This window comes from Emys orbicularis, chromosome 4 (genome assembly GCF_028017835.1).
Source record: "Emys orbicularis isolate rEmyOrb1 chromosome 4, rEmyOrb1.hap1, whole genome shotgun sequence".
In the NCBI taxonomy this organism is placed as follows: Eukaryota; Metazoa; Chordata; order Testudines; family Emydidae; genus Emys; species Emys orbicularis.
This window is the reverse complement of record NC_088686.1, coordinates 75,071,654-75,141,511: the sequence shown is the minus strand read 5'-3', so window position 1 is coordinate 75,141,511 and position 69,858 is coordinate 75,071,654. Positions and strand designations below refer to the sequence as shown.

Below are 69,858 nucleotides of genomic sequence, written 5' to 3'. Positions count from 1 at the left end.
CAAATGGCTACTGCCTCCATTTCCACACAGAATTTTAGTTTTCATTTGTAAGAGTGTTGAGCCCTTTTTTCATTGCTGAGTGGCTTCAGCCCAGCCCTCAAGGGCCCCCTCTAGGGGAGACCTGTGAGTATTAACATTGTTGACACTTCCTGATCGGGAGCAGAGAGCCATCAGAAGGCAAGGTGCTTTGACACTAGACATTATACAATTCCTCTCTGTGCCCCAGGCCACCTCACCCTCCAAGAGGCTCTGATCTGTTCCTCAAGCAGAGCAAGCACAGACCTAGGGTTGCCAACCCTCCAATATTGTCCTGGAGTCTCCAGGAATTAAAGATTAGTCTTTAATTAAAGATAATGTCATGTGATGAACACTCCAGGAACATGTCCAACCAAAACTGGCAACCCTATCACAGCCCCAGCTTAGCTGGAAGAAGCTGAGTAAGAGGTGTGCCTGGGAAACAAGACATCTTGGGTTTCTACACCTAGCCTGCAGATACCTCTGCAATGCTCAGCTCCCTCTGGAGTCCAGGCCTAAGCTTGGCCTCCTGATGTAACAAGACTAAGTTCTTGTTTTGCTGGGGTTATTCTTCTATGCTGATTTACAGAAACATCAGTAAGTGTGACTTAATTTACAGAAGGGAGATGCTCCCACTTACTAGGCTACCAAAACAGATTCCTGCAGGTCCTAGGAAAACCCAATGTTATTGGGGGCCATTTCCTTGTGGACCTGATGACAGGGGGCAAGTGGGAACTCCCTAAACAGAGTCACTTGCTGAGACAACAAGCTATGGGCCAGTGCAGGCTGGAGCTACCTGCACCTCCTGTCTCACAGTTCAGAGCAATGTGGGGTTTCTGAGACAAGGCCTCCCACCCTAGCGGCTGAAGGTTCGGTTTGAGGGCATATTGGTTCTAATACAGATGAGACTCCAGAGCTATTTGGAAAGGAGGTTGGGCATGGGCATCTCCTCATCCCCTTCTGTTTCTGTTGACCTCACCCACCCCGCCCCAGACAAACTAAAACAGAATCCTGCAGCATAACTCCAAGCAACTCAAGGTGAGACTGGTGCCTCTCGCTGGCATTCGTCTGAGCTGCTGTCCCTGGGTCATCAATATGAGCCATAGCGATCCTGAGGAAGGAAACACACCCTGAGTCACTGTCCCAACCACTCACATTATGAGGAGACAGATGGAGATAGGGACACCCTGTGATGTTTAACGTTCCTAGGGACTTGAGAGACAGACCAGCACAGAGCTAATCACAAACACTTGGGATGCCAGGCCAAAGGGCAGGTCAGAGGAAAGCAGCCCCACCCTGGAGGACTCTGCCCAGGGATGCACTATGTGGGGAAGGAGACCTTAGGGCAATAAAGGGTCTTCTTTACCAGCACAAGAAGGTGCTCTCAAATCAGCCCCAAAACAGATTACTACAGTGGCATGGAATGGTCTCAGCTACTGGAGGGCTGTCATTAACTGTAGCATGAAAATGCCTGCACAGGAACTGATCCCTGCAAACCCACTGTGCATATGCACAGCCCAAGCAGGGGACAAGGGAAGACAGCTTCCTGCAGATGAGGCAAGAACTAGGAGGCTGAAATCCATAGTGTGCAAATTCAACTCAGTTACCCTGCTGTTCATCTGAACATGCCCAGTAGGTAGGACACTCAGATCCCCACCCCTGGCCATAGTGAGGAACACCCCTGCCTCACCTGGAGAGAGTTCATCACACCGTTGGCTAGGACGGCCATCTTGCCAGCAACAGATTTTACTCCTTGCTTGAACTGGGTGATGTCAGCTGCAGGCAGCACATTCCCAATTGACACACCACCTGCCAAGAGCCAGCAAAAGGGGTGGGTTGGGGTCTGAGGGCAAGAATAGCCCCCTCCCAGCAGGCCCTGCTTATTCAGCTCCATAGCAGCCCCTCAGCCATGACCCTTCTAGGCTTAGATCCAGGAGTCTGCCATTGTCTGCCCGCTCCCCTCCCTTCGCTAGGTACTAACAAACCTGCCGAGTGTGTGTTCTCAGCCTCCCCAAAGAGGTCTGCGGAGCTGATGGCACTGCTGCTAGAGAGCTGCTGCAATCGAGACCTGGCTTCATACTGCATCAAGGAGAAAGCAGAAGACTCAGACTCAGCTACAACAAAAAGGGATAAAACCAGGGCTTGAGACAGGATGGGAGAGAGTCAGGCCAGGGGACAAGTACCAGCCCAAGTACAGCAGGAAAGGCAGGCGCGGGAGTAAGTGTGACACTTACCTCAGCATCTGCTTCCCGCCCAAAGAACATATCTGAGGAGATGGCTTTGGCCCCAGCGAACTTCTGCCGAGCTTCATTTGATTCCACTGCAGATGTCCTGCTCTCTGCCTCCCTCCTATTGGTGGGTCTGAGGGAGATGAGACAGGAGAGAGACCTCACTAAATCTTTGTGCTCACTGAAGCAGCAAGGAAGGCAGCTTATCAGCTCCACTCTGCTGACACCCACATTGCTCAAAGCAAACCTACAAAGCCACAGGCAAGAGCCACTGCTGATCCCCCCCATCAGGAGGGCAGTTTTGCAAAGCTGAGTTTGACTGGTGGTCATGAGGTTCTGTTGTGATTAGTAGCCCTAAAAATTTACCCCAATTGTAGCTCAAATATAAAAAGTATGGGTAAGTTCATAAATAAATGTCACAATAACCCATAACTTTCTGCCTATTTGAAAATTAATCATGGAAAATAGGTCACGTTGTTTTCAATAATGAATGTTATTAAACAAGTGCAAGAGAACCATACAGAGAAACTGGATCAGTGCAAACAAAAAAGGGCCTGCTGATATGGTTCAAGGACTGTTGAAACCATGGTTGGTAAAAACAGAAGATGTGGATCCGGAAGTTAATGATCCAAAACTGGCATGGTGGACACTAGGCCTGATTGGTGGATAAAATAATGAGTGGGGGGGGGAAAGAACTATGCCACCAAGTTTTCCCCCTTTTTGGGGGTTCTTGGAGACTTTGAAAATAAACAAATCGCTCTCCTGTCCTACCTTACATCCCCAGCTTGTCTCGTCTTAACTTCCCTGACCCTCAGACAGAAGGAGCAGACCAAACTGAAAGACTTTCTTCCTAAGAGGAAGGCCATTAGGCTTTGCTCTTGTTCAAGGAACTTCGTTTTTCACTTGTGAGTCCTGAAAATCATATCATCATGCCATCCAGTCCTCAGCCCATCAGTGGGGATTCCAGCCTATGCAGTGCTGGCAATTAGGTAAGATCATGTGCTGCCTGCCTTCCTTGCGTGTTATTTTCTACCCCCCTTCCTTCCTCCTATCCTCTCTCTCACTCTCAGCTTTTCATCAAATCCTGAAATCAACTGCACTGCATCAGCACACAATCCTGCCCAGTCTAAGGAAACAAGACCCAATCAGGGGACATCCCTGACCAGAACAAACTGGCATCCAAGCAACCGGTGCTGTGGTCAGCCTAACAGCCAAAGCACGTAGTCATAATTGACCAGCCATCCAGTATTCCAAAAAACCATCAACAGCAGCTATATTTCTCTTACTTTTTCTATTCCCTCTTTCCTCCACCTTGTGTCTGTTTGTTAGAAGAGAAGCAAACATCCTTTATACCACAGGACAGAGTACAACTAACCCTTTCTTTTTCATCAAAAAAGGTTGTTTTGAAAATAAGAGGCTCTGACATTTTGCCTCCAAAAAGAAAGATTTTAATAGATTTAATTAAGTTTGTTTTGCAATTCCAGTTTCACTGTAAATGTTTTTGTTATAATTCCTTGGATTTGATCCCTGAACTTTCAACACTGGAATGAATGCTTTTGGGTGTTTGCCAAGGAACCAAGTAAAACCAAGGCCGCTGTAGAAAGAACCCCCAAACTTAAGCATCACTATTCTAATGTTGGACAGTGGAAGTTTATAAAACACCTTTAACTCTTTTGGTCCTTGAGATCAGTACAAGAGTTCCCCCATTGTGTCGCTAGGCCATGGGCTTCCCTGTTAGGAGAGTCAAAGGCCAGAGTCCCTTTCACTAAGGAGCCAGTGTAGATACTGGGTACTTCCTGTCTCAGTGACCTAGCCCAAGGGACTCCTCTTTGTGACACACCGAGGGCTCTATTTTGTTTTTGGTTGCTGTACCCATGGAGATGAGGTTTCCATAGATCCTGCTCATAGCACGAGGCATGGGAGAGCCTTGTGGGGCTGGGGTTTAATCATCTGTGTTTGGACACAAACACTGTCACTAGCCTGGCTCCCCCTCGGACACCAGCCTAGTTCCACCTCACTGCAAGGCCCGCCCCTTGGATCCAGAGTCTGAGCTCCAGCAGCAGCAAGGTGGTGCCCTTTACCTCTCTCCAATGGGCCGGATGCTGGAGATGGTCACTGCGGCCTCCTCCTCCCCTTTGTCAACACCCCAGGAGGAATCTGTTTCCCATCGTGAGCCGAAGGCATCTCCCAGTGAGAAGGGATTATCTTTGTACCTAGGGACCAAGCACATGGGACTCAGCTAGGTCAGCCATAAAAAACCCAGGACTAAGCCAAAGACCACAATGAGGCTCAACCTTACTTGGGGGGTCCAGATGTGAAGCCTCCGGCATCTTCAAACAAGTCCAGCTGGGAGCGAGAGGATTTCGCAGCCACTGGTGTCTCCTGCTCAATCACTTGCATCTCGGACAGCACGGAGTGAGACACAGAACTAACAACAAGGCAGGGAGTCAAGGCTCAAGCTTCAGGAACCCCCAACCAGGGTGTGGCAACATCCACGCAACCCTACAGCATCTTGCTTCAACTAGAACTGGCCGACCCTGAGAAGATGAGGGTGCTAAGAATCCCGAGCCAGTACAGCCTGGCTCCAGCACCATCCCATGATGCAATTGGACGAATTGGACTGAGATACCAAGTGTTATTTCACCTCCCCATAACCCAATGATGATGTAGGATGGCAAATGCCGCCAATGAGGCCCGGGGTCAGAGACCTATAGGGTGCCAGGCTTTGAGTAGAGTGCAGGGCCCGCCTCATCCTCTCCAGGGATGGAAGTGATTCCAGCCACGGCTCATCACACAGGCATTCTGAATCAAAATTCAAACACTTATCTGTTAAGATGGCAGCAGGCTTCCGCACAAATCTAAGCCAGAGCAAAGTATCCCCAGATAGTCTTTCCTGCAGCAAAGTACCACCCCAAGCATCCCCAAAATAAATACCTTCTGGACACCAATCCCATGCCCAGTCTCTCAGCTTGTTCGCGTTTCTTCCCTTCCAGGTTCTGAAGTTTCTTTTCCTCCTTCTTCCGATCGATCTGCAACTCCTGATAGGCCAGTCGCATTGAAGTGACTCTAAAGGAAACAACAGTAGTGAATACAAGGTCACCTCTCCCCCAAGGTGGATACTGTGGAGCAGTGGTGTGTGTGTGTGTGTGTGTGTGTGGGGGGGGGGGGGGGGGGGGGGGGGGAGGGAATCACTCTGGTCACATCTACACTGGGAACGGTAGGTTTATGCAATGACAAAGCAATCACATTGTAAAATCCTAGCATAGAAAGGGCATGCTGTAGTTTTTTCAATGTAGCTTGATCTACACTAGGATTTCATATTGTGTTCACTTTCTTATAAGAGACATATTTTTAATTAGTGTATAAAGTCTTTGAGCACAGACAGCAGGTTCTGATCCCAGCCCAGTCTTTGGATCAGGCCCAAAAATGGTATTAGTGGAACAGAGACAGAATCAATGAAGCAACAGGGAACTGCCACATCTACCCACCCAAACCCCTTTCAGAGGCACTGAATCAAATACAGTCACAGTAATGCTGCTTCTGCCTTGCTGGAGGGACAACTCCTACTTCAGATGACCTCCTGCCCAGAGAGCTACCTTGCTGCTTGTTCAGCACCTACAGGCTAAGAGTTCTCAGGGTAGAGAGCATCAACCTCATGCCAATTTCATTGCCCTGGCAAGCAAGTATTCAGCCCACGACCGTGGCTTCCCCAGTGCTTGACACTCACATGGACTCCTCAGCTTGTTTCCTCGACTCCACCGACTGCTGCTCCCTCAGCTTCTCAGCCACCTGGGCTTGTCGCTCTATCTCACTGAAGCTCTGGCTGCTCACTTTCTGGGCTCCAAGCCCCTTTTTTGCACCCAGCTGGATAAAACAGACCCAGAGTGAGAATTTCTCCCTAAGACATCCAGGGCCCATCAGAAATACCCAGCACATCAGGCCTTCAGCTTTTCTGGTTCAGTGCCCCACACCACATAGCAGCAAGCGACTGATGCTTCAGAGGAGAGGGAGAGCACTCAGAGAGTGAACTGAACTACTTGTGCAGTGCAGTATGGGATTAGCCAGGTGCATTCTGGGCCCACCTATGGTACTCACAATACCACAAGGCTTGATAGTTTCACTGCCTTCATCTTAGCAAGGCATTGAGTGTGCAGGGGGAGGAAGAACCGGTAGAGCAGAGCCTCATCAATTGGCTAATCAGGCAGAAAGAAAAGGTTTCATCAGCAGGCATCAGACACCTCAGAAGGAGGGCCAGGTTCAGAGGCAGCCTCAAAAGTGTAGCAAAGCGAGGTGCCAGGGAACAAGCCGGGACCAGCAGAAGGAAAGCAGGGATGCATAAGTGCAAGGGAGAGCCCCCTGTAACAGGAGCTCAGACATACCCCTTTCTTGGCAGTGCCTGGCTTCTTCTTTCCGATGAGGGAAGATTTTAGTTCTGGAACAGGAAGGAAGGAGTGAGTGAGCAGGAGTGAAAGCACTCAACAAGCTGGGGTTAGTACATAACAGCCCGGGCGGCAGCCCACACACAAAAATCCACAGCCCAGCTGCAACAAAGTCCAGGGCACATCATGCAGTTTCACAGCACAGCCCGGGTGACTTCACCGAGCCAAGAATGAAGCAGTGAGACCACCATGAAGAATGAGAAGCTCCAGGCACACAGGCTGGGCCTGGATGGGAGGCATGTCACTCTGAGGGAAGTTCTGGCTGCACGAGTAAGTGACATGTCATGCAGCTGGTGTCCTGTATTTGGTGGTGAAGGTGGGGTCAATGGACAAAGACTCGATCTGTCTGTTGGGAGAGCTCCAGCAGTGTCTCAGAAAGGAAAGGCAGCAGGTGGGGGAAGAGGGGTCGGTGCCCACCACAGATGCCTCTAGGGAGAGTCATCCAGAAAGCCAGAAGAGTCCAAGCAACAGGAAGCATAGCTGTGCCCCTGGTTGCAGGGAGACATCTGGAGGGGGCACTGACCCACTGTGCCCTGGAGGCTAGTTGGGTCCTAAAGCCCAATGGGGCAGAGAGGCAGCCAGCAGCTTCTCTCACACCCTTCCTTCTACCTGGAATCTGCCACTTCGGGGGCAGAAGTTCGGATGTAGTCTGCTGCCCAGGAAGCCAACATTAGGGCTGAAGGAAGAATCACAGACGAGGGCAGGCAGAGGTGCCACAAGCAGCCAGTGCAGGCTATTTGTTAGCCAGTTACCTCTGGCAGGAGCAGACCCTTGTGCAGACAGACACATGGATGCGTCTGAGGGAGAGAAAAACACGGGGAGTGAAAGGTTTACTCTTGGACTAAGGTTTACAACAGGCCTGGGCACAGTGCAGGCCAGGAGCACACACACTTCCTAATAGGGAGATGCAGGCTCCGGCCACACACTACAGAGCCAGATGGAGGACAGTATCGTGGGACCTGCCGTCCCTGTCGGCCACACCTCCATACTGAAGAAGAGGCTGAAGTGAGCTGATTGTATGCCAGTTATATGCTGTCATTGGGTTCCTAGAAAGTTACGAGAGTGTCCCTAGGGCAGTCAAGCTCTAGTCACCTGTGCTAAACCCTACAATGGGAGCAAACTGTTGGGAATGAGATGCCTGTTTAAATTTGGAAGGGGAGGGTGAACGGGGCAGGAGGTCTCCAGTACATAGAGTGGAATCAATGACTGCAGAGCCTGGGCCTCTGGGTAACTTAACGAGAGCCAAGAGCACAATGTGATTGGAAAGCCAACAACAGATCCCCGAGGGCAGACTCCACAGGAGGATAAATTCCTATTACAGAACTAAGAATGGTCTCAAGCCAGTTCCAGCTCTACTGACCTCACTAGAGAAAACCTGCACAGACAGCTACTGTGCCAGGCCCAGAGCCAGCTAGAGCCAAACAAGAATGATTCAGGGACAGGGTAACAGGGAGAGGACAGGCACTGATGTAGGAGAAACCAGAAGGCTCTCTCACTTACCCAGAGGAGCTTTAGGAGACGTACTCAACAGGTCAATAGATGGGCCTTGGTTGGACTCTATGGAGACAAGATGAACAGTCAGACTATAGTGAGGAAAGCAGATTACAGATTTACAGCCTCTCCTGTCTGACAGGGGGCTCACAGTACCCCTACCCTAACAGATGCATTCCAGATGTTTCTCAGAAAGCTGCAACATCCGCAGAGCACAAATGACTCTTCACAGCAGCTGACATAGGGTCTTCATTCAGCAAGTTACTCCTTCTAAAAATGTCTTCATTAAGGGAGTCAAGAAACCATTGAGCGCCAGCTTACAGGGAAATATATGAAGCTCTTTCAAAGAGCAGCACTTCTTCCACATCCCTGATTCTCTGTGGCTCCCTTCCCTCCCTGCAACATCTACCTGGAAACAGGTTCACCTGCCCCTGCTCCATGCACCCCATATGCGGACCCCATCTATTGCGAGGGACAGTGAAGAAGGCTGCAGTAGAAATGATTCTGAGATCTGCAGATGGGCACCAAGAAAACAGGTCAGGCAAACCCCGAGTCATAAAGATCCTGTTTCCATGCACATGCTGCAAGGAGAGCGAAGAATTGCACAATCTGATCTGGGAGCAGAATGGGTTTCCCAGACATATCCATTTCACCGGAACTCCAACACTATGTTGCATGGAACCTCCACTCATTGCCCATGCAGGGAGCAAGGGAGAATCTGAGCCTTTCGAACCCCAGCCCAGTGAGATTCTTTGCTGGAAGAGAAGCTGTTTAGCAGTGAACTCACGTGGCATCTCGCTGGTTTCCAATGGCTTTGCTGCTCTCTCAGACTCCATTGAGGACAATGTTGGATTCTGACTGGCCTCTGCCACATCCCAGGTACTGGAAAGCTTAAAAGTTGAAACATGCTACAATGAGTCTCAAAGGGATGAATGACCCAGTACAGTTACCAATCCCACCCCAGGTGAATAGTGACTCCACCCAGTTATAGATTGAAAGAGGATAACATGTATCCATGCACATATCATAGTTTCTCCGGAGACACTGATGACGTTAGGGGCCAGTCAGCATTCCCTCAGGAGTTCCAAGAAATCACCAGTGAGGCAGAATGGAGCTGAGCTGGATGCAGTGGGGTAGGGGAGACAAGAGGTCTCATTCAAGAGATAGATAAACCAGGGATGCCATCACAATTTAGACTGAGATGAAGGACTTCCCATATTTGAGGGGATAACCCCCACCTGGCTCCCTGAGGGAGGGTAGAAGACTCGTCTATCCTGACTATCCTACATTCCTTCAGGTCTGTTCCCATTTTACTCCACCCACTATGAGCAGTAACCCAAATCTAACAGACCCGGACCTCCAAACAGCAGGGATGATTTGTACACAAGCTCCTGCTGGCTACCTATCCTTGGCATAACAGTCTAAAAAAAGAGTCTATGTAGTAAAGGGGTAGCCAAAACAAGGCCTATAGGCCAAAAGGAGCTGACAGAATTCCCCAGTGGTGCTCAGAGCTGTCCTTCACCTACAATGCAGAGTGGCAGCAGTCAGAGGTTCCAGTCTGCAATACTCCGCTCCTGGACCATGCTGTAGGCTGGGAACTGTAGTCTTCACAGGCTGCAGCTCCATATTATTACCAAGTTCAGTTGCAATCAGCGTTTTTCATACAAACTAGGTGTGAAAGCAGGCTCCTGGCAAGCTGACAAAGCAACTTTCCACAGGGAGAGCCACATCTAGCTGATCTGTCTCACCTGCGTGTGCTCCATGAAGAAGTCAGCATCGTTCTTCTCAGGGGAATGGCCTGGGGTTCCACTCAGTCCATCTACCAGGAGCTGAAAGGAAGAAGACATCACATATGACTCAGCAATCAGCATCATGCTTCTTTCCCACTGTGGTACAGGCTGGTCAGCACTTACACTGGTGCCATACTTGGCCATGGCAGCACTCGCCAGCTGCCGGATCTTCTCCCTGTACATCTGGGCAGCTCTGCTATTATACTTGGCATTGGCATCTGTGGTGGTGCAGCCATGTTGGCGGAAGAAGGCAGTCTGAGGAAAAGCGGATAATCAGTCTACAGACAGCCAAGTCAAACTCCCACAAGCATCAGACATCAGTAACCAACTTGAGAGCAGCAGTAACAGGAGGAGGGAACTTCCCAGAGAATGAGGGGTGTAGGGGGAGTAAAGTGCTTTTCCCCAGAAATATACCAGCTACTGTTCAACTCCGCCTTCACCTGGATCCTGCTCTTCCAGGATCCAGAGATTCAAGAACTCACTACCAGCCCTTCCCAGGGAGGAGTGCTTCTGAATCACAGCATGGGGCAGGGCTTCTAGGCTCTTCCTGAGCAGAACTCCCTTATCTTTAAAAAACCCTTCAGATCTCATGTAAGGGAGATCTAGGAAAATGACAGACCTATATATCAGGAGTCTCTAATCTCCACCAGGGTCACCGTTCTGACCCCTTAACTGGAGATGGAAAATGAAAGTGCCTCTCTTCTCCTGCAGGTATCCAGAGAGAGTGAGAGGAGAATGGTACCCAAGCACCAAGAAAGCCATGTCAGGAGGAGCTGGGCACACAGGGAGCAGAGAATGCTCACAACTGAAAGGGAAATCAAACAAAATGCCTATAGAGATTCCTCACCGCATTGGCATTGCTGCCCACTTGCATACACCTAAGCTGGAACCAGCTCCAGTTTGAATCCAGCTCTGTAGACCTGTACAAGAACAAATCAGCTATATCAAGAAGGTGTAGGTGTCCTGGATTCAGAAGCATTGTATCAGCCTGCAGAGCCAGAGCCTGACATCTCACTGCAATTTAGTCACACCATTCTGGAAGCATGTGGGATATCTGTAGCCTTTCTATTTCACTTCCCACCCAGTAACTGGAGTTAAGAGGAGTTTGTAATGGTCATTGATCTCACTGCCTCGCTCCCCACACTGGATATATAATGCCCACGTAAAAATGTCTCCCACTGGCATTGCACTCAGAGGGAGATCCCAGCCAGCATCTCCTGTTCTCCAGGATTTGATCCTACCACACCACTGAAGACACATATATTCAGCCCATCCTATTATGTTTTAAAGCATAGGGGTGGGTTTACAAGCCATATGAAAGGCACTACTCAAAATAAAAGGGCATTGCATACTGGCAGAAACATTAGCAGTAGAATGAAGAGCGAGATCCACATTCCCATCCTATGCTAGAACAGTATGCAAAGAGACACCAGCTACAGCCCAGGCCCTGATTGGAAGAAAGTCAGATATCATATAGGTGTGGATCTCACAACAGGGCACTTACTCAACCATCATAGCAAATGACTGTTAAGTCCTCCTGAAGGGCAGAGCATACAAGTTTTGGAGAGTGCAATGATAATGTACTGAGCATCTGGACATTAGCCTGGGACCCAGTGAAACAGGTACAAGTTTAGGACACTTCTGTTGGTAGTAGGTAGGTGCAACAAAAACAGATCTAGGAAAGTTATAAACATGGACAGAAAACAACAAAACAAGACTCTGCTCTGAAAGTGACGCTAATACACATCTGGAGGAACACATGCTGGAACAGAGTATGAAAAAATGGAGAGAGAAACCTGGAAAGTAGAAATTCTCAGGGAGACAGTAGATGGCAAGTTTAACAGGAGGGTCACTCACTATAGCAAGCCAAAAAAGGTTGCAGAGGTTTCATAGCTGTGAGCAGGGAGAGAATAGCTTTCTTCCATGGCTCTGGTGCATGTGCACCTGAGCCTGAAATATTACCTTCTGTTCTGGCATCCAAGTGCCAAAAAGGTAAACTGGATGCAGATCAGAAAAGAGCAATACAGTGATCCAAGGGCTGAGGGTCTCAGTTATGAGAAAGATGAAGAGCTAAATCTGTCTACTCTAGTTAAGAAATGACTTAAGGAAAGACCAGTCTGTAAACATCCAAAGGGTGTAAACAGCAGAGAGAGTAAAAGGAAGAAGTGGGAAAACTTAGACTAATAAATAGTAATTTCTATCACAATCATGCCTGGAGACCCCAATTATAGACCAGGACCCCATTGCACTAGGCACTGTACAGACCCAACAAAAAGACAGTCCCTGTCTTAAGAAGCTTAAATACCATGAGAAACACCAAGACAGCATGACTTGTGAGGCTGAGGAACAATCTCTGCAATGGAAAGGTTGGGAGTCCTATCATTTGAGACATGAACAAAACACCACATAATGTTCAGTGATGATCAACCTTGCTGGGGTTGGTCTGGATAAGCCCAATACATCACCACCTCTTACTCTTCCTCTTCCTTCAGCTAATGCCATCAAATGGGGTCTGCGCTATGAGCCCTCCAAAGTGCCCTGGGAGCTGTGTCCAGTGTCTCAGCCTCTATCACACCACATGCTAATACATCTTCTTCCTTTATGACATCCCTCCATTCTTTGGGCTGGCCTTAATTTGCTGGACTCTCTTATCCACATATTTGTCAAGACTGGACTTTACAGGACCAAACCATCCGAGTCTGCACTCCCTCATTCTTTTGTTTATGGGTCTCACTTTGAGTAAGTCTCACACACACATATTCCTGACATGGCCTTTCTTCCTTATACCACTCATCCGCCTCAACATTTGCTTTTCTGTGGAACAGATCATTTGCTCATTTTTCTTCTTTGCTGCTCAACAATGAGCACTATACATTAAAACTGGACAGCTTCCATTTTTTTAGACTTTCTCTTTTAATCTTACTGGTATCTCCCTGTCACAAACTACACCACTTATGTCTATCCATTTCAGTCAGGCATTTATCATCTTAGCTCTAATTTCATTCTTCATTTCCCCTCTTACTGATATGGCTGAAAAGGGTGAAGTTCTTCGCTAGTATTCCAGCTCTTACACAGAATACTCCAGATGCTCTTCCCTTGAGAGTAATGCACGTAACACAATGGTGCTCTGAGGACCATTTCACTGAGTTTCTTCATATGTTAAAAGACCGGAGAGCCAAATTCAAAGTGTTACACATGCAGCAAACTATACAGAAAATTGTGCACTTTTGAGAATAAAGTGCTTCCTGCTTGACAGAAGTCCTCCTGCTAATCAAACCGCAGCTAATTCCAATAATGACAAGGTAAGCAAATGTTGTGAGTGAATGCATCCTTGATCTGCAGATCAAAACATCTCTCCCTTCCCCACAATGCATCCCCACTCCCTTTCAACTCTTGTGCTAAACATACAAACCTGATAAAGCTTAGGTGCACCCCCAGTGACCGGTGGACTCCAGAGCAGTCAATGCACAGAAATACGCCATAGGAAATACTGGCCCAGCTTGGATTCTTAGCACCACAGTCAAAGCAGGCCTAAAGGGAAATCAGAGCGAGGAAGAGTAAGGAAGTCACAGAGGGTCTGAGAGGTGGTCCTACCATCAGTTTGAGGAGCCATAGGGAGCTCTGAGCTGGGAGGGGTTGTATCCCCGTTTCCACACAAAAGCAGCAACAGAAGAGCTGGCAGATTAAATGCTAAAATAATAAGTGTCCCCTGCAGCTGGGCAGCCGCCCCCCATCCGCTTCCAGCCCCCGCTCACACCGTCTCGGCTGTGACGTCCCCGGGCCGCTGGGGCACTTCCAGCAGATCAACGCCCCGCCGCCCCCAGCACCACGGCCGGCTGCCTGGCCACCGGCCCCAGAGGTGCCGCCACCCGGGAAGCAGCCGGGCAGCCCAGGGGAGAACGGGCCTGTCTCGCTGCCAGGCCGCAGGCACCCGAGGCCGGGCTGGGGCACAATCCGGGGGGGGCGCCCCCCAAGCCGGCAGGGGCCGGGCCCCGCAGCGTCCCCGGAAGCAGGAGAGGCAGGAAGCGGCTTCGGGGGCCCAGTCCCGACCGGGCCCGGCCCCGCTCCGGTACCTTATTGGCCGGCGCCGCCCGCAGCCGCTTGAACAGAGTCTGAATCTCCGCCTTGCTCGGCTCCGCCGCCATGGTCTCTCCTTCCCAGAAAAGACCGGGGCGACGGGTCCCCGCCGGGTCCAATCCGCGCAGGGGCGGAACTGACGACGGGTCCCTGCCGGGGCCAACCACAGCCTACGCCGCCGCCATGACACCCGGGGCAGAGTAGTCAGGACGGCATAGGGATTTCGAGCCCCCCGGGGCTCTGCCGGACGATGCCCAAGGCCTGTTCCGCCATAAACTGTCCGAACCGGGACACCCGGGAGAACCGCGCCCGGGGACTCTCCTTCCACAGGTCGGAGCGGGATCGGGCCCTGATGCCGCTGGGAGGCGGCTGGTCTCTCTGGGGGCGGGGCCTCAGGGGCCTCGCATCCCTGAGGGCGGGGCTAGTATGGGGGGGCGGGGTCTGGCTTCGGCTCCTGAGGGAAGGGTTAGGGCTAGTTGCTCTCATGGTTGTACCTATGGTAGGGTTACCCTATTTGAACATTCAAAAAAGAGGACACTCCCCGGGGGGTATTTGCACCAGTATCTACCAACTCGCGTTGTATTAATGTGTTGTTATACTGTTGTATATGCTGTGCGCTACATGTCGTCTATATTGAGTATATATAAGAAAAAGTGATATGGCCTCAAAAGTGAAGTTTAATTATTTAAAGTTTACTGTACTTCTTTATATGTAGTGAGTCCTTTCCTTTCACCAGTTCTTCAGTTTTCTGTCTCCTCATGTGTCCACACATACTTCTCTGTAGATCTGCATTTTTCTCAGCGGTGGTTGATTGCTTTTTAAAAAGGCATGAAAGTCTTTACAAGAAGTTTGTCTGAAGTTGTACTGTACAAGTAAGAGACTCAACATTCAAGTTGTTCCTTTCCTTTGTCCACTGGCTTTGCATCAGTGAAAAAATTCGCTCTACATTTGCATTGTGAGAAGGAATAGCAAAGAAGAACTGTGCAATCTTTAACAGTTCTGAATGACACTCAATGTTTTTGGATTTCTCAAAATATTTGGTCCACTTCTGGTGTGCTAGCAAGTAATTACTGAACTCTTCATCACTATTGCAACTTTCCGTAAACTTCTTCAGGTTGCTGACCTGATCAAAACACTTCATATAATCAATTTGCACCCCTTATCGATCAGGTACTTGATACAAGGTTCCACATCACTCCAATTCGGTGTCTCACTCAGGGTAATCCTCCTGAAACAAGAGAAGTCTTCCAGCGGTCTAAGCCACTTCTCCAAATATTCTAAGCATCTGGTGTACATATTATCTACTTCAGCCAGGGCCGGCTCCAGGCACCAGCCGAGCAAGCTCGTGCTTGAGGCGGCGAGATTCTACGGGGCGGCATTCCGCCCAATCCTAGAGCGGCACGGCCGCTTTTTTGTTTGTTTGTTTTTTGTTCACCGATCCGGCCGCCCTGTAAGGGGCGGCGGTGCGGAGGAGAGGAGCGCCATGCAGGGAGCGGGCTGCGCGCTCCGTCTGCCCCAGCCGCCAGGTCTGTGGCAAGCCCGGCAGGGCAGCCCTCGTTCTTCCCTCCCTGCCGACCGGAGCGGCACGGAGCCCTCCCAGCAGGTGGCGTGGCGGTCGGGACTGCGTGGCGAGCACCCCGCTGAAGCCCTGGCCGCCCCCCTTCTCTCTCTCCCCCCCGCTCCCTCCCCCCCCCCCCCCCGCTAGGCAGGGCACGTGGGAGTCCCCCTGCACCCTGGCTCCGGCCGCCCCGCAGGTTTTTTTTTTTTTTTTTTTTTTTTCCCCCGGCTTTGCCGCTCCGGCCGCGCCGCAGGTTGTTGTTGGTTTTTTTTTTTTTTTGCTTTGCTGTTCTGGCTGCCCCCATTTTTTGTTTTTTGTTTTGGTTTTTTTTTGCTTAGGATGGCAAAAAAGCCAGAGCCGGCCCTGACTTCAGCACAGAATTTGGCACACTCTTCATCAATTTCTTCCATGCGCTTTTGTGCCAGTTGTCCCTTAACTTTCAGGGACATAAAGTTGTGAGTCTTGCATTCAAGAAGGATAGTGTGAACCGAGTTCAAACTTTTCAGCACTTCCACGACAGAATTGCTTTCCCTTTCGATTTCTTGGATGTAAATTTGGAATACACTCATGAGTGAATGCATGTACCAAAGGTAAATCTCACTTAATTCATACTCAAAAAATGTCTTAAGCACTGTGGGTGGTTTGTCCTGTGACAGAAAGAATGACTGCAAGGTCGGAAACATCTGTATCAGCCTTGTAATGCCTGGAAATAATGACAGCCATCGTGTCTTGCTATGAGAAAGCAGCTTTCTGTATTCAACATCAACAAACTCACAGTACTCCTTCAGCTGCTCAGTTCGGACAGTGTAGATATGAAAGTACTGGTAAATTTTAAAAATAATGTTCTCAGTGTCAACGTTCATTCTTTCTGCTGCATGGTGAACACAGTTGTTCAAAATGTGTGCTGGGCAACCCACACCAATTAATGTTCTCTTCTGCAACAACTTCTTTAAGATTGCAAACACATTCTTTCCATCTTCAACACGCCGGAGTCCTCCAAACATTGTATTGCAGTTGTCACGTGTAAATGCAATACACTTCTCGAACAAACCATTTTTTTCAAGCGTTTCTTTTACGTAATGAGCAATCGTGTTGGCAGTCTCATTAGGTGTGTTTTCGACCTCAATCAATTTTGACTGCAAACCACCATTCTTCCAGTCGAAATACTGAATAATTAATGGCAATATTTTCACTGAACCATGATTGCTTCTATCTGTAGCAACTCCACAGTAAGCTATGTCATTTTCTTCAAACGTTTTCAGAACAACATCAACAGAATGTGGTGCAAGCACAGAGATAACAATTGCTTCTGTCTTGGTTCTAGCACTTGAAAATTTCCGTGCTACTTCAGAATCAGGGAATGTCTTCAACAAGACAGATGTGCAATCTATTGACTTAAAGCTATTATGATGCTTAACAGTGTGAAATGCAAAAGCACCCTCTGCTGCAGTAACAGCATCCTCTGATTTGCTGCCTGGTTTTACAAAATAATCTGTCAATTTTGTTGATGAGCTCTCTCCTCGAACTGCTTTTTTGTGCTTGTCTGAGTCCACATGAGTTTGTAAATTATTAGCACCTTTATTTTTCACAGAGATGTAAGTACCAGGTCTACAGCTTCCCATTCTTCTCTACCACTTCGAAAACACGGGAATTTCGTCTTAAGTTCTGCCGAGAATTTACACTTTCGTTTTGGCATTGTGTTTGGGGGTAGTAAAATAAAATATCAAATAAAGAGCTCTTGAGGAAACACTACCGTGCACAGTACAAACTCAGAAAAGACCCTGAAATTGTCGATGTTGCACTATCGCCACTATGGAAAAATGATCATACCTGTCTGGAACCATAGGGCTAGGCGCCGACTTTCCCTGGCGCCAGTGGGGGCTCGCGCCCGTCCCCGTCCCAACTCCACCCCTTCCCTGCCCCTTCTCCGTCCCCATTCCAACCCCTTCCCCAAAGTCTCCGCCCCTCCCTGCCCCATTGGACCCCTTCCCCAAATCCCGGCCCCGCCTACTCTCCTGAGCGCGCCGTGTTCCCCTCCCTCCCTCCCTCCCAGCCACGCGAAACAGCTGTTTCGTGGCGCAAGCGCTGGGAGCTGGGGGGGAAAGCGGGTACTCTCTCAAGTGATCAACATTCACTTTCTTTCTCGAATGATCAACTTTCACTCTCTTTCTTGAATGATCAACTCTTCTTTGGGGAAAAATAATAATGGCAAAATCTCGGACGTTTTTAGATATTTAAAAATTCCTCCTGGATGGCAATTTAAGAACCAAAAAGCCGGACATGTCCGGGAAAATACAGACGTATGGTAACTCTGGAATCTATGGCTCTATGGCCAGCAGGACGGCTGGTGCCATGGGGCAGGCCTGGGCGTGGGGACTAGGATGATGTCTGTCGTGTGCCGTGTCTTACCCATTCCCATGGTAACATAACAGGACTGAGAAGTTCACCTGTCTCTCTGCAGCTTCCCCAAAGCCCATGAGCTGAGGAAGAGGTGGATGTTGGCTGTGAAGCGCATCGAGCCTGGCTCCAGGAGGCTGTGGATCCCAGGTGCTGGAGCCTGCCTCTGCTCACAGCACTTCACCCAGGATGAGTTTGAGCTTTATGGAGGGCAGAAGCGGCTGAAGGCTGGTGTGATCCCATCTGTGTTCTCCTTTAAGGTACTGTGGAGAGGGGAGGGCCTGGTGGTGATCACAGAGCCAGCCACCTTAGAGAGGAGCTGTATGTGCATGTAGCCCTTCACAGACCAACATCCAGCAACAGCCCTTGCCCAGACAGCCTCTGGCATAGTGGGCCTTAGTGTGAATGAAATCATGGCTATTCCAGGGACTGGTCCCCCCAGTTAAAGTCTGCTGGTTGCCCCCAGTTAACAGAGTTTCTGCTTTAGCTCATATGATAGAGGTTTGTGCTTTGGGTGCTGATGGTCCTAGGTTCAATCCTGCTGATGATTGCAGTTTGTGGCTACAGCATCTCTCCTTCATATTGTAAACTAAGTCAAAAATGGCAAAGCCTTAGTAGGTCCCCAACAAATCTGCCCTCTTGCCCAAGGGCAGGAGTGTTCCCTGCAGCCTATATAGTCCTCCAGGATGTTGTCCAGTTTTAGAGTAAGAGACGGTATCACGTATTCTGCCTGCCCTGGCATCAAAGGCATATGTAGTGTGACTGTTTCCTCCCTGATCAATGTCATGGTATGAAGAAAAGATGGATTGTGATATTAAAGGTTAGGACTTCTGGCTTCTGTTGCAGATCCTGCTGCTGACTTTGGTGAGACCTTGAGCAAGGTCTATGAGGCATGGTTTCCCTGTCTGTAACACAGGAAAAGTGATATTTCCCTATGTGCTGGGGATACATAGGAAGCGTGTAGAGATCCTCAGTTGAATGAGGCTAGAGAAGGACAAAGTATGATGAGAAAGATGTCTCTGAATATGTAGCCCCATACCTCGCTGCAAATTCAGACTTGGCCTTCCATCCATTCCCTCCCCTAGGCTGTGCTCACCATTATCATTTCCCCAGTACTGTCTCCCAGTGTAGGTCTGTGACTGGACTTATCTGCTCCAGATCAAACCTAACAGCTTCTGGCAGTACTCTCCTCGCAGCTTGAGACCCTGATGTTTATTACCCTTTTTTATGAAGCACCAACTAGTCTTCCATCCTCAGCACATTATCCTATGAGAACAATTTCACAGATCTCTGCATAAGTAAGAATGTCATTTTGTTGAGTTTCTTCTCGGACTGTTTTTTATTCTGGCACAAGAGGGCTGACCTCACACTATTACAATGTGTCCCTTCTCCTTCTTGCTGTGGCCATTCATCAATGATTGTGGATGGAGGGGGATGCTCTCTGTTCCATTACTCCTACTGACTCCTCCATTCCACAGGTGGTCTATGTTTAGAGATCAGATTATAATAATGAGGTTATTTAAGATAGATGGCATAGAAGGGAGCTACTGCCCTTGACTCTATATCCCTGCAGCTCACACATATTGGGCATTTTGCAACATAGTGAGGGAAGCACCAAAGACCAAGTCAATGAAGTATCCTCTTACCCAGCATGCAAACTATGGCCTCTGAACAAGATTAGCACTGTACATGTATGACCTCTCTCAGCAGTGATGGCTTCACCTACTGTTAACCTCCATACCCCAGCCCCTGGACAAAAACCTAGGAGAAGTGTGTTATGAAGGCCAACACATCCAGGTTCTGCCAGACCAACAGGGGAAGCAAATTCCAGAGTTGAGATTCCCCCTCTGCCCCACTGAGAATACCCAGCCAGCAGCCCCTAGGTGTTCAAATCTAAAAATGGTCAGCAAAAAAGTATCCCAGGTGGTCTCAGCTCTTGGGGTCAGAGGGAGTGATCTCTTTCAGGTGGTCATGAGCCAAACTGCAAAGGATGTTTCAGATCACTTAATACCTGATAGTGAACAGGGACCAGAACAGCTACAGGAAACTGGGTGTAACACGTTCAGTACTTCCCCTTCTGCTGGGCAGTCACCTTTGGAACTAGCTACACCTTCCTCAGAAGCATCTGGTGCTGGCTACTATCAGACAGAGGATACTGGACTAGATGGACCTGGGGTCTGATCCAGTATGGCAATTTGTATGTTCCTAACTCGGCATAAAATGACACTGCACTGATCCTTCCTGAGCTCACTTAAGCAGAGCTACCTAGGGGCTGAAACAGCATCAGAGGTCAGTGAGTCAGTTTCGTACTTTGCCACTGCATATGTCGCATTCCCAAGGAGAGCTGGAAAGGAGGCACTACAGGCTTGAATCTCTTTGGCTAGCCTAGATTTATTGTGCAGTCACATGGGCTGTGCTGCAATAACAGGGCCTCTAGGCTCCAACAGGAACAACTTTGCAGTCTCTCTCCATCAAGTTCCTTGCAAGCCTTCCTGTCCCTGTTGATGGCCCCAGCTCTTGACAAATTTCCTCTGCTCAGGATGATACCTTCTGATCCTATCTATAGGTTTTCCGTGAAAGCAGCAGGAATAGTGAGTCACTGGCAGTAGGAATATTCAGCTTTTTTGTTCCCTGGTGGTGGAAAGATCTCCTGCCTGTGACTCTTCTCTGGAAGTGACCGCTGTCACATAAGTACTGGGCAGTTCTCTGTTTCCTGCAGTTATTTCTTTCACATCTCAGCCTGGTCAGATGATCAGTCCCTCAATGCCAGGTTTCTGAGCTTCAACCTGGCAGCTTGTCCCTCACCCCCTGACTTCCAGGTCCCTCTGCCTTGCATCTGGCTTCTGCCCCTGCTCTGTGTTTAGAGCCCCACCCCTTTCCGAACTGCTATTAAAGCAGATCAGGAGCCAGTTCTAGCCTCCCAATCTCAGTTCTCCTTGCTGTTTCCCAGCCCCGCTCAGGAAGCAATGGCCTCAGACAGCATCCATTACATGAAGGAAAACAAGTGAAAGGTGACAAGGTTTGTTCTTGATGCTTGCTATGTGGTTGGGAGCATTTTCCGGCATAAAAGGTCTGGCTGTAAATAGGTGTTTGAGCTGAGAGTCCAATGTAAAGATGAATAGTAAAAAGGAAATCCAAGAATCATGTGCAGGAAGCAGGGAAATAATCAGAGACAACAGTTTCAGAGGCCAAGAGCAAAGGTGGAAGTGGAGCAATGGGGACGGAATCTACCCCAAATTTACAGGGCCTGGCCCAAGAGAGAAAAATGGACAATCTCCAAGGATTACCTTCATGTGTTCCAGTGAGTGGGGGCGGGCTGCCTGGGATAAACAACATTTATTCCTGAGAGGGACGGGCAGGGAGAAGCAGGAACCCAGTAGGCAGAAGTGTACACTGGGCTGAGAGTCAGGGTGTCGAGAAAGGAACATTCAGGAGATGGCCAGTAACCAGACTTCCTGTGCTGATTAGAGACATGCCCTGCCAACCAGAGCTGCTGGCCTCTTGTGCCATTACTGAACCAGGAGTCAGAGAGGATACACAGGAAAGGGGCTACCGTGGATTCAGTAAACAGTGAAAACACCTCAGTAAGAAGCAACTCTCCATGGGGCACAGTATGGAATGGGTAGTGCCCAAGGGGTCTATCCTGGGACTGTGGGGACAAAAACAATATTAATGCAAGCCTGGCACTTTGTATCTTCAAAGCACTTTACAAACGGTAACAAGCCCTCACAGCCCCCGGGAGAGGGGCCAGCATCAACCCATCCTACAGCTGGCAAACTGAAGGTGCAGAGACAGGAAGTCTCTGTTAGCCAAGGCCACCCAGCAAGTTAGTGTCACATCAGGGATAAGAACAGTTCTGCTCCATGTCTAGATCTTGTCTTTTGGTGAAGGTGGTTCCAGCCCGTGGATATCACAGAATTGCTAGAAACAGGAATAGTGCATTAAAATGAGAGAGACAGTAACTAAACCTCTCAAACCCAAACCTGAATGGCTTAGCTGCCTAGAACATGTCAATAGCTAGCTAGGTGGTTTCCCCAAGTTATCCATTCAGAGTTCCAGGTGGCTGTTTGTGGGGCTCTCTGCTCTGAGAAGCTACCCCACTTGCTGGTCTTCAGCCAGCATTTTTGTAGTCACTGGAGATTTCCCAAGAGTCCTTACATGTGGACAAATCCTTTTTCTGGGATTAGCCTTACCAAGTTTCCAAGCCCCAGCTCTGCTGGCCCACTGGTGAGGAAAGGGCCAGCTCCATTTCTGGCTCTGATGCAGCTAGTCCTGGTGGTATCCATCCCTATGAACACTGGTGCCCAGCCCAAGAAAATTCATTAGTATCATTTCTCCCACATTGGTGTTCCCTTCCTTTGAAGGGACTCTTATGGTTCCAGCTCCTTTCAACTTCCCCACCCAGGTGCCTCTAGAGAATACTTGAGCCATAGTTACACGAACCCAGCACTGCCCACAGTTTGTACCTTCACTGTATGGCTTCTCTGGGTCCCAGCTGTATTAATCAAAGACTGAGTTACTATGAGCTTATGTGGGCAGGGCTTGTCTCCTTCCTGTTTGTACAGCACCAAGCATGGGATGGAACTCAGTAAATGACCCCAAGGCAAGGGGGGGGGGGGCTTCAGCCCCCAGCCAGGCCAGAATCTGGCTGCAGTGATAGAAGAGGGAGAGAGAAAGCATGGCCATACAATGAGAAGAGGAGGAGAAGGAAAAACACTTAGCCAGAGGATTTTCTCCAGCTAAGCAGAGCGAGTGGATAGCTCTTGACATGCCACTGCTCTCCATAGCCCTGGAGCAACTGCCCCTGGAAAAAGCCATTGCAGTTTAGGGAAGAGAAAGAAAACAGAGAATGGCAACAAAGCTGCTAAGAACATTGGAGGAAGAAAGCCACAAGAGAGAAGTTTATTTACTGTTGGAAGGAGACTAGTTGGGGGCAGGAGCAGCCTCTGAGCCTCTCCAGTGTCTTATTCTAGCTTCAGGCAGTTGTTTCATTTAAGAAGAGGGTGTGTCTGTGTGTAAGTTTTAGGCTGGCTATTAGGGGAATGATCAGTAGATCAGGGAGCAGGGACTCAGCGCTGTAAAGATCCTAGAATAGGCTATGGTCGATGTTTGTGGGGAGATTGTGGAGGGGGATGATTGGGTGATCAAGCAATCATTTCTGGTCTCCCTATTGACCATTCTTAGCCCTGCTGGCAGGCAAAAGCCTCTTCAGCACTACTCCTGTCCTTCCAGCAGCTCACAGGCCTCTGGAGTTTCTACATCACTCTTTAGGTGTAGCCAGAACCTGGGCCAGGGCAGTTGACGGGATTTACAGGGTAAAGGAGGGAGTATGGTTCTGTGACTGAAGGAGTGGACTAGGCGAGTCAAGATCTAGAAGATCTGTTCCCAGCTCTGCCAGTCACTCAGCGTGGGATCCCTTGGGCAAGTCATGTTCCCTCTCTGAGCCTCAGTTTCTCTGTTTGTAAAATGGGGGTAATAAATATCTCCAGGGGGCTGGGAGGCTGAATTAATGTGTTCCAGGCAGTGCAGAGTATTATTAATAGCACTGGGGTTGTGGCCCTGTTGGTTGAGTCCCTCATCTGCACTGGCCTCCCCAATGGCTGAGTCTTCCGGGGCTGTTGCTCCTGCCTGTGCCACTCAAGGTCTATGTCAACTATGTACCCTGAGCCTGTTCCCTGCACATGGGTCACACATTTATTAGTCATGAATTTATTGCTGCTTGAATGATCTGAACTTCTGCTCCACACAGAAATCACCCAGAGGGCAACGTCCACCCAGATCCCTTAAAGCCATGGGTGCCAATGTACCATCAGTAGGTGCTAGTGAGACTGTTTCACCAGCAGATGTCTCTCCAGCTCAAGCTAAAGTGGTAAGTAGAAATGCCAGTGGCAGCCAGGGCCAGGTTTGATGCCAAAAGCCCAGCGCTCCCATCCCATGGGGCCTACAGTTAAGACAGTACTTATTGCCTGTGACGCAGGAGGCTGGGAGTAGTTTTGTATGACTGAGGCGCAGATGGCAGTAAGAGGAATGCTTCCTGCCTCTCAGGCTTCATAGATCTCAGCACTCAGGCTGGCTTCTGACAGGACGCTGGGGATGGGAGAAGACCACGGCGGCCAACGATGATGGATTTAAAAATTAACTTATCACACTGTGTGAAAACGTCCTTGGCTCTCACAGTGGCTGGGCTGGGAGGGCCAGGAGCTGGGCCAGCAGGAATACAGGACAGGTAGGTCATTGGAAGGGTGACTGAAGCTCCTCTGTGTCCCTGCAGGTGGAGCTCATCCACGCTGAGCACCAGTACAGCCTGACGGAGGGCAGAACAAAATCCCCTCTGTCCCCGAGCCCCGTGCTAGGGAGCGAGCGGGAGCAGGATGCAGCCCAGCGGCGCCTCACCTACTATCGGCTGGAGCTACGGAGTGTTTTGGAGAGCCTGCGGGAGCAACACCTCCTCCGCGAGGATACGGAGCACATGCTGAGAGCCCAGTTTACTGGTACACAATGGGGACGGGAACAGAGGGGTTGGGAATACTGATGAGGACCTCGCTGGCCTTTCAGAGACCATGTGTTAAATAACGACTTGTCCTGCTTCAGAGCCTCAGCCTGACATGGGAGTCAGCACAGTGAAGGGGGTGAGACCTGACTCTGGCCTCGGGGAGTACAAGCTGCTCCCAGCCTGTGAACAGCGCATTTCTTCTCCTATAGACAGTTAGATGTTGTCCCTCCCCCATCGATGGCAGCAAACCCAGGGGAGGGGTTTTTGTATCCACTTTGCCCCCCATCCCTTTTGAGCTCTAGGGCCTTGTATCTACTAGAGCCCTGAGTATATCCCAAGGAAAGGGCCTCATGCCTGCTCACTGCCACAATCTGCAGTAGAGAAGGGTACCTACTCTCTGCAGATCTTTCCCACAAAATAAGCCCCAGACCAGGGGGCTTTCACCCTACTCTCTGCCCCATCCCCAATACCTGTCTCTTTGCTCTAGCAGACTTGCAGCTTGACTTGCGCTATGAAGGAACCCAGCGTGGGAGCTACCCGGCCACCATGCGCAACTTCGCCGTCTCGCTTCATCTGTTCTCAGCCAAGGCCTATGAGTGCGTGGCGAGGACTTTCCAGCTGCCAGAACCCACCACCTTGCATGCGTGCGTCTCTCCTACATGCATCATACCCTCCACTGCTGGACAAATGCTATTAGAAAATCTCCACCAACACTGGGCACAGGCCTACAGAGTCTCGTTCTTGAGCCCTGTCTCTAATCCACAGAGCAGGCTAGGAAGACGTAATTACGAGAGACTGTTGAGCAAGGGAGGTCCCAGCACCTCCTAGCCCAGCTAGAAGAGGCCATGTTTTGGAATTGGACCCTGCTGTCTTGCAGAGGGGCCTGGATTCTCTTTCAGGCCTCATGGGAGAGTGTGGCAGATCAAGCCAAACCTACAGCACTAGGCAACATGTACAAAATCAAGAGAAGAAAGTGCAGGAGCTATGAGAGCAACTGTCACCTATTCCAGGGAGCAGGGCTGGAGGCCAGAGGACCATTGTTTCAGTGTCCAAGAGGGACAAGAAGGGAGAAGCAGGAACCTGCCAGCCAGTTACTTAGACATTGGCCCTAGGCCAGGGATGGTCAAACTTTTTGGCCCAAGGGCCGCATCTGGGTATGGAAATTGTATGGCAGGCCATGAATGCTCACGAAATTGGGGTTGGAGTGAGGAAGGGGGTGAGGGATCCAGCTGGGGGTACGGGCTCTGGGGTGGGGCCAGAAAAGAGTTCAGGGTGCGGGAGGGGGCTCCGGACTGGGGCAGAGGGTTGTGGTGTGGGGGTGAGGGCTCTGGGGATGAGGGTTTGGAGGTGCAGGAGGGGGCTCCGGGCTGAGACTGAGGGGTTCGGAGGATGGGAGGGGGATCAGGGGTGGGGCAAGAGGTTGAGGCACGGGAGGGGGGCAGGGGGGCAGGCCCTGGGGGGCACTTACCTCAAGCAGCTCCCAGAAGCAGCGGCATGTCCCCCCTCTGGCTCCTACACAAAGGCGCAGCCAGGCGGCTCTGTGCACTGCCCCATCCGCAGGTGCCACCCCAGCAGCTCCCATTGGCCATGGTTCCTGGCCAATGGGAGCTGCGGGGGCGTTGCTTGGGACTGGGGCACCATGTGGAGCCCTTTGGCTGCCCCTATGTGTAGGAGCCGGAGGGGGGACATGCCGCTGCTTCTGGGAGCCGCACGGAGTGAGGCAAGCTCCCGACCCTGCTCCCTGGCTGGAGTGGGGCAAGCCCTGGACCACCGAGGGCTGGATTAAAACATCTGGAGGGCCGGATGCGGCCCACGGGCCATAGTTTGCCCACCCCTGCCCTAGGCTGAGGGTCAGGGAGCTGATATGTAAACATTTGGGTGATGTGGCCAATAACAGGCAGACACTGGGCTTAATGAGAAGAGGGATTGTCAGCCTCCAGTGCCATTAATGAGCCACGAGAGAGAGAGGGACCAGTGTGGCTTCGCACAGGGATTAATAGAGAACCACAAAGTAGTGAGGGGAGCAAAGAGGGGAAACTGCAGGGATCAGAGCCAGGCTTTCTAGCCAGTGTTTTCATTAATCACCTAGAGGGTGGAGTGGTATCAGATTTACTGACAACCCTGATGCAGACACATAGGAAACAGGGGAAGCAAACAGCTGAAGGGGCTGGGACAGCGAGAGCTGAAGACACAAAGATGCATCAGTCTGCGACACCCTTACACCCAGGGAGGGGAGAGGACACAGGTGTAAACTGGGGGAGGAGGAGGAGGGGTGACTAGTCTGAAGAATGGATGGGATGGGGAATAAGAAGTTTGGGGTACTGTGCGGTAGCATTCAGATGTGTCTCTAGGCAAATGGCATGTAATACTAAAGTAGTAACAGTGCTGCTCTCCCTAGCCCTGGGGCAGCCAGAACACTAAGTGCAGCTCTCAGCTCCACACCTGAGAAGAAAAAAAGAGCAAACAAACCAGAAAGACAGTTCTGGGGATTAGAGGGCAGGACAGATGAGGAGAGCCCAAGGAGAGTTAACTGAAAGAGGCTTGATAAGAGAGAGGAGCATGCCTGTTGTCTGAATACCAGTGAGAGACGGAAGGGAGCTTAGCCTCAGGCTGCCTCTGCTCCTGTCCTCAGTGGGGATGACAAGGGTGGGGAAGTTTAATTTATACACCAGTTGATGTCTCTTCCCCCACAGATCCCATGGGAAGAATCCCCTCCAGGTGTGTGGCTGCATCCTCACCTTTTGTATTCTCTGAAAGTTATGTTACTTGCCAATGAACGTCCTGTTCCTATCACAGTATGGGGCTTTTGCAGCTTCCCTCCCAGGTAACCTTCCTCTGTGTTCTCTATTGCAGGTGGCTCTCAAACCCAGATTACAGGCCAGGGTTCAGCCAGCAAGTTTTTAGTGTACTGGCAGAGAGATCACAGGCAGGGGACAAAGACTTCCAGTCCTGTTCTTTGCTCATTGGTGCGATGTCATTGGAGAGGAGAATCCAGTATGACCAGCATACCAACAGCATGCAGGGGCTCATGGACTTTGGTGCTGGGAATTATGATGCAGATGAGGTGCCAGCAGCAGCAGAAGCCCTCACGCTTGTGGCAGTAGGATTCCAGGGGCATTGGATAGCTCCTCTCGGCTATTTCCTCCTTGCCACACTCACTGGTGACGTGCAGTCCCAGCTCTTGCGTCACTGTATCCTCAAACTGTACAGCATTGGCCTGCAGGTGGTCTCTGTTACTTCAGATGCCACAGCCCCCAATGTGGACACAGCCAGGCGGCTGGGGGTGCTGGTGGATGGAGTCTCTGTGAAGTCCACGTTTTTCCACCCTGCCAACCCTGCACTGGAAATCGCATATTTCTTTGACCCCTGCCACCTGCTCACGCTGGTTCACAACACGCTGCAGGTATACGGCAGCCTCCAGGTATGCAGCAAGGCCATCTGCTGGGACTACATCCTGCGCCTAGGGGTTCTGCAGGAGCAGGAGGTGCTCCAGGCTGCCCACAAGCTTAGTGGGGTCAGCCTATCTGGGCAGCACGTGTGGGGGAACGGTGCTGCACAGCTGTTCAGTGAGAGCACGGCCCAGGCCCTGCACTTTGCAGCCAGCCTAGGCTTGTCCCAGTTCCTGGGGCACGAAACCACATCGCACTTTATCACCCTGCTCAGTGCAGTGTTTGATGTGTGCAGCAGTCGGAGCGTCCACACTAAAGGGCCCAAAGCGCCGCTGTCCCTCGCCAGTTATGACTCCCTCAATAACCTCTGCAACGAGTATGAGAACCTGCTGCGCAAGCTGCGCAACGGCACTGGGGAGCTGCTAGGGCTGAGCAGGCATCGCTGGGGCTTTCTGGGCTTCCTGGTAAACCTGCGCAGCTTGCAGTGGATGGCAAAAACTTATCTGGAGGCAGAGGACAGGCCTGTGCCATATTTGCTCACCGGCTGGTGGAGCCTGGACCCTTTGGAGTGGTGCTGGGGAGCCATTCGGCAGGGTTGTGAGGAGAGAGGGACTACCACAGCACAGGCTTTCCAGTCCGCGTACAGACACATCCTGTGCAAGGGTCTTGCTGGGCTGCGACACAATACACCCAATCTGCTGGATGTGTCCTTGAGCAGACGGGCCAACCTCCAGCTGCAGGCCTCCTGGCCACTGGGAAAGGGGCAAGTCTGGCTGGATTATTGGTGCCCAGGTTCCAGACAGGATACCAGTGCCATAGACTTATCTCCATCCCTCCTTTCGCAGTTAGAGGAAGACACAACCACGTATGTTTCCCGCTTTGTAGTGCGGAAACTCCTGCCGCTCCTCACCTGCGCTGAGTGTCGAGCTGCCCTGATGTCCCCTTCTGGGGTGGAGCCTGCAGGCAGTGCCCTAATGTGTGTGAAGAACAGGGGAAGGCAGTTTCTCCCTGCAGAGTCTGTTCAAAGGGTGATCCGCAGGGCAGAGAAGATCTTTGGCCTTTCCACATGGTTCTTTAGAGACTCTAGGCAGCACAGAAGCTGGGGCTTGGTGCTAGAGCTGGCCATCTTGGCAGATGTGAGTGAGGAGCGAGGCCTTTTCCCATCTCTTCGTGATCATCTCTTTGAAAGCAACATGCTTGTTTCCAATCACTATGTCACTATCCTCCAGGGCCTTGTGCGAATCTTCTTGGAGCTGCATTCAGTACAGTTGGGGGCAGCACAGGGACCAGAGTCAGGACAGTCCATTTGGGTAAGTCGCTCCAAGGAAGCAAACAGTGAGCAGAGCCAGGGCAGTGCCAACAGAGGAACTGGCCCTGTCAGACACCTGGACTCAAGCAATGGTTTCATGCTCCTTGAAGAGAAGTTGACTGGACTTTGGGGAGAAAGGCCAGTCTGAGCTGCAGGAGAGGCAGGCTGGGCTCTGCACTCCTGCCTGCAGCTCTAGACCAGATCCTGTTTGGGCTATGAATTCTGAGCAGCAGAATTTAACAAGACCTTGAGAAACTGACAGTGGTTTAAATACAATTTTTGTATCAACCTTCCTTTGTTCAGGGGTTTTAATTGCAGAACTGGAGGAATAGGCCAAAGTCAAACCAACTGCCTTAGAGGGGAGAGGACAGTTGTTGTGAGAGCATGTAGAGAGATTCTTTCCTTGAAACAGAATGGATACTCAGTTCCTATAGCCTGTATAGCAGCTCCAGAGCAATATGGCTGCCTAGCACTTCAATGATCCTCATCATCCTAGTATTTGAGCTTTACAATACCCCTTGCCCCAGGAGCTCAGGAAGTAAAGTGATCTCTGTGTAAAGATAGGGAACTACAACTCAGGGAATAAGTAACTTGATCAAGGTCACATGCACTGTGGCAGAGCCAAAGATGGAACTCAGATCTCCTGAGTGTCTGTCCAGTGGCCTAACCACAGCACCATCATCTCTTTTCAAACTCAATCCTTCCAAATCTTTTAGTAGTGGCAAGAGATCTGTCTGAGCTCCCCTACCCCATCCTTCCAAGTTCTCCAAATCTACCCCCCACCCCACTTTCTAGGAGCAGCCACAGTGTGTGAGGCACTTTCCAAACAAGGAAGAAGGCAGGATCCCCAGCCCACAGGCTGGGCAGGCACTAGAGGGTAGGAGTGTAACACACAGCTAAAGAGGTGAAAGCAGTAAATGGCCACTTGTACAGGGGCTGGCAGAGAATCCAGCAAGGAAGGTGTTACACTCATCAAGGTGGGAGATGACAAGGGCTGGAATGAGCATTTCAAGGAGTGGGATGCAGCAAGATCTTGGAGGAAGGAGCAGCAGATTTTGGATACGGCCTAGATGTGCAGGGAGAGAGAGCTGTTGAAGAGGGCAGTTTATAAGCCCAAGTGACAAGGAGAATGATGGGATAGGAATGTTGCTAGTGGAAAAGGGAAAGAGCGGGAGCTCAGTTCTAACCCTATTGAGTTGAGTGCAAGGCAGGCTGAAATGCAGGCTTGCATAGAGGGAGACGTGAATCTGCAAACCCAGTGAGAGATGCTCTGGGGAAAAGGATGGTGCAGTGAGGCAAGCAGAGATCAGGGGACAATCAGTAGAGGCCAGCCAAAGTTGAAAAAGGATGTAGTTGATGGCACTGAAAGCAGCAAGGAGGTCAAGAAGGCTAACAGTCGTGAAATTTGGCCAGGAAAATCTCATTAGAGACCTTGCTTAGACCAGAGATCTGTCTTAAGAGACACATCATGCTAAATACCTGATTTCCTCTCACTGTCCCCTTCCCCACAGCAAGTGCCTGTTCATTCTGTTCTGAATACACCGTTTCCAATCATCCTCTGCTTGGTCTCTCCCTCAGAGCCTGGGTGGCCTGGTACAAATATGGAGTGTCTCACTGCGTGACTGTCCTCCAGCCCTCACCCTGATGGCAGCGCTGCACTAGGTTTGGGGTTGTTCCTTTGTTCACAGGCGCTAGTTACATCTTCTGGGAGGTGTCTTTAAACCCAGCTTGCAGGTTTTCCCCCTTATCTTATTAAGTCAGTTTATTCTCCTGCTGTTCTCTGCCTTTCCGATCCCATTTTGGGTTGGTTCATCCCTGCCCAACTCTCCTCGCCACTCCCTCCATGGATTTTTCTATCCAGCTACACTGATCTTACCCTGAGGCCTGTACCAGTGGCTTTGGTACAGTCCCTTCCATGAAGTGCCTCTGATCAGCCTATCACCGTCCAGGTTACAGCCTGCGCTGGGGCTGCTGTTGCCATTGGCAAAAAAGAACTTCACCTGCACAGCTTCTGCCCATTAACCTGGCTACCAGGTCATTTGATTTCTGCTACCCTCTGCACATGGGCAGAGTCTAACTGCCTGAGCAACAGAGCTGAGGCAGCCCTAGTTAATAACACAGCCTGACCTTCAGTCGGAGAAAGCCACCGTCCAGCACTGAGTGACTATGGCCTTGGGCTAGGTCAGTAAATAGCAGAAATGCAGAGGGTGAGGGGCAGACATGGCTTGTTGCAACAGTTCACTGGGGCGCTGGTCAGGTTTCCACACTCTCACACCTGTTGCAGTGCTTCAGTCCTAGTGCCAAGCAGCCCTACCACACAGAAACCAGCTGCGGCAGGTGCTCCATAGGGCCCCAGCTGGGGCTGCTACAGACCCACAGGAAAGTGCTCATCTGCTGCTCATCAACTTTGACATATCTACAAAAGAACAAGTACACAAAGTGTGGGGAAAAGAGATGGGGAGGTTGTACATTTAAACCCTGTCTGCAAGAAGCAACAGCACCAAGCTCTATGAAGGACCTGGGCATAAAACATTAGCCATAGGGTGGTTGGTGTATGTTGATTACCCCTGTCAACCCCCACCCATAGATGGAAACAGTTTTCCCAGCTGGTTCTGGGTTTCACAGTAACAACTCTCACCCCAGAGACTATGGGGCTGCTGCATGGGCCACAGTAATAGGTGGAGCAGCTCAGGTGGTAGCCAAGTCAGCTGCTCCTTTATTGTGGAGCTATTGAAAGAGACATGTGATCACCATCATACCCTCTTCAACTACTTCCGCCAAGCAGGCTCACCAGCAGACCTATATCCTGTCTGGTATAGGTCCTCCTATACCAGCCAGGATAGCCAAGCACAGGTTTCCCCTTCCCAGCATACAGAAGCCTTCACTGCTAACTCAAGGTAGGGTTTCCCAGAAGGGCTTCGCTATTGTTATTGATTTCATGTGGAAGGCATTTACATACTGAGGTGCCTGGGGGCATAGGTAATATAAAACACTTGAATAGAAAAATACAATTTATTTAAGAAATAATGTAGTTAGTACCATGATGGGTCTGTTGTAGTTTAATTTTGCTGTATTCAAAATCTCAGTGTCAGCAACTAGTTCCTGTCTAGCTTTTTGGCTCTCCCAGAGTATCACATGCAACCACAGGGTGTGACAGTGTGGATTGGGGCAGGGCCTATGGAAGCTTCACATTCCCTGATTGAATCTTAACATTAAAGCTCATTTTCCATTCAGTGGAGTAATGGGACAAGTTTTAACACAAACAGGGCTATAGTTTAACATCATCCAAGCATTTAAATCTGTACCTTTCAACAGGTTTCTGTATCTGTTTTAGACAGATTCCTAAAATGATTTCTGGTTTAAGAGCCCCAAACCACATTAACCAATTATGGCAAAGGGCATTTGGCTCTATTATAGTTTTGTATCCATTTTGATTTGTCAGATCTCTGCCAACATCAGAAGTTTGTCAGGCCATAATTCTATCAGTCTGGTAAACAAGTATACACATAGCTGTTTGTACAGAGTTCTGCACTATGGGGAAATCACCAGCAGATGTGTTAAGTAGGGTTTGTTTGTTTTTAAGTAAATTCTTCACTACTTAGGCTCCATATTCTGTTAATCCATCTGTTTATAGGAATCTCATACTCTGTCATGCCAAAGTTCAGATTCCAGCAAAGTCCAAAACTTCCCCATTCTTAATGTGTGGGCCCCTTGTCCATTAATACAGTCCTTGGCATTTTATGGAATTCCCAGTGTGCAAACTTGATTTTCTGGATCTCGTCACACAAGCTGTGGTGTATTTAAGTGTTGATATTTCTGAAAAGTTGCAAACAGTCCATTATGATCAGGTGGTCATGTTTTCTCAGGACAAACAAAACCTGTTCAGACTTTGTCCTCTGGAGGTGTAAGTTGTTCATTCTGTATCACAGGGTATTTCAGCTTTGCTTCTCTGTACCTCCCACCATCTTTCACATACATTTGCCATTTTTTCAATGTCACTCTTCATCCCTGGCCAGAATACAATTTTTAAAAAGGAGAATTGTGGACTGTCATTCAAAATTGCCCTTCCTATGTTCTTCCCAATATTTCCTTGTCACTATGGGAAGGCGTATTTGTCCTTTTCTGTGAATGGTTATGAAAACTCTCATATACATTAGGAATGTATAGGTGGGAAGACTACTTCTCCATTTATTACATATAATTTATTGTTTGTAGGGTTTTATCCTTGGCCTGTTTTCCCTCTAGCTCATTTCATGTTCTTGTTCAGGATACTTTTATCATGTTCATGTGTACTATCACTATTTGTTCAAGGTCATCTGGCTGTGGGTCAGTGAAGGGAGCACATGCAATTTACTAAGCAATGCCCTAGCTGGAGCTTGAGGATCATGGTAAAGGAATGGCTGAGTCCTTGGTTACACTTCTCCATGTCCTTCTGTAGGCCATAATCAGTGGTTTATGGTCCATTTCAGCTTGAGGATTCATAACTCTCTCTAGTCAAACTGTATAGTGATAGGCAAGGCCTACCATCTTTTCAGGTGGACATTTTCTGCCAGTCATGCTCCTTGTAGGGAGCCATCAGTCCCACTCTTTTTGAAACCTCTTTAGAGACTCTTCCTGTGAGTCAAAGCATTGCTGCAGTAGTGCTATAGTCAGTAAATGCTATGCTTGAATTCTGACACACTCTGCCATCCAAATCTATTGTTTATCTGTGAAGCAATTTTACTGAAAGTTGTTTGAGCTGCATAGGTAGGTACAAGCTTACTGAGCTAAATAAACATGCCTTGCAGTTTCAGAATTCCTTTATCTTTTGGTCTCTGCATATTCACTAGTGCTTGAATCTTACCAGTCTGCTCACTTTCAGTAACTTAAAATGGACACTTAAGCCTCATTCACTTGAAGGTTGTTTCTTCTTATGGTTTCCAGCCCTCTCTAGAGTTGTTCCTGAAGTTCAGGAGTGGCGCTGCCCCAGATTATGATGGCATCAATGTACATTTTCACTCCTGAGACACCTTCCTGAACCTGGCACATTGTGCAGAGAAATACTTCCTGGTGCCAAGTATATCCCAAAAGGCAACTTCATGAGGTAGCCAAATGATGCATTGAAAATGCAAATATCAAAGTTTTGTGGCCAGGGCCATCTCCTAAACCCTGCCAATGCATCCAATGTGATAAAGAATTTGGCTTCTGCCATCACAGCAGACATTTTACTTCTTGTGTTCTTGGTAACAGTACAGAGTTTTGAGTCTGCCTGCTTTTTGTCTCGACAGTTAAAGGAGTGAACCTGGGTGTTGGTTCTCCTCTGAATGTCTTATTGCTCTTTTTCTAGTCTAAGACTTTGGAACTTTTTTGTTGGCCTGTATAACATCAGGGTTACCAGAAGACATCGCTCCTGTGTTCCAGTTCTCTTTCATGTTTGGCCCAAGTTTGTCATTGGTTATTCAGACTCTATGGCAGGTATCTTCTCGACCACCTTTCATGGGCCAAGCACCTCATGTGTGTAAGCACAGTTACCTTACTCAGTGAAATTCTAAGTGCTGTTTTTACAATCTTGCCTTTGTATCTCAGTGATATTCACTTGCCCAGGACTGAAATCTTACAATGAAAAATTAATTCCAATCTCACCTTTAGTTTTGCACTTCAAATGTCTCCTGTTACAGAATGGCTGTAGGAACCCAAATAAAATGTAGGTCAGAGGTAGGCCAGAATCGAGGACCCTAGGCTATCCACCTATTTGAATGCTAGCACCATGAACTTCAGACCCCCAGCTGATCTCAGTTGCCCCAGTGGAACAAAGATTGACAGAGTACCCAGGCCATAAAAGGCTTTATAAATCACCATCACTGAATGGTACCTGGAAATAGTTGGGAAGCTAGTGGAACTGGAGTAAGGTAGCTTCTGTTGCAAAGCAGGTAGGTGCATTCTATACCATATATTGCTTCTAAATGGTCTGCAAGCACTGCACCCCATGTAGAGTGCAATACAGTCATCCAGTCTGCAAGTCAAGGGTCTGAAGGATGTGGGAGAGGGTCTCAGATGCGTGAGAAGTGCTCATAAGTGCCTTTACAGCCAGAAGGAAGAGGTAGTTTGAGCTACAGTTATCAAGGATCCAAAAACCCACTACAAACCAAACGTGCCATGAACTTGAGTGGGGTAGGCACCAAGCCTCCTCTCCCCTATGTCAACTTCATCTCGTCTGGAGGCTCCAAAAAGGTACATCATCCACTTCCCAGTCCCAGCCAGATAGTGGGAAAGTAGAGAGAGTGCACCATCCTTGGTCTGCTGACACCCTGGACATGTTTTGTGACACCTCAGCATCTCCCCCAGCTGTATGGCATAAATATTGACTAGGATGGGAAACTTAATTGAACCTCAAGATCATGGGTGGCCCCACCTAGCCCGCAGGAGCCCAGAGCACCCCCACCGCGGCCACAGCGCCCCCAGCTCTGGTGCGCCAGGCCCACGGCACCGGGCAGGCAGCGCAGCCCTAGCACCGGCCGCCTCGAGTCCCTGTGGGATGCAAGCCAGCTAGCCCCTGTCAGCCTGCGCTAGGGCAGAGGACTGGAAACTGCAGGAGGAGGCCTGGCTTGGGGGCAGAGCGTGGGCAGGCCCAAGCTAGGCTGTTTGGGGAGGCACAGCCTTCCCCTGCCTACGATGCCCACCACCCATGCTCAAGGTGCTCCACCTAGGATAGCCCTTTGGGCAGGTGAGCAATAACCAGCCCTACCGTACTGGATCTTTGGAAGAGAAAAGAATAGGATAGAGCCACTCAAGCTATGCCAACTACTCCAGCTGCAGTCCACAGAGCAATCAATGAGACCTAGAGGTGAATGGTATTGAAAGCTGCCAGCAGATCTGAACGAATTATCACGGACACTTGGCTTTTGCCAGTCCCTGTGGGAAGGGGAGCCAAGACCACCAGACCTACTTCAGTGCCATACCTAGGCCAACTGAAAGGGTCCAAAAAGGAAACTACACTAAGGTTTCCTCACAGCAATTTGTCTTAAAAATTTCCCTAAAGGGGGAAGCTTAGTAACAGAGCAGCCTTCAACCAACCAAGTATGGACCGAAGAGCTCTCAGCTAGATTTTACAAGCAGAAGCAGAGTGGCAAGGTATCAGTACGTCCCAATGGCCCATCCCAGCACAAGCCATTAAGACCGCTCCCCCCCTCCAAATTCCTACAGTGCTCAGAGGCAGCAGAAGTCTTTACTCAATTTTTGTTTATTAGAAAATCCCTACAGCTCTAGAATTTTAAAATGAAGCACTGATTACAAGAAATAAATGTCCCCAGAGAGTCCAGAAATTGCTACATATGCTGTTGATGTGGGTTAGGGGCCCAGCAGTGACCTGGTGACCTCTGCAGGAGATGCTGATATACATGCGAGACACACACACACACACCTCAAGATGAGAGTAGCAATCATGATCCCACCCTCTTGACATAGTTAGCAGGATAGAGTCCAACCTGGCCAGTGTGAAGCCGGCCTTTGCACCAGCCCTGCTCATCCTCTTCACTGATCTTCATTAGCTCTTCACCTAAAAGAGGAAACAGCACAAACTTTGCCACTGGAAAGGCGTCAAGAGCCCATACACCTCCCAGTGGCTGGATAGCTCCCTAGGGGCAAGTGAGCATGACCCCCCTATTAGAAGTACAGTAACTCCTCACTTAATGTTGTCCCGCAGTTGTTACCTTGCTGATCAGTTAGAGAACATGCTCGTTTGAAGTTGCACAATGCTCCCTTAAGTTGTTTGGCAGCCGCCTGCTTTATCCACTGCTTGCAGAAAGAGCAGCCTGTTGGAGCTAGCTGGTGGGGGCTTGGGACCAGGGTGGATTGGCAACCCCCCTATCAGCTCCCTAAGTTCCCTGTGCAGCAGCCACCCAGCAGGATATCAAGTGCCGGGCAGTTCAGCTGTCCCTCCCTGCCCCACTGCCATGTGCTGCTCCTGCCCTCTGCCTTGGAGCTGCTCCCCAGAGCCTCCTGCTTGCTGTGCAGGGGGGGGAAGAAGAGGAGTGCTGATGTCAGGGTGTCCCCCTCCCCCTACTCCTGCCCCCCATCCCCACAGAGCAGGGGGGGGGGAGGGGAGGAGAATAGGACAGCACTCAGGATGGAGGGAGCAGCTGCTGTCTCAACTCACTGATCTACTTAAAAAGGCAGTGTACTTAGAGTGGGGTTAGCGTACTTAAAGGGGCAACACACGTCTCTCTCTCTAACACCCCCCATGTGTGTCTCCCTCTCTCTCTCTGACACCCCCCCCCCTTTGGAAAGTGGAGGGAGTGGTGCGCTCCAGTGGGATAGTGTGGGTTCATCATCATGTTCAGTTTCCACAGGGAATGTTTGCAGCCACTGCCAGGCTGTGTCTCCTCCCTCCATCCGTGCTGCCTTGTAGAGTGTGAGGCTACATTAACAACAATGTGTTAACCCTTGAGGGCTCAGCCGAGTGCTAGTTCATCATTTAGCAGTAAGATATTCCCTGGGAAATATTCCACCCTCTGACTTCACCACCTCAACCAAGCTTCACAATCATCATGGCTGTGTGCAGTATTAAATTGTTTGTTTAAAACTTGTATACAAGTCTTCTGTCTGGCGAAAAAAAATTTCCCTGGAACCTAACCCTCCCCCCGCCCCCCCAATTTACATTAATTCTTATGGGGAAATTGGATTTGCTTAACATCATTTCGCTTAAAGTTGCATTTTTCAGGAACATAATTATAACATTAAGCGAGGAGTTACTGTACAAACCCCATACAGGTGAAATGCAGCAAACAAGTCTAATCTTGATCTCATCACAACATCTCAATATTTCCCATTCGACTGGAACTATATTGCAGGCACACAACTCTAGAGAGAACTCTTGAAGAAGGATATGTTGCTCATGAAGGATTTTCCCCCCCCCTAGATAAGAGACCAGGACCAGAGAGGTCAAGAGAAGGCCCTTGGGGAGCACGGTGCTTCCCAAGTCTCAGTGCTGGAACTCTGCTTCATGTTCTCTCTGGCCCAAGGCTCCTCCGAAGCAGTTGGGAAGGACGAGTGAGAAACCGCTGAGTTCTAGCGGTTAGATGCCTATTCAATGATTGGCCAAAGCCCACGCAGTCAGTAAGCTATGGAATGGGCCCACAGAGATTAGCCAGGAAGGGCTCTCATTCCTTACCCCAGCTCTGAATTTTGGGAAAGGGAAGGAATAGGATCACTTGCCACCAATAGAAATCCTTTGTCTCTACTATGACAAGGAGATTTGACTGCCATTGTGGGACCGTCCAATTGTTCAGAGACTGGGAAGGAAAGTCACCTTGCAAACCAGGCTGAACTCAAGCCCTACTAGTACAGGCTGGTTATAGCAGCATTTGGATGGAATGAGCTGACCCCAGCACTGAAGGGACTAACTGGTTTGATTTAGAGCGGTTTCTTTTGGGGGAGGGGTGGGGCCCTTGGGCCTGCTACCTTCCATCTCCTCCCAACCAGCAGGTGTCAGGGAGAGAAATTGTATCTCCTCTGCCCCCTAGGGTAATTATCCTCATCCACATTATTGCTGGGATTGCTTTAAAGCTGTTCTACTGAGCCAGTAAGTGAGTTAGTGCCAAGAAATCTAGTAGTGACTCAGCAGCACAGATGCTGACCTCATGCAGCAGGCCCTGGTTGGGCCAGGGATTTTAGTACCTGAAAGAGAGAGTCAATGTTTCTGCAAGCAAGTCAATACAAGCAAGATTAGAAACACTCCCAAGATCCAGATGGCCCCTTGGAAGACTGGGGAGGGGTGGGCAGAGTACAAACAGCTAAAGTAGAGAGAAGGGTCCCAGGGTTCTCCTTAGCCTCATCATCTACTGGGAGCAGACTGCTCCAGTCCCAGGAAGCTCCCTCGCCTTAGGTCAGTATTTCTCAACCCGCGACCGGTGGGCTGCATGCAGCCCAATTAGCACACAGCTGCAGCCCAGCTGTGTGCTAAAGACCACCCAGCTTGCACACCAAGCCGGGTGGCAGCCCCAGTGTGCATGCCACAGGGCTCTGCTGCTGGCCCCACTCTGTGGATGGAGTTGGGGGGCACACTGGACATAAGGGTCCTGGGGGAGGGTTTGGGGAGGCGCTGTGGTTCTCAACCTGTGTCCCAGTAACAAGTATGGCCCACAATGATAAATAGGTTGAAAACCACTGCCTTAGGTGGTGGCTTGTGGAGCTTCCTCCTGCTAGCCTCACTCCAGCTTATTGGACAAGAACTTAATCCCCCCCAAAACTAGCTCTGTCTGGCCACTTTACAAAGGCAAGAGGAGGCACTGTATAAAGGCAACCCAAACCCTCCCCCTTTAAGTTCCTAGGGAAAGGTTTGGAGGAGATTTTCACACTTCTGGCCCAAGGGAGCAACATTTGCTAATGAGGGTTCAACCCCAACCCCCCCCATGTCTTTGTTCAGAGTTTCCACCTGACGCACACATCAGCAGGGCCGGCTCCAGCATTTCTGCCGCCCCAAGCAAAAAAAAAAAAAAAAAAAAAAAGCCGCGATCGGCGGCGGCAGTTCAGCGGCAGGTCCTTCGCTCCTAGAGGGAGTGAGGGACCTGCCGCCCCCGAACTGCTGCAGGTGCCGCCCCTCTCCCTTGGCCGCCCCAAGCACCTACTTGTTAAGCTGGTGCCTGGAGCCGGCCCTGCACATCAGGTAGGTCCCATCCTCTCCCAAACAAACACAAATCAGGTTATGGGCCTGCTCTTCCTCAACCCCTTGGCCAGGACCCAAAACATTCCATTTTCAGCATTTGAATGCCTCACTAAGTATGAGGTGCCTCCTCCAGAATATGAGCCTTGCTGATCCCCCTCACTGAGCAGCGTGGTGGAATGGAGTGCTGGCCTGCCCAGTGCTATGCCCTTCTCCAGGAGCAGTGGGCAAGGACAATGAACAGTTCCCAAGGAGCTATCCAGATCTCACAGGGGGAGGTTTCCAACCATCAGCCCAAGTGGTAGTGGCAAGGGGTTAGTGCCTCTGTACCTGCTTTAAAGCTCAGTTCATCAGCCTCCTGTCCTGTGTAATCATACAGCGCTCGCACCTGTACGCCTGGTACTTTTATGTCCTCCTCGTGCCCATTGGCATCCAGGCATTTCTTGGGAGTGTCGTCATCGGACCACTCCGACATGTCCTCTTTCCCGCCGCTGCGTGTATGGGGAGCAAAAACAAAAATGCAGGCTCATCTCAAACTCAGGACTGACCCTCTGAGGTGCCTCCCCATCTCCTGAATCATGCACCATCGAAGAGACCCAGGGACAACTACGCTGTTGAGCCAGGAGGAGACAGAGAGGCAGGACAGGAGGATGGAAATGTACAGGAAGGAGAGAGACCAGGAGAAGTTAGATTTGGCTGAAAACAGCCCAGAAAACTGCAGAATCCCAGGGGGTTGTGCAGGTAACTGGTCCAAACAGCATCTCCCTTTCAAGCCCCAGCCCCACTCAGCAGAAACCCCTCACCCAGGACAGGCCAAGCCAATTTTAAACACAAGAAAGTTCAGGTATTTACATACTCAGCTGGAAACAGTCCTAAAAGAGAAAGGAGGCCACATCCCCCCAGGGCAGACTCAGCTGGTCTCCCTAACTCAGGGGCCAGAGCAGAGGAGAAAGGAAGAGCAGAACACAGATACTTTGAACCCAGACACCCCCTGGATAGGTTGTGTTCCATACTAACTTCACATGGGCTGATGCCCTCAGGGTGTCATAGAAGAAATTGTTCTTTTCCGCTTGGTAGGAAAACCTGTTGATTGGCAAATAGGGCCCTGAATCCAGCTGCCTGGGAAAGGACAGCAGCCTGGAGACAGATCCACCCAGATTGTTTCCAACTCCTTCCCTCCCTTCCCTGCCATGTTCAACTCTAAGCTTCATTGTGTCAGCAGGAGAGGATGTCTTCTGGGGCAGGAAGGAAGTGGACACCATAGGACACTGATTTCCTAAGCCCCTTCCCATTCTCTAACTCATTTGCTACAGATCCTGGAAGAGGAAGCAGCTACCTGAAGTGTGTAAACGGTCACCGTTGGGCTTGTCAAGTTTTGATCATGTAGCACCCCACACCAAACCATAAGATGCTCATATCCAGGGAAGAGAGTCTTGTTCAAACATCCTGGCCTGCTGGTGTACCTAGGGAAGGATTTCTAGTTCCTAATCCCCATGGGCTTTTTCCATCTCCCAGAGATAAAAAAGCAGCTGAAGGCAAAATCCTACCAGCATCCTCCCACACACAGCATCCTGCTCAGCAGTGAATCAGACTAAGACCCATGCTAGGATGGATTGAGAGGAGACCCCAGCACTGAACAGGGCCACTAGGAGAGGAAGGTCCTAGCTCTGGCACTGTCATGTGACTGCACGTGGACAGCAGAGGAGATCCTCCCAATATTACACCCCAATGCTCCAAGCAAGCCCCTTTCTCTGCCCTACACATCTCCAAGTTGTATAGGCAAGGGCACCGCTTGGGGCTCACCCATTTCCAGCCCAATGGCTAAAAAAAGGGAGAGAAATACAAATGAGAATTCCTCTCAGCTCAGCTAGTTCATACCCCAGGGCATGATTATTCCTCTCCAGTATGTCCCAGGCTTCAGCCCTTACCCTCGCCGTGTCTGTGGAGGGGTCTGAGAGACACCATCCCGTGTGGGCACAATGCTGGTCAGTGTCACATCTTCAGCACTTTTACTGCTTTTCGCCTTCTTGCTGATTGGCCGCTGGGTTTCCAGGGTCCATTCCTGTCCAGAAGGAAAGGCACATCAGTCCCCTGAGTCCAGAGAACTTTGACACAGTTTATTCTACTGCCAGAGAGGAAGATAGGGGGCACAAGAACACAGCACCATATTTAACTAATGACCAAGCAATGCAATGGAATAGTCTGCCAAATAAGATCCCTGTGGAGGCAGTAAGATCAGGCCTGAGGGCGGGGGGGAGGGGGGGAAGGTAGAGATGATGCAGCATGTCTCATTACCCTTAGTGTAAACCCCCATCCCTGATCAGAGCTGGGAGGGGGGCCAGAATGATTGCATTTTAGCTGGCATAGCCACTCCTCAGTTGCCAAAGAGGTGGAATTTCCAGTACTATCCCCCTCTAAGAAAAAAAGGTGCCAACATCATGATCCCAGGTGAGCAGGGATAGAGCCTTTTCCAGTGGGAAGAGTCTCAGAGGGCAGGGGGAAGCCACAGAGTACGAGTACAATAAAGTAGCCCTGCGGCATGTGGAAATGCATTCTAGAGGGATATGCCACCTCAAACTGTGGCCAATTCATGGCCATGCCTGGCCCATGTGTATTGCGCCACCATTTCAGGTCCTCCTGGTCATCTGCAGCCACGATTCCCTGGTACAGATCCCGGTACAGTGCATGGAAACTGCAAGCAGAAGCAGAACCAAGGTCAGTGAGCAAGACCCTGTAAAGATTACTGTCAGGTGCATAAGTTTCCCCTTTCACCTCTACATCATCCTACTTCAAGAACCACTGGCGATTAGAAAGGCTGTGCTTTAGCGCCTTTAACCCCAAAGCATTTCACAAGCCACACACATCCCACTCCATGGAAACACCATCCCCTCAGAGATGAAGCAGGGAGCCAGTTGGCCTGGCTCACAGGGGCACTGACAGCTGGGGATGCCCTGCTGCTGGAACTTGCAAAGGGTTGGCAGAATCCCATGAAGAGACACCGGGAAATGGGTCTGTTTGACGTGTAACGTTCCCTGACCCTACACAAAACTGTCCTGGGAGGCTGCAACAGCTACCTCCATGCTCCTGCACAGTATTACATATCTCCTGACTCATATTACACCAAAGGAAGCAGGTTAAGTGTCTCCAGCTATTGGAGAGAATGGGGTGGCGTTGGCCCTCAAAGATTATGGAGCAGTGAGTTGGGGCGAGTCTCTCTCTCAGCCTGGGTCCACAGTGGAGCTGGTGCACTAAAAATAGCTGTGCAGAAATGGCAGCTCAGGCTCTGAAGCCTGGGGGTAGGTCCGTGCGCCCAGATACGGAGTCGACATCCCCTTAGAGGCATGGAACAGCTTTCACTTCCAAGTGAAGGACAGAGTAGATGAAAGACTCACACCCACAAGAAGGGTGCACGATGGTAGGAGCGGTGGAATCCTCAAACTGAGGCAGAACCCTCCCTGAATAAAACCAGAGACAAGCTGTGGTCGGACTGCAGCTATTCACTCAGACACCTTAGAAGGGGAAATAATAGGACACAAGCCCCCTCACACATGCCAGACGCTCGCCTTTCCAAGAGGCCATGGAGTGGATATCCCGTCACAGACCAGGGCACTGAACAGGTAGCTACCTTTCGTTAGTGGAGATGTTGAGGTGTTGGTGTAGATCCAGGAACATCTCCTTGAAGAAGCACAGTCGCTTGCACTCTGCCTCCTGGCAGCCCTCAAACACCTGTTCCATGTCCTCCATGTAGCGGGGATTGTAGCGGTTTAGCTCCTCCAGCATCTTCTCATACTGATCCTTACACTGCAGCAGCCGGGAGGGAGACCAAACATAAGCCAACCGGCCCTGGTGCCAACCCCCTGCTCTGCACCCTGTCTAGGGCACACGTGCACACACACTTCTTCTCTCTTGCTCCTGCTCTCCTCTCCATCAGGGGACCCTGCACAGAGTCCCCTGCACAGCTAAGCGTGGGGTATGGAAACATCAGGGGAACCCAGGCTCCCAGTCCTGCCATGTCAGTGACCCCTCTCTGCCTCTGACACCTTCCCCAGTTCTCCAATGGCAGTGACTTTCCCAGCTGGGGGAGGGGCAGAGACACACACATATATATATATATATGAATGACAGGCTCAGCTCTCCAGCCATCTTCTCCATTGAGCAGCTCTACAATTCTGCATTCACCTGGACATGCACACTAGTCACTCTTGGGCCAGATCCTTCTGCACTGCAGCTTCTATCCTGTGGAGCAGCAGCCTGGAACTATTTGTTATACAGCACCAGGTGCGCGGTCTGATCCCGGTCACCAGGACCTGACTAGCTATAGGTCAGTCCCATGAGGTACTGAGCTCCCACACTTCCCACTGAAGTCAGCAGGCAGCGAGGATACTTGGCACCTTGTAGGACCAGGAGCTAAGTTGACTTCTGCCTTCAACACACTTATTTCAAGTCTCTTCTCCCCATACCTCGCCAGTATAGTGACCCCTAATGGTATGAGTCCACATTGGGCACACCCACCTTCTCAGCCTCTTGTGCACATTTCTCCACACGCTCCTGCAGCTTGTGCAGCTGCTCCTGCGAGATGGAGGAATCTGCCTTGGCATGGTTCTCACGTGTCTGTGCCGTCTTCTCATCCTTCCGGGCTGTGAAATAGTTCTTCTTAGAGGTCTCCACCTAACACAGGTAGTTCTGTAAAAACAGAGCCAGATGCCCCAACACAAACTTCCCCATCCCTTACGTGTTGCTGGGGGTGGTGGGGGCAGGAGAAGAGTTGGTAGGTGTTGTTTTTCAGCCTTTGTTACTGGCAGCAAACATTACACAGGAGCAAGCCCCATCAGGAGAAGCCAGCTCAGCCATCAGCCTGCCATGCTCAAAGGGAAAGGCTTCCCCTGAACAACACAGCCAGGAAGTCACTCCCCCATTAAGTCACAGGTTGCCACACAGGAGGGCCCCAGCCCACCAACCCTAGATATTGCTGCACCAAGGAAGGCTGCAAGTCTGCCATGGGCAAGGAGCCAGCCACACCTAACAGAACCAACCCCCACAACCAAAGAGAGGCCTAAACAAAGCACACCCAAGCTAACTGCACTCCAGGCAAAAATGTCTTGCCCCAGCATCCCAGCCCCCCCCCGCCTTACACACCACTCCTTACTCACATCTTTCAGCTTCTTCACCCAGGGTTTCTGGGCCTTACGGAATCCATCCTCTGCCTCTTTAGTCTCCTTGAACCCACCAATCATCTGCTTATGGTAGGCCTCCTTCTGCCAGGCCTTGATCTTGTCTGCATCTTCACCAGCAAGATGGTTCCGCACCTCTAGATGGATCTCGCTCAACTTGTCTGCGGCTGTCAGGAAGGCGTGCCAAGTCTTCTCTAGTGTGCCATACTGAGGGCCTGGAGGAGCAAACACAAGAGTGGCCATTACAACCCTATGTCCACGGATATGGGGACCAAGTTCAGAAACCAGCCTTCCCTCATCACGCAGGACACCTCTGCCACCACCAAAAAGTACTCAGGCCAACGTGGACTGTTCTCTGCACAGATAAGAAAGAGAGGAAGGACTAGGTGTTACAGCTCACAGAGTCAGGTATTAGCAATGAGCATCCATAGCTGATGATCTAGTCCTGCCCCAGTCAGTGCAGGGTAAGTCCCTACAAAATATTCCTCAGGGGCTTTGTCTGAGCTGAGCTTAGAAGAGGGAAGCAATGGCAGCCCCCTGGCTGGAGCTTAAGGTCAGTTTCACAGGCTAGTGGGCACTTTAGGGTATCTGTTCCAACACCCCCTCATTCCTTGTTACACTCTAAGGCCCTATCACCTTGTGATGTCAATCACCTGCCATTGGAGTCTCTTAGGCACTTGTGTCCCCACCCTCTCCTCCCAAGTCATCCTTTAGTCAGGCTACAGATCTTCCCTTGCACACACTCCAAGCCTAAACCTCCCCCCTCCAGTCTGGGGAACATTTTTTCGTAATGGAGCGCTTGGAAATGCAGAGGGAACATCCCTTCCCTGAAGGGATCAGAGAACTGGTGGCTGGACAGGAACCACAGAGCATCCCTGTCCTAGAGCTACTTGGTTTGAGCCAGGAAAGAAGAATACAAGAAATCCAGCTCCATGTTGCCCAATGGGTGTGCTCATCTCCTGCATACAGCCCCAATCACAGTGAGACAGGGTGCTCTAGGAGCGGAGAGCTTCTCCTGAAGCTTGTGCCCACCCCAGCCTGCCTGCCTCACCCTTCTCCACAGCGGTCCTCCATTTGCGGGACCAGTCTGTTAGCTGCTGGGCATAGTTCTTCTCAATCTTGGCTCGCTCCTGGAAGCAGGAGATGAGGTCGTTACAGAGACGGTGCCCATCATCTACACGCTTCACTGTCCGCCTGTAGTTACCAGCCTGAAAGAGCAGACAGCGTCAGTCCCACTGCATTGACTTCACACCCACCCATCCACCCACGCTAGGAGCCAGAGGCAGCAGGTCAGGCCACCACATAGTGAGGGCAGGTCCTGCTGAGGCTAGCAGCCGGGCTAGGACCCCACGCAGGGTTCCTGCAGGAGGAGGTGGATGTATTCTGGGAGGTTTAAAAGGTGGGATGTTCTGGCTTCACATTCTTCTCTATTGGTGCTGATTCAGGTCTAGAACAGAGGCATCACTCAGTAGCTTCTGAGAAGGAAGGGGTCACCTCCCCCTTACACCAAGGCCTATACACCCTACTGAATCCCCCTCCAGAGAAGTACACCAGTCCCAAAAGCAAGTCAGTGTCTCTCCCTCCCTCCCACTCCAGAGGAATAGCATATTACCCAGGGAGCTTGAGACCCAAGCCAAAACTCTATGGGTGACACGTAAAAGACATTTTCCTCCCGGTTAATGATCCTGCCTTACCTCCCAGAAACTGCCCCCAGGAGCCTCCCCACCAACATCATCTTCTGAGGACATAACCCTGGTTTTCTTGCAGCAAAGAATTTTTGCAGATTTCAGTGCAGCTGGAAGAGAAAGAAGAGCTGTTTGTAGCATGACCCTGTCAGGGACTCAGCCACGCACCATCCCGACAACTCAACACTTATGGAAGGGAATTCAGTTCAGTTACCAGTGGGCAAGTGTCCATACCACAGCACCACTGGCACTTACCAACCCCCTTACTCAGTTCCAGCACTAAACCGGCCATGCAGACTCAACTCCTCTCCCCACTAGAAGGGATCCATGCGGGAGAGGCTTGCGGCATATTAGAAGGGTTGTTGTGGAGGAAACTGGCCCTGCCACCACCCAGGCTGTACCTGTCCTGGAGACACTGGTAAGTCCAGCACCTTTCACCAGCACTGTTAGCCTCAGCAGAGACTCCTCCTTTTTGCACCAAGACCATCAGAGGAAGAGACATTAAACTACTGAGCACGCTCAGCCTTGAAACACTTAAAATAAGTTGTGCTGAAAGAGATGACGAGTGTCCCAATATAAAAGAGTGAGGAGGATTAAGGGATTACATCAGTTACTGACTACAGAAAACAAAACCCAAGGGTCACCAGGAAGGCATGTCCTGAATGGGGTGCAGACTGCCGGGCTAGGAAGGGAACTATAGCCACACCTAGTGCCATCTATCCAAAGATGTGCTTGGGTTTCCGGACAGAACCAGCTTCCTGGGAACATCCCAACTTACATTACGCCACAGTCTCTGTCACCACATTCCTGTGTTGGGCACAGGGAATCTAGTGTAGACGGTGACAGAGGCCCCATCTCACCCCACACTGATACACTGTCACTACCAATTCCTATTCGGCCCAATACATAACTTCAGCGGTGACTGGGATCCTGGCACTGCTGCCACACGAGGATTGCCCCGATGGTGGTGCTCAGGCGGTCCTGGCACTACCACCCTTTGGGGGGGATGGCAGGGGGAGACAGGAGAAAGGCCTGAGTAAGGAGCATAGACAGGCCTGTCTCAGGCAAGTTTTGGTTAACTTAGGATTGACATGCTTTGCTGCTGCTCTTCTCCACTTGCACATTCCCAGTTATAAAAAGCTTCCCTCACACCCTAGAAAGGTATCTGCTCACTCGGCTAGCCCCAAGGCAGAACTCACACAGCCTGAGATCAGTCCAAGAGACCAGATCTCCCAAGTCCCCTCAGTCCTTCTCAGTGTCTGCTTTCTGGGACTATCAGCCACACAATAAGAGCCCCATGGTAGACTTCAGAAGACATACAGAGGGAACCAAGGAGAGGGTTAAGTACCATCTGCCTGAGCAGCACATTTGGATAATATGAAGGGTGTTAGAGGGGAATCAAGGAAATTCCTCTGCCTTCCCAAGAAAGTTCCAACTTCCCCCAACCCCACTGCCCTCCAAGAAACTGCCCTTCAGTTACAGGAGCAAGTCATCATACCAAACAGAAGATTCAGGCATGAAACCTTAAATGCAGACGGACCCCTCCCTTCACCAGCAGCCCTGATAGCCAGCCTGTGAAAGAACTTTGCATGACTACAAGTCAGGTGGTTCCACTCCTGTGCCCAGCAACAAAGTAACTACATACCTGAAAGAGAAGAATGAGGGCTCTGGAGGCCCCAGCTGCCCGGAGTGATTTCTTGGGCTGTTCCAACTCTAAATGTGGTGGTGGGTAAGAGAGAGATGTACAGACTATTAGACCCTGCTGCTGACACAGACAGAGACACTGCTGTTCTGACAAGTAACAGTCCTAGGATAGGAACCTGGGTCTCGCCTGGTGCTCAAGGCAAGGAGGGGCACTCCCGATACAGCAGCTGTTGCCACTCTCCATCTTCCAAGGTGCCACATTCCAGCATGTAGGGGAGATGCCAAATCCCTGTGTCACAAGACCCAGTCCCAGAGATTTAAAATAGAAGCAGCATGACGGCATTGTGCGGGAAAGGTGTTGTTATAACAGCTGAGCAAAGGGACAGCCCACTGCTGGAATGGACTGAACTAACTGAGGTTTCCCAGGCACAGCAGCTGCACTGGGCTTGGTCCTCCCTTCTGTTGCAGTACAGCCCACATGTCTTCTCTAGCCTCCCCCACTGCTGCTCACACTTGGTTTTTCGGTTAAGCCTAGTGCCGTCTACCACGATGTGCAGGAGAATCAACAGGCAAAAGCCTTCTCTAGTGCCATTAGGCCAAAGAGCTAAGTGATTTAGACATTTTATTGCAGTAGTAGCAACCCCACTTGTAGACAGGACCCCACTGTGCTAGGCACTGTACAAACATGAGGAGACAATCCCTGCCCAAGGAGCTTGTACTCCAAGTAGTAGTAACATTTCTTGTTCGGATTGGCTTTGTTTGTTCTGATTGATTTTTCTGTGTTAGAAACGGACGTCCTGCTTAAGCTAGAAGGCTACAACGGCTGAGAATTAAATTACATGGAGATAACGCAAGAGCCAACAGAATGGAAGCTGCAGCACCTGAGAAGGGAGAGGATTTAGTCAAACTAAGATTTGGCAGGGAAAGGCGGGGGTGAGGGAAGGGGATGAGGGGCGGCTTGAGTCACTGTGCTAACCTTTAAGTGTTAAAGAGTCATCATATAGCCCCTTCAGTTAAAGTGTAGAACTCACAGTAAACATCCCTGGGACTTCTAGTCATCCTCCAATACCACCAGCCTTTACACTCTGGAAATCTCTAAGGTAACACACAAGCAGTTAAAAACATATTTAACCTATCTCCCAGGCCTTATTTCTCCTTCATAAAGAAGCAAGAGGCACAAGACCAATTAAAAAAAAAAAATCCTTCTCAGGTCACCTTTAAACAGAGTATTGAGTCCTCCCGCTAGCACCCAGGGAGCGATGAATCACGGACATGCTTTCAGACTCTGGTTTCCAGTCCTGACTAACTACCCCACGTGAGAGTTTGGGGTGGAGGCTGAAAATTGTTTAATGTGCTGTGGAGCAGCCATGCTCCATCTAGGGAGCAGTCAGTCAGAAAAGGGACTAAAGGACACAGAGAACCCAGGTCCATTCTTTCTGCAGTTTTTACATCAAACGTTCAATTTAGGAGTCAGACAGGTGGTTTCTTTAGCTGCCAGAGCTATTAATTGACCCCAGAACTGCAAACCCAGCTGGATTTACTATGCCTTAACACCAGAAATAATAGGCTTTGCAACCCAAAAGTATCTGGCATTTGGTTAGGGCACAAGCCTCTCCTGGAGCAGCATAGGCCCTACAGAAGTCCAGTGGGTCTGTCTTGGTAGAAGAAACATCAGGAAATGAGAGGGACCCTTTTTTGTACAAGCCCTTTCCAGAGCTCCTGCACACTGAATCCAGGTCATACTGGCCGCACATGCAGACTTGGAGAGAACACTTTATAAAGAACACAAGCACTGAGAAAGATAGCTGCCACTGCCACCCTGAGCCCCAGGAAGAGCAAAAGTCTTGCCCTCCAAGTTGGTTATTCCTACAGCAGCATATGTGCTGTCTGCTCTCACCAACAGCTTGAGGGCAGGGACAGCCAGGAGAGTTTACTAGAAGTTTTTTTTTTTTTCCTTTTTCTTTGTAGATCTATGTATCACACTCAGGCTACTGGGATGGCAAAGCCAGCCCAAACTCCAAGTAGGCGAATCCCTGGGGTGGCTTTGAGGAGTGGGGGTTTTATCTGTGGGGAAGGAGACAAACTAGAAGCAGAAGGAAGCTATCTGGCTGTTGGATAGCTTTTACAGTGTTGCCACTTTATTGCAAGACTGGGAATCGCTGGTATTTTCTTAGAGCTCCAGGTCCTGGAGTAATACTATTACAAGAGACTCTCCGCTTTCATTTTAAAGGGTTCCCAGCCCTCACGGTTGTTGAGATAAAAAGCTTAAAAACCATGACCCAAGTACACTACAAAAAGGGAAATTTTTAAAAAGCATTTTAAAACCAAACTTACGATTTTTGAATGCCTGAGGTTGGCTGTACCGTTAGGGGGTCATTTCACCAATGGAGACTCCAAGCCTGCCTTAAAATACAAATTACATTAGTTTCGTGGTCACAGCAGAGTACCTTGTGGACATCTTAACATGGCAGAGGGTTGGCAGCTGCTGTACAGGAGAGGCCACGATACCAGACTAGTAGGGGGTATGTAGGTCAGAACCAAGGTTCTTTGGCAGAGGTAGTAGCAGTATTGGAAGAGCAAAGGATGTGGCAGGTCAGGATGGGGGGGAGGGGGGGAGGGGGCGAGGAGGAGAAGTGCGCCTGGCTCCCTCTCCTCCCTTCCACCCCAGTAGTGGAAGAGAATCACATACTGTATTGCCTTGCCTGCTCCTGCAAGAGCACTAGAGTTAGACTGATCAGGACTGTCTCATTCTGCAGCAGGAGGACTACATGCAGAGGCATCAGAGACTTGTGCAGAGTAGCTGGCTGGGAGAGGAGAAAAATATGGGATTTCCACATCAAAGTTAGACCCCATAATCAAAAGGGCTTTCAGAAAATCTCCTCACAACAAAAATGTGGCCAGACTAATATATCCCTCTTCTCACCATCAGCTACCCCATCTAGCTAGCTAAACAAGCAGGAAGACTCTCAGTTATAAGAAGGTGCTAGAGTTGCTCAGGGTTTCTTCAGATAGTTATTTCCTACCCAGCAGCATTCCGTAAGCAGGGCTCAGCACCAGAGAAGCCATTATGGCAGGGCTGCACCTGCCTGCAGAGCAAATTGAGAGGCAAATAACAGCGCTTGAGACCAAGTGATGAGAATAAAGTTGTGGAAGAGCTGCTAGCTCACCCTCTGCTCTTCCCAGGGAAGTGGCAGGAAGTGGTCCCCAGGATGACTAACTACCCTGTGTCAGTACAATGGAGCTGATTTTTTTTCTGTGTTTGGTCATTTCCAGCCTCTAGTTATCAGGCCATGAGCCATTTCCATCCTCTAAATCCAGTGACTCCACAGGGTTTACACCAGGGGTGGGGAACCTATGACCCACGGGCCGCATCCGGCCCATTGGTTAATTTCATCCAGGCTGAGCACTGGGTCACTCCGTCTCAGGGGGAAGCCCTGAGCCTCCACCCTCTCCCACCCCACAGGGCTGGAGCCACGAGTGCTGGCTGGACCCGCTGTGGGAGGGAAACCCTGAGTCTCAGTGCCCCCCCGCCCACAAGGCTGAAGTTACGAATGCTGGCTCACCCCACTGTGGGAGGGAGGAAGCCCCGAGCTCTGTCCCCCCCCCCCCCGGCGAGTGAGTGGCCCGCAATTGTTTTTTTTCTGTGTGTCAATGGCCCATGACAGAAAAAAAGGTTCCCCACCCCTGGTTTACATCAAGACTGGCTGACCCTAGACAGTTCCGTCTGCTCCCCAAGGGCAGGCAAAGGCTAGAGTACTGTAGGCAAAGGAGGCTAACTGCAGAATTGCCCCCTCCTCTCACACACACACACACACACACACACTAGCCAGACTCTGCATGCATTACATACCAAAACCCCAGTAACCATGTGTGCCCATAGCCCCTTCACTCAGCTCATACCCCTATCCACTGCTTTTGCATCCGTCTCCCACCCATCTTCATGCCTTCATCCCTGCAGTCCTGATGCATTAACTCTTTCTCTGGCCTGGGATGCCAGGAGACCATCTTCTACTTCTTCCAGGAAGAAACAGGAATCCTTAGCCACTGTGAGTGTTTACCCAAGGCAGACAGAGAAAGCCTCCTCCCCGTGCACCACCCTTCGATACTTCCACCCTCTGAGTGCCTAGGGCACTATCTGGGTATATTGTTTGGATTGCCTCCTTGGACTGCTGGGATCATTGTGGACCAGGTCTGGACTTTTCCATTCAGTAAAGTGAGGGGCATACTGAAATGGGAGGTTCATTCTCACCCTCCCAACTCCCCTAATTCTGGAAGGCAGCTCTGCAGGAGCGTCACCTTTGAAGTGGACTTGCACAGGTGGGAGAGCACAGCCTTTGCCACACTAGGTGTTCTGTCCCACCTTCCCCCACACCACCCCAGTTGCTGCCAGACACAGGAACGAATTGCAGGACGACCCTATCTAGAAACTGAGGTTTTAGTCTGCCCAGCTTAGCCAGACATCTTTAACAAGGAATGGTTTTCCCTTGCTTTTAAGTCATTTCCACATCAGACACTGAAGCCAAGCCTAGCCCATGTTTGTCAGGAGCAGGCCATGTCTAGCTCAGTTCCACTTCAGGGGGAACAGGGCCTTTGTGACTGGTTTGATTCCCCAAATAGTTCTTGGCCCTATACCAGATAGAGGTGAAGGCACTGTCCCTACCGTACGGCACTCTCGGCCACAGTTACAGACATTTAGAGTGAACAAACTTGCAAGAGAAACTGAGCCTCAAGCCTCCATAGTTAATTGCTGTGAACTTTAAGGCAGGCTGGATAGATGACTATCAGTGAAAGCCAGGCCTGCCCTGCCATCTTATCTACAGACAAACAGCCAAGAAAGCCCTTTATCTTTTCCACCAGTCTAGTGCCAGAAGAGACTTCCTGGTCCCAGCAGACACCAGCACAGTGGTAAACATGGATTTCCTCTGAGCTAGTGATGTGTTCTACATTCCCACTATATAGTAGCTTCCTGTAAATGCCACACAGTACTTACCCACTTCCAGCAGGGCATGCCCAGGTCCCCACTCTAGCTTGCAGCTACTCAGCTGGGTGCCTGGTCGAGATGCCAGATAATGCAAAGATCCCACAAGCAATGGGAATATTAAGTGACTGCATGGGACATCCTTGTTGCTGGGGAGGGGCAGACTTTCACAATAGTGTTTATTCCAATCCAGGGATCACACCCTTGGTGGAGTCACCTGGCTGGGAAAGGAGCTAGGAGCCAATATTTCCCAGACGCTCCCTTGGAACTGGAACTCCCAAAGCTGCCTAGTCCAGTTTAAAGAAGATTTTCAGCTAGGTTCTCCAGCTTGTGAAGAGAGAGAACGAGAGAGACAGAGAAAGAAACAGATAGAGCACTTAGAGCAGTGGGTACATGCAAAGGTCACTCCAGAAGCCTGCTAGCGAAAAAAAGACACCCTGCTGAGGTCAGACAAATCCACACCGGGTTTCAAGGATTGCAGTGCATCAGCAAAACACACAGAAGGAATCCCACATTCTTTCAAAGTTGGGAGGTTCTGTGACTGGAATGGACAAATTCACAGGGCCAAGCAGCAAACTCAAACTTCTCCTGAGCGTTGGGAGTTAGCTTAACTCTCTGCACTGGTATCCTCCACAACTCCAACAGACAACATCCTGAAACAGAGAGACTGCACCATGCCCCATAACCCTGAAAATCCTCAAGTTGCTCTCACTGCCAAAAGCTGTTCCTCATGTCCAAATCCCCCTTTAGTTTCAGGCTGCTGCTCTCTCTCCTATTGTCCGGGGGTGTATCTACACTACGGCGACTACACCAGCATAACTATATCGGCATGGCCCCATAACGCACACGTAGCCTACACTGACAGAAGTTTTTATGTTGGTGCAGGAACACCACCACCCTGAACAAAGTTAACCATGTCAATGGAAGCCCCCATCCACTGCTGCAGCTGTGTCACAACCACGGGTTTTGCCAGCATAGTTATGTCGGTCATGGTGTAGTTTCTCACCCCGACCAATGTACTTATGCTGATATAACTTTTCGGTGTAGACCAAGCCTGACACAGGAGCTCCTTTCTTTCACTTTGAAGTTATCGGGAATGACCAGGCTCTATCTCCGTCCCTTTCCAAGTCTTTTATTCTCTCTAGTTTAGAGAAATGAGTCTCAGGCCATGTCTATACATACAGTGCTTCAGTGACTCAGCTGTACTGATATAGCTGTGCCGCAGCATGTCTTGTGAAGACGCTGTATGCAGATGAGGAAAAAGCTCTCCCATCAGCATAATAAAACCACCTCCGCAAGTGGCAGAAGCTACGTTGGCAGGAGAAGCTCCCCCACCGACATAGTGCTGTGCACAGGAGCTCTTATGTCGGTGTAACTCATGTTACTTGGGGGTGGTTTTTTCATACCCCTGAGTGACATAAGTTATGCGGACATAGGCTGTAGTGTAGACATAGGGTACGTCTTCACTACCAACATTAAAGCGCTGCCATGGCAGCGCTTTAACGTGGCTGTATAGTTGTGGCACCAGCGCTGGGAGTTTTACCCTTCAGGGACACATGACAGCTGAAGCAGTAACACAGACTTTACAGAGCAATTTCTAAACCAGAGTATTCATGAAGGTGGAGCTCTGGGGAAGATGTGCTTGAGCAACTAGGGTGTCTTGGAGGACCAGGGCAGCTTGACCGAGATGTCTCATTCCCTAAAAGAGGTACCAGACACAGTCTGTGCCTGGAAAGTGTTCCCACAAGGCTAGAGTAAAAGGCTATGGCTAGACCCTGCCCAGACTTAGGGGACCTTAGAAGCACACAGATCCAGTGTGTGGTCCCAAACACAGCTGTCCAGTGGGCATCTGCAAAGTGGAGCTCAGTCAGAACTGTGCCATGAAGGCTTCAAAGAGCTGCACTATCACCTCCCTACTTTCACAGCACCATAAATAGCATGGTTTCTGCCCCACATCATCTACATTCACCACTCAGTCATGCTGCTTCCCAGATGCCACCCATGACCTGTTTTCCCCTCTCGGACTGCGAGAGGGTTTCACTCATACCAAGTAACCCTCCATGCATGCAACCTCCACTGTTTGTCTCTTTCGCTCAATTAGCTGTTTGCTTCTATCCTGTGCATTTCCCACCCCTACCAATCAGTGTCAGCTAGCATCCAACTTGCTAGTGAATTCATGCCAGCCTCTAGACTCATTTCAGCTGGAAGGGATCTCAAGTGAGTTATCTATTCCATCCCTCGGTATTGTGGCAGGAGTGATTTCATCCCCAAACTATCTGAGGCGGGTGTCTAACAAAACCCTGACTAGCTCCAGGGAAGGCCATCACTCTCTCCCTTGGCAACTTGCTCCTGCTTGTTCCCCCAATATTTAACCTACATTTCTCCTAATACAGCACAAATCCACGGGCTTGTCCACACTCACTGACTAATGAGGATAATGCTGTAACAGAGCTGCCTGAAAGCAGTAAAGGGATCTCTTCTGACCACCAGGATGGGCAGCATCTGCCCACTTCCATACAGCCCTTGAATAAAAAGCTTATCCTTGGTACTACTCTTCTACAAACTCTCCAGTTTGTTCACGTTGTTTTGTGAACTGAGTGAGGTACTCCAAACTGAGCCGAGTGCTCCAGCCTAGGCCTGACAAGTGCCAGGTAGAGCAGAATAATTTGTGGTTGTTTTTACATAGGAAACTCCTATTCATTCCAGAAGGCAAATGTTCCACTGAGACGGAGTCACCTTGCCAGACCATCAGCGCAAGGACTGGATCTTTATGTATTGAAAAGCCTTATGAACACAGACTATATTCAGATAATCCTCCATAACAACCACTGCCTGGTTAGTCCCATTCTAGAACTGGGCATTTCATGGTTTCTTCCTTCATTAGACTTCATACTGTTCTTTAAAAATGACTCATGAGTCTTTTCTGCCCATTTCTTCAATATGGAAATTTCACTGCATGTTAATCCACCCTCAGTTTTATATCATCCATGTACGCAAGTAACCTCTACTACATCCTCCAAGTAATAACTATTTCCATTCGCTTCTCATTACACTGACTTGTCATTTGAGTTGCCACTTGGAGGTTTTATCATTAGTGATTTCTTTGTTGTTCAGACCAAGTCTGTGACTGTGTCACGCCCTGACAAATTCAGAGAGCCTTTACCAGCTGCACCTCCTATTATCAGCAATTACGTCATAGAGGCTATTGGCTTTGCCTGGCACCACCTGATTTTACTACCGTGTGTTTTTCTCTGAAGTGCACCTTTCTCTCAAACATTCACACAATGGAGACAACAGCCTGGAAGAAAGAGGTCAAACACCAAGGTTTTCCTGAAGTTCATCTGGTTCCCTGCGCAACTCAGAGTTCTATTTTCTCCTCTGCAGGTTACAGAAAAGCCAGAGAACCTAAGACAACACCTAAAGAAAAGCAGGATCACAAGACAGGATTGAAACTGAGATTTCTCATTCAGGGGGATATGGGCTGATATAAGGAGGGAGAGGGAATGAAGGGGGGAACGAGGGGTCACATACCCTGGTGGCTTTACTACATGTTGTGGTCAGTTCCTCTGCTTTGATGATGTGCAGGTTCATTGTTCACACTTTTGGCATCAAAACTAGTTTACTCAATTGCTTCCTCGGAGAGGAAAATCTAAGCAACATGAAAGGCAACTGTGGGGGTAAGACAGAGTTCAGAGCCATATAAACTGGCAAGACTAGAGACCAACAGCTACACACAGCACCATTCTGCAGGGCTGATAGTGTCTTTGGAGATCATGCATGCCAAAAAAAGAGTGTATTTTGTTCAAGGGGTGGGGAGAACACCCAACAAACAAAAAGCTTTCATAACATCTCCTGTCCCATGAGAAGAGCTGATTTAACTACCTCAGCACTGCTCTGCCCCTTGAGATCTTCACTAGCTCTTTAGGAGCATCTATAGGGTTGTACTCCCTAAAGTGTGCCTAGGCAGCAGGGTTGAGCAGGGGCTGCCACTAGCAACTGGGCTAATTTTTTCCTCAAACTCATGTTCCTCCTACCAAGATTTTACATTGAGCTCCATTCAGGGAAGTCAGAAGGGTTTTTTGCTATCTCTATGCTCAGGGCCGGCTCTAACTTTTTTGCTGCCCCAAGTAGCAAAAAAAAGCGCCCCCGCCGAGCCAAGCCGCGCCGCCGCCCCCCCTCCCCGAGCGCCGCGCCCCGCGCCGCCCCCCCCCCACCGAGCGCCGCGCCACCAGAGCGCCGCGCCCCCCCCACGGAATGCTGCGCCGTGCTGCCCCCCGCCACCCCAAGATTGGCCGCCCCTTACCAGGCGCCGCCCCAAGCATGTGCTTGGTTGCCTGGTGCCTGGAGCCGGCCCTGTCTATGCTGCCTGAACAATGCAAAGGGAGACTAACAAGGCATAAAATCTGCTTCGCCCTTTAAGAATCTATAGTGACCCAATGACCTTTTTGAAATAGAGTCTTCAGCCTGAAGGGCAAACATCAATTTAAATCCCAGGTGTTACCATCCACCATAGATTCCTAACTATCGGAATAGACACAGGGGAATGGGACAGACATCTCTGAGAAGCACACACTGCAAGAAGATATTTCAGCTGTTTAGCATCACCGAAATGTGGCTTCTTCCCTCCCAGCCCAACCCCCAGAGCAGAGAATCTTGCCTTGTCTTTTCAGTGCCCAGCCTGCAATGCCAGCAAGACACTGGAAAGCTTTAGTACAATCCAAGCTTTTTCTGCTTGGCTTGCTGAACAAGGCTCCATCCCACAGCTGGAGAGACCAGTTTTCTATTTGCATTTGGGATAGAGCCACCCTGACCCTCCTTACTTCTCAGTATGAATAGAGTGCTTCCTCTCTGGAAAGGCTTCCAGGTCTGCTCACTAGTCCAGTTCATAAGCCCGGACACCTCCATTTGGAAGGCGACACAGCACACAGCAGTCGAACAAGACAGGTTCTGTGAGTGTATATATCTCTGAGGCTCTGTGAGCACTGGCACAGCAACCTCCGGTCCACTCAAAGCCAACACCAGGCTTTCACCCAGGCCTGCAGCCTGTGGGGCAGGCTCCTCTAGCAGGGCTAGTACTAGCAAGGACAGAGCAAAGAGCAGACTGAAAATACTAGTGGGCCAAATAAAGATGGAAATGAATCTAGGGGTCCCTAGAATTAATTGTTTTGTAAATGAGAAATGTGCTATGACATCTCCCAACCTTCCATAAGGCTCACATGCCCTTATCAAAAAGCATGCAGAAAGCCCCACCTCTGAGCGCTACACAGCAAGGGCCACATCCCCATGCACACCAACAGGAAGGGCTCTGCTTTAGAAGAGACAGCACAAAAAAGTTGCCAAGCACCATTGTTTGGCCACCTGTAAATGTGGCATACAAGTTTACCAGTACCCACAGCACTCCTGTGAGGAAAGCAAGTATTATCTCCATCTGCAGAGCAGAGGTGATTTGACTAGGGCAGTCACACAGATCAGTGGCAGTGGCAGGATTAAACTCAAGACCACTGATATTATTGTGACGGGTTCGGTCACAGAGAGCCACTTGGGACTGTCACCTAATGTGCCAAAATTACCTCTGAGCCCATTTCCCCTGCCAGCTTGGGACTTCCAGAACCCTGCCTTGTTGAGCCAAACATGCTAGCCTGCTGCAACACAGACCCAGGGTCTGGTCCACGCCCTCAAAGCTGCAGACTTAACTGAAAACAGCTCAGTCTCCAGCACCCAGACCCCAACGGGATCCAAACCCCAAATAAATCCGTTTTACTCTGTATAAAGCTTATACAGGGTAAATTCATAAATTGTCCACCCTCTATAACACTGATAGCTGTGCATGATCTCTGTTTGCTCCCCCAGGTAGTAATCACTTACTCTGGGTTTATTAATAAACAAAAATGATTTTATTAAGTATAAAGTAGGATTTAAGTGGTTTCAAGTAATAACAGACAGAATAAAGTAAGTCACCAAGCAAAATAAAGCAAAAACACACAAGTCTAAGCCTAATGCATTAAGAAACTGGTTACAGGTAATATCTCACCCTCAGAGATGTTCCAATAAGTTTCATTCACAGACTAGACTCCTTTCTAGTCTGGGCCCAATCCTTTCCCCTGGTACAATCCTTGTTAGTTCCAGCAGACATCTCAGGTGGTGAGCAGGGGTTCTCTCATGACTGGCAGCCCCCTTTGTCCTGCTCCACACCCTGGGTTGGCCCACAGGAAAGTTTGCAGGTAAATAAACCATTTACAACCAATTGTCTGGGCCAATGGAGTCATCAAGATTCTAAACCACCATTAATGGCCCACACTTTGTATAATTACAATAGGACCTCAGAGTTATACTTCATATTTCTAGCTTCAGATACAAGAATGATACATGCATACAAATAGGAGGAATGTATTCAGTAGGTTATAACCTTTGTTATGATACCTTACAAGAGACCTTTTGCATAAAGCATATTCTAGTTACATCATATTCATACTCAAACATATTTCCATAAAACATATGGAGTGCAACATCACAATCATCACTGCCAGGTAGTGGATAACTGGAAACTTATGAACTCCATCAGCTTGTATGCTGCTTACAGTCACCCATCTGGCTGTTCTAATCCTCTAGGCTAAAAAGTTTACTTACAGGGGGTGAAAAGTTAGATAGGTTCCCAGCAAACCAATCCACCAGGAGAGCCTGGGACATCATGAGATCCCACTTATTCCTTCTGTTGCCTACAGAGCCAGACCCCTGCTAGCTGGTACCATGGTATTCTACTCCAGCATTTCAAAAATGTGACCACCGTAGTTGCATGCTCCTGGATGCACAGCCTTGGTATTGATTGCACAGGCTTCCAGCAACGGTTGGGCAGCTGGTGAGTTCCCCATCTTTCCAGGGGTGGTGGGGCTCAGGATTTGGGCTTCAGCCCAGTGGTGGCAGGAAAGCAGGCTCAGGTTGTGAGGCTTTGGGCTCCAGCCCTGGGGCTTCAGGCTCCGCTCCCACTCCCCATTGCTCCTGGCCCCTTCTGCCTCCCCTGATCCCCCATCCAGAGCTTAATTTGTCCCCAGACTTCCCAGGGCTGAGTAAGTCTGCTGTGAAAAGTGATACTGGTATGTTTGTTAATATCACTTTTCACAGCTGACTTCCTAGCTAGCAATAATAAATTACAATGATTTGGACATGTATATGTGCATATTTGTTTGTTTTTCCTAAAGCTAATTGAGTATTTTAGGAAAAAGTGTGAGAGCGGCAACCAGCAAGAGTTGATGGCCACACTCTGAGGCAACCAAATAATTTGTCCTGAGAACCTCTGCTCTACTCCACACCCAATTTCTCAGAAATGTAGAAAACAGATCTCAATGCTTTTAGTATCTTGACAAGGAACATGGATAAGGCATTGGCTCAGCGATAGTCTCCTAGTGGGGAGGCTACATGAAAAATGAGAGAATGGTGCCACTGACAGAGGTACCCACTCAGATATCCACCGTTGGCCTCTGAGGAGCCCCCTCAGGAAGAAATAGGTAGAGTTTGGCATCACCTCTGACTGGGCCTACCCTAAAAGAGAAGGTACCACTATGAAAGATACTGGCCAACTACAAGGGATAACTTAATGAGGGAGGCATGCAAACAGTTTGAAGGGGTTGTAGCTGACCATGGTTATGAAGCAGTGTCAGAGGTTTAAAAAAAAAAAAAAAAAAAAAAACCACCACCACCACCACCCCTAAAAGGGGTGGAGGGGGGTGGAGCAAACTCTCCTCTGTCAGACCATACAGGGCATTCTAATCTAGTCTGGATTGGAGCTCAACTAGATGTATGCCCTGATTTTTTGTCCTCAGTAGAGGGGGTGCCAGCCCATTGGGGGCTGTAAGCAGGAATATTTTTGGCCCCCCAAACACACTAAAAAAGCAAATGGGGGCCCCCTTGAGCTGCTCAGGAACCTAAGCAATTGCTTAGGTTATGTCTACACTATGCAGCTTTTAGAGACACAGCTGTGTCGCTACAGTCATGCCGCTAAAAGGTGTGCAGTGTAGCTGCTGTTTGTCAGCTCTCCTGCTGACAAAAAATGTCCACTCACAACGAGTGGCGTTCGCTTTGTCGCAGGAGAGCGCTCCTGCTGACAAAGTGCTGTTCACACCGGTGCTTGTTGTTGGTAAAACTTTTGTCTTGGGGGGGGGGGGGGGGGGGTTAACACCTCTGAAAGACAAAAGTTGTGTCGTTCAGTTGCCAGAGTAAACATAGTCTAAGTCTGCTTCTGCATAGCATCAGCTCTGTTTCTCAGGTACAGCCCCAAACCTCAGGAGAGTTAAGGGGAAAAAAATACAGAAGAGCATCAGTTAGTGTGGGCATCACAAAAAGTGTTAAAGAGGACCTGCAAACGAAGAGAACATTGGAACTATGCCTTTCTGTTTCTTTCTAACCAATTAAGTGGCCTGGAAAGTTTTTTGCCCCAGAAGTTCCCTGATTTTTTTTTAAGTTGAAATTCAACTCATCTGCCCTGAAGACTCTGTGGTGATTGGAGGACTAGAGAAATAAATGACATCACAAGAGTCAAGAGAGAAAACTGAGCAGCAGAAAGGTGGAGGGGAAGGATTTTTTTTTAGTTGTAGGCAAGAAGAGGGTGGTTCATTAACAACTTCAAGGACTAGTATTTGGAAAAGGACATCTATTAGATATTTAAAACATCCCTACTGCTTCAATTAAGATGCAAGAACTGAAAATAAACATCCTCTGAGATCTCCAAGGAGACCAAGGTGAACCAGGAAGTCAGATTTGATGTGTTTGATGTTTCTAAGGCTAAAGGAGTTTTTAAATCCTCTCAGGTGTCTCTTGCAGGTCGCCTTTGGCAGATTACAATGCCCTAGTGGCACCCACTAGATAATACTCTGCCTCCCAAGAGTCTGGGAGGCTCAATCCATTAGTGCAATTCATGGAGAGAAGGAACTATTACAGGACAAAAATATGATTAGGAGGCCAGTAACATATGCTGCCTCAGCCCACAGCTCTAGGGAGCTTGAAACTATTGTACCAGTCAGTGAAACAAAGCTGATTAATCACAGGAATGAACACACCAAACTTTCTGCAGCATAAGGACTCTCTCTCTTTGTAGGTGAATAACTTCAGTTGCACAAAAAGACAGGCAGCATTTGGGACATTCCATTAGGACAATAACTGTGCTGCAGAAGGGTGGAGAGCAGTTAGACATCCTGCAACAGCTTCCTAATTCAAGCCTCCTTCCTCTCCGCTAAAGAGGCTCCTAAATTCACATTTTTCATAAAGACTTTCAGACACACAACTCACTAGACACCCTTCTTATTCGGTTTTGTATCCTATTGCTAAGGCCTTTAGACTAAGATTTTGGGAGCAGCCTTTATCTGCCTGCACAGATCCCCTTTATGGTGCCATATACACTCACATTCTGTAAGCAGTAATAAATGATTTGCCTGTTCAGAAAGGTCCACTTTTGTAAATACTAAAGTCCTGCCCTTCTTTCTGGGATTATTCATCACCATTATTGTTTAGGCAGATCCCAGAAATTCTCACCTGCAATGCACCTATAACCCATGTTACCCATTGTCCTCAGTTCCCGATCCATAAAAGATGGAAATGCAGCCAGTCTATTACAACTCTCAGCTGGCGAACCTAGCTCTTTAGCTCAAATTGTAGCGATTTTCACTTTTAGCTCTGGAAGCCTTATTTAAGCCAAGATGCCAGCCACTACTCACCACAAATGGGATTGCTCAAGCAACAAATACTTTGTAATCCCTGAAACAGACAAGCAGGGCAATACCTACTGTTAATTACAGAACATATAAAAGCATCTGGAGCACACCTGCTAAGGGTAGCACAACGGAATATTTGATTTCAGAGCAAATGAGATTATGATGCCTTATCCAATATCCTCACTGGCTTCACAATAACTGGTCCATGCAATTTTGCAATCCTCTCCCAGGAAGACAGTATCATATGGTATGACAATCTTGTGTACGGAAGTAGAATTTGGAGCCCGTGTCCACCCAGACCCAGGACTTTAGCGGGCTCTTGCACAAGCCATAAGGCTCTGAATCTTCACTAGGAACACCAGACATGACATTTCCCAATGAGGGGATTCCATTCACTTAGAACAACGTTTTCACACTTGTATGGCTTGGATACATAAAATCCTAATGGCCACTCACCAGCCAACAACCTGCCCCAGAGTTCTCTACTGTGTTGACAGAGTCTACAAACCTGTGTAGTCCATCCCATCTTAAATCCTGTCAAACCATTCACTTGCATAATGGAGTCCCAAGCGGGAAATAGATGTCAGCACTATGCTTGGCTGCCATAGAGATGTTAGCCCTCTCTTCACTGCACAGGAAAGGAAGGAAACAATCTTCACAAGAACAAGTGCAGACAAGCCACGGACAGGAGCAAGCTCTTAGGTAAAAGTCTCAGCAGGCACAGAGTGGGGAGAACAGCAGGCCAATCACTCCCACATTTATCTTTTCCCTCAAACTTTAGCTTAGAAGAAGGCAAGAGGATGCTTCAGGGAACACAATCTCTTCTGCTGAAGTAGATATTAGGAATATAGGAGTTGCCAAAACAAAACAGACTGTTGGTTCATCTTCTAGGTGATAGTTTGTCAGTGAAGAATGTCTGATGCTTCACAGTCAGGTAATCCTTTGACACAAGTTGTACCTAGTTGTGCAATGCACTAGAGGAAATTCCATTTTGACCCCACCCAGAGATCAGATCACACCCAGAGACAGAAGAATCCCGTGCTCTAGTCATTTTACTCTCTGCAGAGCAGTTTCAAATGCTATTCCTATTACAAACAGAAAAGTATCGGCGCTCTTGTAAGACTTAACTACTTCTCAGCTACATTTGAATTCCAGAGTGGGTTGGAAGAATGTTAGGGTTTTGTATGCAACTTATTATACTAGTATCTTCATTAGACTGGCAGCGAAATAGTTCCTAGTGAGCTTCATTGAGTCTCTAGTTCAGCTTCTGTTTTGGAAGGCAGAAAACCTCTGCTTGGGGTAGAGATTTATTTTTATTTTGGGGGGCGGGGGGAAAAAAAAAAACGAGACTCAGGAGCTCATGGGGAACTTCAGAGAACAAGTACAAAAGTTCACCTCCCCCAACAAAAAAAGGTCCCAGAGCTTGGGAAGTGCAACAGGCAAAAAATACGTAGTTGGCACAGAAAGTGGAAAAACTGGTTAAAGCATTTGGGCCAGGATAGCTGCACTTGTTGCTGTTTCTGCTGAGGAGTCTGACCCCTTCTGCCACAGGTAAGGACAAGCCATAGATGGTCTGTGCTCTCAAGGCACATACAAAACCTGGTGGTGAGCACCCAGTACACCAACATCCCATACTTGTTGATGCACTAAAGAGGAGATGATAGTCCCAGGGGTTTTATGCAGTTACCAGATGGTAAAAACAGGTAGGTTAAAGAGAACTGCTCCTCTTACTCCCCCAAAATAAATATTTCTCAGCCTTCCCACCACCACAGATCCACCCCTCAGCCCTAGAAAGACCAAATGCAAGATTAGTGGCCACAGTTAAGCCAGGACAGGAGTGGTGGAAATTTCTGCAGCACATAATTCTAACTTGTCACCCCGAGTTCTGGGAGTCAGGAATTTACAACATGAGGATGTCCCCAGCTGATGGGAGGGGAATGCCTAAGAAGGGGCAGAAAACCAAAGGGTCCAGCTGGACCTGAGGAATGGGTAGCACACTGAAGAGGCCTATTTGTTTTGGGAATGGATATAGGAGTCCCTATTTCCATGGACACCTCCCCAGACAGTCTAGTGGGAGTTGGGCTAAGGACTGGATGGGATCTAGGTGGTCTGCTGCTGTTTCAATACATTTATCTTAGGAGACTAGAGGCAGCTAGTTGGATAGGGAGAGGTATCAGTACTATGATAGTACCTACCCACTGTCCAGTTGGCAGCGGGCAGCCAGAGGGTGCCTATCCCTTTAACAGAGGCTCTGCCAGACTCCAGGGCCTGCAGCTCCGGTTTCAGTGTGGGAAGCGACTCCGCATGGAGTCTTCACAAAGGGGCCCTGTCCCTTTCTCCCCCGCCCCTTCCCTGGCTGTAAAGCAGAGACGCCTGCTTCAAACAGAAGGGGGGGGGGTCCCACAGAGAACCCACCCTAGGAGTCTCCGGGGGAGAAGAGACAGGAGGGAAGCAGGTGACTGAGTAGAAGCGCAGGCACTAAGGGAAGTTCTGGGGAACCTTGTTCAGATGCAGACATGCTAGTTCTGAGCCCGGGAGTTGAGGTGGGGGTGGTGTCTGAGATCCCCAGCCAGGGGACAGGCAGAGGGGTGGGTTGCCTCAGCAGCTGGGATGTAAGGGCAGATCAGCCTTAGGTCTCCAACTAACCTCTTGGCAAATGCTTCCATTATACCTAGGGTAACCAGATGTCCGATTTTATAGGGAGAGTCCCTATATTCCAGGCTTTGTCTTATATAGGCGCCTATTTCCCCGTACCGATTTTTCCACTTGCTAGGGTCACCCTCATTATACCCGTCTCATGGCAGCTGACCCCCTAGCGGGGCACCTTTGGGGCCGGACACTAACAGGACACCGCCAGGGCCGCCCAAAGGATTCAGGGGGCCTGGAGTCTTCGGCGGCGGGGGACCCGGCACTTCGGCGGCGGGTCCCGGGGCGGAAGGACCCCCTTGCCGCCGAAGACCCGGAGCGGAAGAAGCTCCGGGGGCCCGGGCCCCGCGAGAGTTTTCCGGGGCCCCCGGAGCAAGTGAAGGACCCCGCTCCAGGGGCCCCGGAAAACTCTCGTGGGGGCCCCTGCGGGGCCCGGGGCAAATTGCCCCACTTGCCCCCCCTCTGGGCGGCCCTGGACACCGCTCCCAGGCCGCTCCGGCAGAGGGGATGGCGGGGCTCCACTCCTCAGAGCACAGCAATAACCAGAAAGCCTGCGGCGCACATACCAGCGGCCGATAGCCCAGCCTAGCCTAGCGGAGGAGAGCGAAGTCCCTGCCAAGGGATGGGGGGGTTCAGCGCAGATCCGAACGGCGGCGCCTCCTGTCCCCTACCCACAGCGGCTCCTTCCCCCCATGCCACTAGGAAACTTTTACCTTTAAGACGCCAGCTCACTTGCCATTAAGTGCAGCTCCCCCGCGCGCTGCCTCCCACCCAGGCGGGGCCGGACTACCCCACCTCCCCTCCGAGCAGCGCCGAACAGGCCGGGCTAAGCCGCCAGCGCCCTGGGAGCTCTGGTGCTTACTGGGGAACAGGTCCGGAAAGAGCCCGGGGGAGCGCCCTGTGTGGGGGTGCGGAGTGGAGAGACCCCAGAGGGGAGGGAAGCCTAAGGGGCCTCTGCTCTGCCCTTCGCCAGGGCAAGGGAACGAACCGATAGGAGCCCCGCTCCGGCAGCTCGGGGAGAGTTAAGGCCACCCCCGTCCCAGTGCAGTCCGGAGGCAGATTACTTTGCATCTTACCTCTCTAGTTGCTACCCTAGCGACTTCGGCTCCAAGCCCTGGTGCAAGGGAGTCCCGCTCAGCAGCGTCCCAGAGCGTTCCCGCGGCAGGCTGCCCTGCCTGCGGTGGGGCGAGTTGCAGATCGGATTGTCTCACAGCTCTAGCTTTGCCCCTTGCCCTCCAGCTCTAGCAGCTCCCCACCCTTATTTCAGGCTGCAGGACACAAGGGCCCCCGCCCCGCCTCCCAGCGCGAGGAGCTCCCAGCTGGGCGGACCCAAGCAGCCCCGGGGATTCCAAAGGAGTCTCGCTGGTGGCGGCTGGAGAGTAGATGCTAAGGCCTGGGACAGCGGGAAGGGAGTACAGGCTGGAGCAGCGCCAGGCGGGGAAACAGCAGGACTCTCACCACGTTCCCCTCCTCCTAGTTCCTGGAGCTCTTGATCCAATTAGTCTGCTGTCACTGCGGGATGAGCCAGGCCGCTGCCCGACAGCAGGTGGGGCTGTGCTGTCCACACTGAGGATAAGAGCAAAACCACGTGCCCAGAGTGGACAAGAGCAGCAGGGGGTGGGGGAGGCCCAGGAGCCGCTGGCACCGGAGCGTGGTTAGCCATAGTTCTTAACGTTTAAACAGGGTTTAGTTTGCGTTTTTTCACTTCTATTCTTTGAGAGCAGGAGGTGACACTGCAAACAACCTCTTGAGTTTAGCTACAACAGTGCCCCAAGTCTCAGCTGGCCCAGGGACCTGGAGCTCTGCTGTGAGGGGGCTCACTTACTGGAGTCTCAGCTGGGACCTGCCAGTTCAGTGAGAAGCCAAAATTTGCCTGAGTCTGGGCTAGGCACTGCTCTGAAGAAACTCACATTACTAGAATCTCAGCTGGCTACTGGTGGGGCACCACTGGGGGAAGATCACATCTCTGGAGCTGACCATCAGTAAGGAGGAATCTGGAATATGAGTCTCTTTCTGCTCTACTCAACAGTTTTTCACGTCTTTCAGCTAGGGTCGCTAACCCTCCACGATTGCCTTGAAGGCTCCGGGAATTAAAAAAGTAATCTTTAATTAAAGATTATGTCATGTGATTAAACCTCCAGGAATGTGTGCAGCCAAAACTGGCAACCCTATTTTCAGCCAATTAGCTGATCTGCAGGAGCAATGAATCAATCTGGCTGGCTGTAGGGAGACCAAGGGCAGGTCTGGGAAACTCGTATGTTGTTGTTATTTCCCCTTCTCCCCGTCTCCTCCAAAAAAGCGGAGAAGCCGTTCCCTATCCTCTTGCCATAGTTTCTCTCTCTCTCTCCCTAGTGCAGGGACACAGGAGTTTCGCCATCGCCTTCTTTGGCTGCTGTTTGTCCGCATACCCGCTCTACCTAACTCATTAGGCGTCAGTAACGTTCTCTCTCCTTTTATCTGAAAATGCCATCAGCTCTTTCTGAACAATTCAGATCCTTAGTGCTTTTATGTCCCTAAACTGGAGATCTTGTGCAGCCTCGGCCCTCCACGCTCTAAGTACCAAAGTTTCTGTGCCGCAAAGCAATTGACCGTGATATGACGTGAGGTTTTAGGGCAGGCAGTGCCGGTGCTAGCCCATTGGGGGATCCAAGCAGGAATATTTCCCCCTCCTCCCAACACATACTAATAATTAATAGGGGGCCTCCCGGAGCTGCTTGGGGGACCTAAGCAATTGCTTAGTCTGTTTTTGCCTAGTGCTGGCTCTGAAGGCAGGTTTTACATTTTGGGAGTCGATGAGCCTTGCTGCCCCATCTCCTATAATTTGTTTCTCACTACATTATTTGGGACTCAAACAGCAGGACCAACTATGGGTTCCCAATGACGTTCATTCAATAAAAGTAAAAATAAAAGACCGAGGACCTTAAGGCTGGAAGGAAAGGGCAGCCCCGCCCTGACAGCTCAGCCCAGGAACCTTAAGAATCCGTGTTATTTGGTGCTGATTGTTTGGCGTGTGTTTTGATGTCTGTAGATACCTGGGACTGATTGATTGATTAACAACAGTTGCGTCAGGTTTCCTGGGAGATAGAGGTAACTCCTGCATCATGGGGCCCTTCTGAGATGCAGACTCTAGAAAAGACAATCGGATACCTTTTTGTTTCCTTTACTCTGATGTTTATATTTAACTTGGATGGTGACTCTGAAAGGGTCCCACACATGGGACCTGTGGTTTCTGATCTGTTCTAAGGCACATTCTTTCCCCAAAGAGTGTTTAAAAATCCTTACCCAACCTTAAGTTAGCTCCAGGGGAAATAATAGATAGCAAATGGACTTCCCTTTTCATATTTTCATTTAAAAAAAAAGAGGGTTGATCAACTTTCTTCAGCATAGTGTGATGCTCACTCATGGCTCCATTAAATTCCAACAGTTTAGTCAAATTACCTACTCTAATAACTCTACATGTGTTTCCAAAGTGTGAAAAGGGCAGAAACCTTGGGTAATTGTCAGAGGTGGGTACAATGTATCCCGTGTCTGTGCAGGATGTAGTGTGTTTGGGGCAGGGCCGGCTCCAGGCACCAGCTTAACAAGCAGGTGCTTGGGGCGGCCAAGGGAGAGGGGCGGCACCTGCAGCAGTTTGGGGGCGGCAGGTCCCTCACTCCCTCTAGGAGCGAAGGACCTGCCACTGAACTGCCACCGCCGATCGCGGCTTTTTTTTTTTTTAATTGCCGCCGCCGATTGCGATTGCGGCTTTTTTTTTTTTTTTTTTTTTGCTTGGGGCGGCAGAAATGCTGGAGCCGGCCCTGGTTTGGGGTGTGATCTCAGTACACCCAGCATTTGTCCAGGATGGGAATTCATTTTTTGTTTGGGGTTTGGTCCCGTGTCCATTTGTCAACACTGTCCATTTCTGATTCGGTGGCATGATGCTATGTAGCTACCTTTATCTCTGCTCTCTTTTTCCTTTCCTCTGGGGCAGGAGTGGCTCAATGGGGGAAGAATGTCCAAGTATAGGAGGAGGTCAGAGAATGTGATGTTATCTCTGACATTTTGTTTCCCTGGGATAGGAGCTGCTTGATAGGTTTGGGTCTTAGGACAGATAGGTATCTCTACTGTCTCTTTTCTTTTCCCTAGAGTTACACACAGCTTTTCCTCATTGTTTTTAGTGGAATACATACTTGCTTCCATATACTGGCCTAAATCGAGTTGCTGTGATG

The 69,858-nt window shown here is 49.9% G+C and overlaps 2 protein-coding genes across 3 annotated transcripts in view; both read right to left on the bottom strand.

Annotated features, from left to right (window-relative positions):
- Nucleotides 1-14,139, bottom strand: part of ARFGAP2 (ADP ribosylation factor GTPase activating protein 2) — a 15,367-nt gene extending 1,228 nt beyond the window's left edge. Inside the window, exons 1-16 of the mRNA XM_065402839.1 lie at nucleotides 14,037-14,139; nucleotides 13,376-13,494; nucleotides 10,811-10,883; nucleotides 10,087-10,218; nucleotides 9,922-10,002; nucleotides 8,961-9,063; nucleotides 8,183-8,239; nucleotides 6,623-6,675; nucleotides 5,971-6,107; nucleotides 5,178-5,309; nucleotides 4,543-4,671; nucleotides 4,325-4,456; nucleotides 2,250-2,376; nucleotides 2,001-2,094; nucleotides 1,706-1,824; nucleotides 1-1,126 (exon numbers count right to left, since the gene is read on the bottom strand). The exon at nucleotides 1-1,126 is cut by the window's left edge and continues 1,228 nt beyond it. Of these exons, the coding sequence (XP_065258911.1) occupies nucleotides 1,106-1,126; nucleotides 1,706-1,824; nucleotides 2,001-2,094; nucleotides 2,250-2,376; nucleotides 4,325-4,456; nucleotides 4,543-4,671; nucleotides 5,178-5,309; nucleotides 5,971-6,107; nucleotides 6,623-6,675; nucleotides 8,183-8,239; nucleotides 8,961-9,063; nucleotides 9,922-10,002; nucleotides 10,087-10,218; nucleotides 10,811-10,883; nucleotides 13,376-13,494; nucleotides 14,037-14,108 (1,581 nt within the window). The 5' untranslated portion in view covers nucleotides 14,109-14,139 and the 3' untranslated portion in view covers nucleotides 1-1,105. The remainder of the gene's footprint in view (nucleotides 1,127-1,705; nucleotides 1,825-2,000; nucleotides 2,095-2,249; nucleotides 2,377-4,324; nucleotides 4,457-4,542; nucleotides 4,672-5,177; nucleotides 5,310-5,970; nucleotides 6,108-6,622; nucleotides 6,676-8,182; nucleotides 8,240-8,960; nucleotides 9,064-9,921; nucleotides 10,003-10,086; nucleotides 10,219-10,810; nucleotides 10,884-13,375; nucleotides 13,495-14,036) is intronic.
- Nucleotides 14,140-36,398: 22,259 nt separating this feature from the next.
- Nucleotides 36,399-66,881, bottom strand: PACSIN3 (protein kinase C and casein kinase substrate in neurons 3). 2 transcript variants are annotated; one of them, XM_065403032.1, is made up of 12 exons: nucleotides 66,727-66,881; nucleotides 50,660-50,728; nucleotides 48,327-48,394; nucleotides 46,691-46,791; nucleotides 46,048-46,204; nucleotides 44,976-45,211; nucleotides 44,338-44,493; nucleotides 43,451-43,626; nucleotides 42,397-42,517; nucleotides 41,754-41,887; nucleotides 40,214-40,316; nucleotides 36,630-36,720 (listed from the first exon to the last, which is right to left on the bottom strand). In XM_065403032.1, the coding sequence occupies exons 4-12, from the start codon at nucleotides 46,742-46,744 to the stop codon at nucleotides 36,709-36,711; spliced, it is 1,149 nt and encodes a 382-aa protein (XP_065259104.1). In that variant the 5' UTR covers nucleotides 46,745-46,791; nucleotides 48,327-48,394; nucleotides 50,660-50,728; nucleotides 66,727-66,881; the 3' UTR covers nucleotides 36,630-36,708. The 2 variants fall into 2 exon arrangements, with proteins under 2 accessions (XP_065259103.1, XP_065259104.1); XM_065403031.1 differs by lacking the exons at nucleotides 50,660-50,728; nucleotides 66,727-66,881 and having other exon boundaries at nucleotides 36,399-36,720; nucleotides 40,156-40,316; nucleotides 48,327-48,410.
- Nucleotides 66,882-69,858: the final 2,977 nt, after the last annotated feature.

Excerpts from the sequence above, each read along its gene's own strand:
- PACSIN3 (XM_065403031.1), bottom strand. The coding sequence starts at position 46,744 with ATGTCCTCAGAAGATGATGTTGGTGGGGAGGCTCCTGGGGGCAGTTTC. Across the intron at positions 45,212-46,047 it reads GAGGACCGCTGTGGAGAAGG|GCCCTCAGTATGGCACACTA; the intron begins GTGAGGCAGGCA and ends TTGCTCCTCCAG. Across the intron at positions 41,888-42,396 it reads TGAATTGGCCACAGTTTGAG|GAATGGACCCTGGAAACCCA; the intron begins GTGGCATATCCC and ends CCTTCTGGACAG.